Genomic DNA, 72089 nt, shown 5'->3' with positions numbered 1-72089 from the left:
CCAGTATTCCAGAAGTCTTGTTGGTAGTACTCTTTGAGTCATCGAATATCTGTGTACCAGGAAAGTGAAATTTTTGGACTCAACAGGTAGAGGATCCTAGACTGTAATACATGGATCCTTATAAGTATTTGTTGTGACTGTTTTGAAAGTGCATCCTCTGTGTTATAATAAAACCAATATTATAAATATAGTATGCTCCTGAAGTCTGAGTCATTCGAATTAATTACCAAGCTAACAGTATAATAAGAATCCTGAAATTTGCATCCAGTTTGGTAGAGTTAAGGGTGACTCTATGAGATTTAAGCTTATGGCTAGCCTCTTAAGAGAGGATAATTATACATAGAACTGTGTCCTTAGCCAAAGAAGTTAGGCCTTTGTGTGGATAAGTGGTACTGGAAGGCATTTCCTGTGCTGTTAAATATATAGTGAAGCTTTGTAGAATGTACCATTCTTTGTAGAATGGATGTGGTCTTTTCTGGAATGTAGAAGAGATTCCAAATCCGCCCCCCCCCCCAATTATAGAAAGTCTGGAAAACTTCCCGAGGCTCTCATGTCCACCTGCCAGAGCTTGGCATGCCCTTATTCCAGGTGCCTTTGAATGTGGATGCATGTACTAGAAAGTACTAACCACTTTCTAAATTTCCTAATTGGATTTGGTGATGTGTATCACCTAGACTCTTCCTCAAGAATGAAAGATGTTAACATCCTCTAGCTTCTCAGAATAGGATTGGCTAAGTTTCCTCAGATGACAGTTCTTTTTGTGTATTCCCCCATGCTGGGAACATCTGCTCAGCTCCAGGTAATTTCTCCCTCCCACTGACAACTTGAATTCCATGACAATGAAAAAGAATATGAAGACCAGCCTCCTGCCTGATAGTCAGGACAGTGATGAAGCCCTCCACAGGTTCAGAGGCTCTTGTATATATGCACCTTCCTTCATTTGGGTTGAGAATAACATCTACTTCCCTTTCTGATATGCTTCATTTCAGCACTTCTAAAAGTTGAAAAGCACTCTACAGTAAAGTCCTTGCATATTATTTTTCTCAGATCTTGTTTCCCAGGGAAACCAACCTTCAATTGTTGTCACTATTAGCAGTTACAGAAAAGATAGGTAGAATTCAGAGTTTAACATTCTATCTTACACCTGAGACCTGTAACTGGCAACAGATGACCACAGAGGATCCTAAAATGAGTATTGATCTAGAGAGCAATACCATAAAACAGCCAAAGGTGGTAAAGTGGTTTGATACATCATTGGGATTAAATACAAGGGACAAATCTCCATGTTGAGACATACAGGTAATATTTGATACTAAAAATAGGGAAGCCAAGGAGCTGCTGCTGAAAACAGTTGATGCTTTGACAAAAGGTAATCAAAAGTCAGTACTGAATGGACGTTAAAATTTGTGTGCATTATAAGGCTTTCTTGGTAGTGTAGGAAGGCTTAACAGCATCTAGAAAGCATGCAATCTGAGAACAAGCCAAAGGTTTAATGGTCAAAGAACCAGAGTCCCAAGGATTAAATAGAATAAAAAAAGGTGTTCCATGAATCAAGACACAGCCTGAGAAATAAAAAATAAGTTAATCATGTGTTGGGGACATTTGAGCTGATTCATTAAACATTTTGAACTCACAGATTCCCATAACTATGCATTCCTGAAGAAATAGCTCAGTCTTTTCTATTAAAGGGCGATCTATTCCTTGCTTATAAGACAGCATAGTTCTCACATCATATATATATGTATACATGTTATATATATAACTTAGGATTTTCAGTTATTTCTTTTCTTGGTGACAAGAACAACTACTAAGACTAAACCTGAACATAAGTTGGCTGGAGGAATCATCTTATCAGATAAAGAGTTAAATAAATGAGTAGCCTCTTTTGTTTCTGAGGAGACAACTAAACCTTATCCTTTAGATAGTTATAACCTTCATAGAAGGTTATGAAAGAAGAGGAAATATTTGGCACAAAATGAGCCAAGGAATGATTCAGCCATGTCTTCTCTAAGAATGCTCTGTGCTCTATGAATTCAGAAATGCCTGTACCTGCCAATGACTTCTGGCTCCTATTTCTTTTAAAGAAATTACTGACAGACTTTGATTCTTCTCTGAACTTTGGACATGGCAGTCAACCAGTATGACTTTCAGCAGAAACACTGACTGGCATATTGGTTTACTCTTCCGGCTTTTTGTTTTTAAATCCTTGATTCAACTTTTACAAGATGATCCATATTTTTTAAGTAGATAGCCAAATTATAATCTATCTTTATTTTTAATAAATTCAGCTGAAATTTTAGAATGTCTTTTCTCAAAATACTTAGCCAGAAAAACACTCTGACACAGAAGACCCTTGGAAGTTCAATTCCAATTTGCATGATTATACAAAATGATAAAATGCAGTAGGCTCTTCTTCCATAGGCATAAATCAGCTAATATTTATGACAAGCGGTTATCCTTTGGTTCACCAAATCACATGAAATTTGAGAAAATTCATACTCTTAGTCACTTTTTTCCCAGCTAACTAAGATGGAACATTTTCAAATTCTAACCCTAAAGTACTGGGTCATCATTACTTACTCTGCTCAAAGTTGACAATTTAAAACTTAAGGTTAAAATAAAACAAAACAACACAAAACAAAAAACTTAAGGTAAGGTTTTAGAAATCTATACCTCTATGTGAGCCAACACAAAGTAGCTTAAAGCCATTTAAACATAGCTGCTTGGCGTCTAAATCAGGAAATGCAGCACTACAATCAAATTTTCCAGAAATGGTGGTGAACCTCTGCGCTACACAGTTCCAAGTGACAGATGCAAATACTTAGAAGTTGGACCAACAGGGACTTACAATAATAAGCTGGACGGGTGATGAAGAAAACACAGACCTATGGCAGGACATTTGTGAGAAATAAGGATTCGGCAAATGTTGTTTACAGATTAGAAAAAGAAATATTTTTGTGCTAAATCCAATCTGTGATGTCTCAGTGAGAGCATGTGCCACTTACTAATCTGCTATCAAGGCTGATCTCCCTGCTCACAAAAAGAGTGATAGGAAGAAAGAGGGATTAGTTTTCCCATTTTATTTCATTCTCTGAATGTTATCTTGGAGGATTAAGGGTGACTGAAGCTGATACACTCAAAGAACCCATTTATAGCAGGTAATCTTAAGAGAGAGCGACAGGTGCATTCGGCTGTGGGGGCGAACACTACAAAGTACTCATGAAAGTTCTGCTACAATTGTTTCTTATCAGAGACGATTTTATATCTATCAAATCTGTATCAACAATATATGTACATGTTAAGACACACATATATGTATATATACATGTATTAATAAACATACACATATTGATCATGAAGGATAGAGAAATACATAAATTCTTTAGCAAAGGTGACATTTGCTATGTCAAATCGACTTTTCTTTTTCTCCTCCTCCTCCTCCTCCTCCTCCTCCTCCTCCTCCTCCTCCTCCTCCTCCTCCTCTTCCTTCTCCTCTTCCTCCTTGAGTATTCACTATGCTTAGGACTAAAATTTCACCAGTTTGAACAGGATGCTATGAATATTTGGGTTTTCCAAGAGTTGATGTGTTGAAATTATAACCTTAAAAAAGATTGACCTTGTAATTGGTACACCAGGTTGGGTCATGAGGAATAAGATTTCTCTTACATAAGATATACCTAGCCCTTTCTTCTATGTAATAACACAATTAGAAGATGCTGTCTATGAAGAAACTGGTATTGATTCTGTCAGGGAGTTGACCTTATTATTCTTAGTATCTAGAACTGTGAGTGAAATAAACATTGTTCATTATCACCATAACGCTCCCCCCCCCTCCAAGTTTTGGCTTGATCAACTATTCCAACTGAACTTGAGCAAAGACACCCATCAAAACTTTATATAAGTTGACTGCCTATTTCTCACATTTTTGTTTTGCCTATCTAAGTTTGAACCACCCTGACTGAACAGAGACACTGTTGTCTAGAGAAGGTATCCATTAATTGCTGAAGAGCGGTCCATTAACACTTACACATAGACAACCCTACTGTGGTGGGAGTGTGCATACCACGGGGTACATTAGCAAGCTGTGCCACTGGAAATGCAGTGTCCAGTCATTCTCCACCCAAGCAAAGTGCACAGCAAGCACGGGTACTCCTCCTCATTTGCTGAATCTAATTTCATCAAAGTGTGAAAAGTTATGTGGGCTACAGATGATAAATAGTTCCAGAAAGGAAAAAAGTGGAAATGTGCTGGAATTATTGTAAATAATTTTGAATTCCAGAATATACTTTAAACATCAAATCTTATTTTTGTTATAAACACTGAATGTGTTCACTTCCACATAACCACTCACCAATGGATTTTCTCAAAATTTTATTTCACAACAAGGTAAGTCAATAGGCACAAGCCCACTTCAATGTGACCTCTGTTCCACCATGATAGATCTGCTCAGTAAGTCATCATGATATGACTCTAGAGTTCTATTTAATAATATATTGTCCATTAAATTGATGTATTGGTTGCATGACTTAGTACAAGGAAAAAATGATCTCACTTGAAAAATTGATATATGGCTCTTATCAGATCATGACAATTGGATAATCTGTCATGTTTCCACTTTTATCTTGCCAGCATGCCAAGAACTAAATTTAATGCTCAATCAATGTACCTAGTTAGGTGTATGTTGATATATTTTCTTTGTTTTTCTTAACATAGTTTTTAATTTTCTATTTCTAGTCTAATATCTGTAGATAGAACCTGAAGAAACCCATGAATATATAATATGTAATAGGTAGGTCGCCAAACTACAAACCAGTTATTTTTCATTACAAAAACATTAAATCAAGCAACCTTAAAAAATCTTATGAGATTAGATAAACAAGACTAGAGGCCCCATGTCAAGTGAGATGGAAATTATGACTTTCAAACAGGACAGACTCACTGTGCTTGTCACATGAAAACATCACATTTTAAAGCATGTTGTGTCCCCGTAGAATTGGTGTCCCTTTTTCTCCAATACTGAAAATAAAAATTAAATAAATACTTGTATCTAGCTTAAAATTTTTCCCAACCAGATGAAGTAAAGATCCTTAGTATTTGTTTATGTTTAAATAAAAATAATTGAAATGCCATATGAACTGAACTAACTGCCTTTCTTTAAAAACTGTAATTATATTTGATTGCTCAAGTTGAATTGTATTTTAATTTGTATTTAATAATAAATGTTATGATCATTATAAAATAAGATAATGTATTATGTATGCCTATATTCAAATAATATATAAAAAGAAGTGTGTTGAAAGTCACATTACTTTTAAAGAATCAAAAGAAAATTTAACTTGTTAAAGAATCTGTGATAATATTTTCTAAAATTTCTAACAACTTCTGGAATGGATTTTTTAGAATATTTTTTTCAACAGCAAATATCATGCTATACAAAATGGTAAACAAATGTCTTTTTTAAATGAGAAATTAGTGTCACGCATCCTTACTGTTCCACTGGAGATTGGGATGAAGGAAGGTTAGACACCAAATAAAATAAATGCCTAAGCATCCTCAGGACAACTGGCATTCTAGAAAGTGAGAGAAATATTCATGGATGGGATCTTGTGGGTTGTCCTCTGGTCCTGTTTGTGTACCTGGAGGGGAGTGTAAGATTACTGTACTTTCTTTGACCTTTGTTTAGTGGCTGAAGAGATGAAGATTTTTGTTCCACCACAAGTATTCATACTAAGGTGCTGCCTTGTAATAGGTCCAGAGATTAGGATTGTTAAATAAATGTGGACTAGAACCTCTGAAACAGTAAGCCTAAAATTAACCCCTTTACTTTTTACTTTCTCAAGCATTTCAATGTAGCCAAAAGGGCATACTTGAGACTTCTTTGTTATGTTTATGAAATTGTCAAAACTAGAAGCCTGAAGCTAGATTTGTTAGATGAACTCATACTGCTTGAGTTTTTAATGATGTAATGTTAATGGATTTTTTTTTTGTTAAGCAAAGTTAATATGCAGTTTCTCTGACATACTCTATGAAAAGTTTATAAATACACAGCTTACCCCCATATGTACGTGTATATGTGCATGTGTAAAGTCTACAACCATCAATCATTCTGATAAATCCAAACCAACAGATTTGTTATAATTGATGTTTTACAACAGTATGCCAACTGCTATCAGACAAGTACAAGGAGATGGCATATATTTACTAAAAGCTTTAATGGACTTTTATGGCTACAGTATGTTTATCTCAAATTATTGCGATGAAACCTTTTTGGTTGTAAATATTAAATTAAAAAAATGAATAATTTATATCTTTTGAGTTTTTATAGGTATTAACTTTAGAATTCATAGCCAGTCATATTGTCAGTTATTTTCCTGTTTATTCCTTTACATTCTCAAGATCATCTTGATGTGGAGAATGTCTTCATTTATTATTTATATACCCTAGAACCTCAGGGTGTTTATAATGTACACAAGAGTAGGTAGTGACCACTTGTGTTAGTTGGAATTCTCTATAGGTGTGCAGTCTCAGGATATAACCATCTGGGAACAGGATGAAGCAGCAATTGCTAGTTTTTTTTTTTTTTTTTTTTTTTTAATTACACTTTACTCACTTTGTATCCTCCCGTGGTCCTCTCCCTCCTCTCATCCCAATCCCTCCCTTCCTCCACCCTCTGCATGCATGCCCCTCCCCAAGTCCACTGATAGGGGAAGACCCCTTTTCCTTCCTTCTGATCCTAGTCAATTAGGTCTCATCAGGAGTGGCTGCCTTGTCCTCTTCTGTGGCCTGGTAATGCTGCTTCCCCCTCAGGGGGAGGTAATTAAAGAGCAGGCCAATCAGTTCATGTCAGAGACAGTCCCTGTTCCTATCACCCACTTGGGTGAACTGCCATGGGCTACATCTGTGCAGGGGTCTTAGGTTATCTCCATGCATATTCCTTGGTTGGAATATCAGTCTCAGGAAAGACCCCTGTGCTCAGATTTTTTGGTTCTGTTGCTCTCCTTAGGGAGTTCCTGTCCTCTCCAGATCTTACTGTTTCCCACTTCTTTCCTAAGATTCCCTGCACTCTGCCCAAAGGTTGCCCATAAGTTTCAGTATTTACATTGATAGTTCGCAGGGCAGAGCTTTTCAGAGGCCCACTCTGTCAGGCTCCTGACTTGTTCTCTCTTTTCTCCTTCTTCTGATGTCCAGCCTCTTTGCCTTTCTGGATAGGAATTGAGCATTTTAGGACGAGTCCTCCCTCTTGATTAGTTTCTTTAGGTGTACAGAATTTAGTAGGTTTATCCTATATTATATGTCTATATGAGTGAGTATATACCATGTGCATCTTTCTGCTTCTGGGATAGCTCACTCAGGATGATCTTTTCCAGATCCCACCATTTACCTGCAAATTTCATGATTTCCTTGTTTTTTATTGCTGAGTAATATTCCATTGTGTAGATATACCACAATTTGTGCATCCATTCCTCCACTGAGAGGCATCTGGGCTGTTTCCAGCTTCTGACTATTACAAATAAGGCTGTTACAAACATGGTTGAGCAAATGTCCTTATTGTGTACTTGAGAATCTTTTGGATATATGCCTAGGAGTGGTATAGCCGGGTCTTGAGGAAGCACTATTCCTAGTTGTCTGAGAAAGCACCAGATTCCTTTCCAGAGTGGTTGTAGAAGTTTACATTCCCACCAGCAGTGGAGGAGGGTTCCCCTTTCTCCACAACCTCTCCAGCATGTGTTGTCTCTTGAGTTTTTGATCTTAGCCATTGTGATGGGTGTAAGGTGAAATCTTAGGGTTGTTTTGATTTGCATTTCCCTGATGGCTAATGAGGTTGAGCATTTCATTAAGTGTTTCTCTGCCATTCGATATTTTTCTGCAGAAAATTCTCTGTTTTGCTCTGTACCCCATTTTTTAATTGGATTATACTTGATTTTTTGCTGTTTAACTTCTTTAGTTCTTTATATATACTGGATATTAGCCCTCTGTCAGGTATAGGGTTGGTGAAGATCTTTTCCCAATCTGTAGACTGTCATTTTGTTCTGAGGACAGTATCCTTTGCTTTACAGAAGCTTTTCAGTTTCATGAGGTCCCATTTATTGATTGTTGCTCTTAGAATCTGTGCTATTGGTGTTCTGTCCAGGAAGTTGTCTCCTGTGCCAATGAGTTCAAGGCTCTTCCCCACTTTTCTTCTAAGCGGTTTAGTGTGTCTGGTTTTATGTGGAGGTCTTTGACCCACTTGGAGTTTAGTTTTGTGCAGGGTGATAAGTATGGATCTATTTGCATTTTTCTACATGTAGACTTCCAGTTAGACCAGCACCATTTGTTGAAGATGCTGTATTTTTTCCATTGAATGGATTTGGCATCTTTGTCAAAAATCAGGTGTCCATAAGTGTGTGGATTTATGTCGGGGTCTTCTATTTAATTCCATTGATCCACCAGTCTGTTTCTTTTTTCTTTTTTTTGGTTTTAACATTTTTTTTTATTTTTTAATTTTATTTTTCTTTTTAGTTACATTTTGTTAACTCTGTGTTCCAGCTGTATCCCGCTCCCTCATTCCCTCCCCAACCCCACACTCCCTCCCTGGTCTCCTCCCTGCCCCTTTCCAAGTCCACTTATAGGGGAGGACCTCCTTCCCTTTCATTTGACCCTGTTTTATCAGGTATCTTCAGGGCTGGCTGCAAAGTCCTCCTCTGTGGCCTAACAGACTGCTCCTCCCCTGGGGGGGGGTGTCAAACAGCCTTCCCTTGAGATCCTGTTAGAAATAGTCCATGATCCCCTTACTTTGGAAAACTACTTGGTTACTGAGCTACCACGGGTCACATCCGAGTAGAAGTTCTAGGTTATGTCCATAGATGGTCCTTGGTTGAGTGTCAGTCTCAGAAAAGACCCTGTGCCCGGTTATATTTGGTCCTTGTAGAGCTCCTATCCTTTCCATATCATACTAACTTCCCTTCTTTCATATGATTCCCTGCACTCTGCCGAGGGTTTGGTTATGAGTCTTAGTGTCTGCTTTGAAACACTGCTAGGTAGAGTCTTTCAGATGCCTTTTGTGGTAGACTCCTGTCATAAGTTCAATGCACATCCCATTTGTCTTTCTAAATGAGGATTAATCACCTTCACCTGTGTCCACTTTCTTGATTATCTTCTTTAGGTTTGTAGATTTCATTATGTTTATCATATCTTGTAGGTCTATATAAGCAAGTATATACCAAGTTTGTCTTTCTCCTTCTGGGATACTTCACTCAGAATGATCTTTTCTAGATCCCACCACTTGCCTGCAAATTTCATGATTTCCTCCTTTTTGATTGCTGAGTAGTATTCCATTGTGTAAAAATACCACAATTTCTGTATCCATTCCTCCGTTGATGGACATCTGGGTTGTTTCCAAGTTTTGGCTATTACAAATAAAGCTGCTACGAACATGGTTGAACAAATGTCCTTGTTGTGTACTTGAGCAAATTTTGGGTATATACCTAGGAGTGGTATAGCTGGGTCTTGAGGTAGCACTACTCCTAGTTGTCTGAGAAAGCGCCAGATTGACTTCCAAAGTGGTTGAACCAGTTTACATTCCCACCAGCAATGGAGGAGGGTTCCCTTTTCTCCACAACCTCTCCAGCATGTGCTATCACTTGAGTTTTTTATCTTGGCCATTCTGATGGGTGTAAGGTGAAATCTCAGGGTCGTTTTGATTTGCATTTCCCTAATGGCTAATGAGGTTGAGCATTTCTTTAAGTGTTTCTCTGCCATTCGATGTTCCTCTATTGAGAATTCTCTGTTTAGCTCTGTTCCACATTTTTTAATTGGATTACTTGGTTTGTTGCTTTTCTGCTTCTTTAGTTCTTTATATATACTGGATATTAGCCCTCTGTCAGATAAAGGGTTGGTGAAGATTCTTTCCCAATCTGTAGGCTGTCTAATTGTTTTGATGACAGTGTCTTTTGCTTTACAGAAGCTTTTCAGTTTCATGAGGTCCCATTTATTGATTGTTGCTCTTAGAGCCTGTGCTGTTGGTGTTCTGTTCAGGAAGTTGTCTCCTGTGCCAATGAGTTCTAGGCTGTTCCCCACTTTTTTTTCCAACTGATTTAGAGTATCTGGTTTTATTTTGAGGTCCTTGATCCACTTGGACTTTAGTTTTGTGCAGGGTGATAAATATGGATCGATTTTCATTTTTCTGCATGTAGACATCCAGTTGGTCCAGCACCATTTGTTGAAGATGCTGTCTTTTTTCCATTGAATGGATTTGGCTTCTTTGTCAAATATTGAGTATTCATAGGTGTGTGGGTTTATTTCTGGGTATTCTATGCAGTTCCATTGATCCTCCTTTCTGTTTCTATGCCAATACCATGCAGTTTTTATTACTGTTGCCCTGTAGTACAGCTTGAGATCGGGAATGGAGATACCTCCAGATGATCTGTTGTTGTACAGGATCGTTTTGATGATATGATAGTATACATGAGCGACCCCAAAGATTCAACCAGAGAACTTCTTCAGCTGATAAACACCTTCAGCAAAGTGGCAGGATACAAAATCAACTTAAAAAAATCAGAAGCCCTCTTGTATACCAAAGACAAAAAGGCTGAGAAAGAAATTAGGGAAACAACACCCTTCACAATAGCCACTAATAACATAAAGTACCTTGGTATGACTCTAACCAAGCAAGTGAAAGACCTGTTTGAGAAAAACTTCAAGTCTTTGAAGAAAGAAATTGAAGAAGATCTCAGAAGATGGAAAGATCTCCCGTGCTCATGGATTGGTAGGATTAACATTGTGAAAATGGCCATCCTGCCAAAAGCAATCTACAGATTCAATGCAATTCCCATCAAAATACCAACTCAATTCTTTACAGACCTTGAAAAAAAGATTCTCAGCCTCATATGGAGAAACAAAACACCCAGAATCACCAGTCTGTTTCTATGCCAGTACCATGCAGTTATCAGTATTGTTGCTCTATAGTACAGCTTGAGATCAGGGATGGAGATATCTCCTGAAGATCTTTTACTGTAGAGAATTGTTTTAGCAATTCTGGGTTTCTTGTTGTTCCATTTGAAGGTGAGAATTTTTCTTTCAAGGTCTGTAAAGAATTGTGTTGGTAATTTGATGGGAATTGCATTGAGTCTGTAGATTGCTTTTGGTAAGATCTGAAGATAGAATTGGAAGAATTAAAGAAAACACAAACTGAGGAAATCACGGAGAGGGAGAACCTAGGAAAGAAAACAGGAACTACAGAGGTAAGCATAGCCAACAGACTACAAGAGATGGAAGAAATAATCTCAGGTGTGGAAGACACAATGAAAAAATCGATGTATCCGTCAAAGAAAATAATAAATCTAAATAATTCCTGACATAAACCATCCAAGAAATCCAAGGCAACATAAAAAGACAAAACCTAAGAATAATAGGAATAGAGGAAAAAGAAGATTCCCTCTTCCAAGGCCCAGAAAATATTTTCAACAAAATCATTGAAGAAAATTTCCCCAACTTAAAGGGGAAGCCTATAAGAATACAAGAGGCCTACAGAACACTTAATAAATTAGACCAGAAAAGAAAATCCTTCCATCACATAATAATCAAAACAGTAAGTATACAGAACAAAGAAAAAATACTAAAAGCTTCAAGGAAAAAAGGCCAAGTAATATATAATGGCAAACCCATCAGAATCACACCTGACTTCTCAACAGAAACTATGAAAGCCAGAAGGGCCTGGACGGATATCATGCAGACCCTAAGAGAACACAGATGTCAGTCTAGGCTACTGTACCCAGCAAAACTCTCAGTCCTCATAGAAGGAGAAAACAAGATATTCAAAGTCAAAAAAGAAATTTCAACAATACCTACACACAAATCCAGCGTTACAGAAGATACTAGAAGGAAAAATACAACCCAAGAAAACTAACTACTTTCAAGAAATCATAGGAAATAAATAACCTCACTACAGCAAAATAAAAGTAGCCAAACACACAAACACACTACCATGGCCAACATCAATATCAAAGCATCTAACAGCCACTGGTCATTAATCTCCCTCAACATCAAAGGACTCAATTCTCCAATAAAAAGACACAGACTAACAAAATGGATGTGTAAACAAGACCCAACAATCTGTTGCATACAAAACACACCTAAATCACAAAGATAGACATTACCAGAGAGTAAGGGCTGGAAGACAGTTTTCCAAGCAAATGGACCCAAGAAGCAAGCAGGAGTAGCCATCCTAATATCTAATAAAGTAGATTTTCAACCAAAATCAATCAAAAGAGATAGAGAAGGACACTTCATACTCATCAAGGGAAAAATCCACCAGGAAGATATCACAATCCTGAACATCTATGCCCCAAATGCAAGGGCACCCACATTTGTAAAAGAAACTTAGAAACTTTAATAAAACTTAAACCACACATAGACCCCCACACATTAATAGTGGGAGACTTCAACACCCCATTCTCAACAAAGGACAGATCAACAAAACAGAAATTAAACAAAGAAACAATAACTCTGACAGCGGTCATGAATCAAATGGACCTTTGATTCTGTAGACAGACATCTACAGAACCTTTCACCCAAACTCAAAAGAATTTACCTTCTTCTCAGCACCTCATGAAACCTTCCCCAAAATAGACCATATAGTTTGTCACAAAGCAAGCCTAAACAGATACAAGAAGATTGCAATAATCCCCTGTATCCTACCTGATCACCACGGACTAAAACTGGACCTCAATGACAAAAATAGCAAAAGGCCTACACACACATGGAAACTGAACAACTTGCTTCTAAATGACAGCTGGGTCAGAGAAGAAATAAAGAATTTTTTTTAAATCACTTTACAGCCTGATTCCAGCCCCCTCCCTCTTCTCCTCCCAATCCTTCCTTTATGCCCCTCGTTCTTTTCTCTCCTTCTTCTCAGAGAAGGGGAGACCCATAGTGGGTAGTGGATCTGTGGGTCTATGGATCTGTTTCCATTAGTTGCTGGATAAAGCCTTTCACATCACAGTAATGCTGAGCTCCTTTCCGCAAGCATAGCAGAGTGTAATTAATAGTGTTGGGGGTTGGATCTATCCCATGAGGTGGGTCTCAAGTTGACCCAGGCATTGGTTTGCTGTTCCCCCAGTCTCTGCTCCATTTTCATACCTTCATTTCTTGCAGGCAAGACAAATGTTGTGTTGAAGGTTTTATGCGTGGGCTGTTGTCTCACTCCCTCCACTGGAAGATATGCTGGGCCTCATGGAGTAGCTACCTCAGGCTCTTTAACCACCTCGGCTAGGAGTCTCAGCTAGACATAGATAACCATGAGCCTCCCCTGTCCCAGAGATGCCCTCCCCCACACACCAATTTCAATTCTCTCTCCTGGCCCTCCCCTCCTCCCTGCTCTCCACACACTGATCCTCACCCATGTGTCCTTCCCCATCTGCTCTCCTACTCAGTTTCCTCCCTCCTTCTCCTTCAGATGTCTACTTTATTTCCTCAGTTGCTAGTTTTGAATGCATTGATCAGTCATTCATAGAGGCTCAGTTTGGGCCAACAAAAATAAGCAACTTTGGGTCTGACTCATTGGTAGATAGCTTTGCCAGTTTCCTATGGTCCAAAGCCTTTGTCTTTGTTATAGCTGTGACTATGTCAACAATACACATTCACTCAAGATTTCACTCACTCATGGGTTCCTACACATATTAATAAGGTAAGGTGATGTACGTTTAGTTTAATGTTTAAATCTAAACATTAAAAAAAGATTCATCTCCACAAACATTTGTAATTTCTCTGTGGTTAAAGCATGCCACACATACAGCACATAATTGTTATCAGTAGATATCTCACTCATTATTAACACTGGAGCATTTTAATTGTCACTTGGCGCCCATTGCAATGCCTTTTTTATTAATCCCCACTGCTTTACCCTCAACTTCTGTATCTCTGTTGTAGAGTATGCATGCAAGGAGTATAATTTTATATTTGTCTTCATGAGCCTGTACTATTACGATTGCCATAGCCTCTGTCTCTGTCTGCGCTGTCATAATGACAAGATTTTGTTATTTTTATCTCTGAGTAGTATTCAATATTATATATATATTATATATAATCACATTTTGTTAGCCTCTTATTAGTTAATAGAAATATGGGTTGTTTCTTTTTATGTTGTGAATGAAGATGTGACTGATGTGAATGAAGATGGCCCATTGATATACTGACTTCATTCACACTAGATACATTCTTAGTAGTGGAAATGCTGCATTATATTTTCCGTTTTTAACTTTTGAGGAAGTTCAGTAATGCTTACCATGATAGTTTTTCAATTTGTATTCTACTAACATATTTCCTTACCTCCTTGACAGTACATTCTGTTTTAGGAATCTTTGGAGAATCTTTTTTTTTTTTTTCAGGTATGTGCAGTTTTTTTTCTTTTTTTCTTTTTTTTTAATATTAGTTACAGTTTATTAACTTTGTATCCCAGCTGTATCCCACTCCCTCATTCCCTCCCAATCTCACCCTCCCTCCCTCATATCCTACCTGCCTCTTTCCAAGTCCATTGATAGGGGAGCACCTCCTCCGCTTTCATGTGACCCTGGTTTATCAGGTATCTTCAGTACTGGCTGCAAAGTCCTCTTCTGTTACCTGGCAGGGCTGCTTCTCCCTTGGGGGATGGGGGGGTGTCAAAGAGCCAGACATTGAGTTTATGTCAGAAATAGTCCCTATTCCTCTTACTAGGGTACCCACTTGGATACTGAACTTCCATGGGCTACATCCAAGCAGGGGTTCTAGGTTATATCCATATATGGTCCTTGGTTGGAGAAACAGTCTCGTAAAAGACTCCTGTGCCCAGATATATTTGGTCCTTGTGAAGCTCCTGTCCTCTCCAGGTCTTATTAATTCACCCTTCTTTCATATAATTCCCTGCACCCTCTCGAAAGTTTGGTTATGAGTCTCAGCATCTGCTTTGATACACTGCTAGGTAGAGTCTTTCAGAAGCCTTCTGTGGTAGGCTCCTGTCCTGTTACTTGTTTTCTCCTACATCCAATGTCCATCCCATTTTTCTTTCTAAGTGAGGATTGATCATCATACCCCAGGTCCTGTTTCTTGTTTATCTTCTTTAGGTGGATAGATTTCAGTATGTTTATGATATCTTATAGATCTTTATAAGTGAGTATATACTATGTGTGTCTTTCTCCTTCTGAGATACCTCACTTAGAATGATCTTTTCTAGCTCCCACCATTTGCCTGAAAATTTCATGATTTCCTTGTTTTTAATTGCTGAGTAGTATTCCGTTGTGTAAAAGTAACACAATTTCTGTATCCATTCCTCTGTTGAGGGACATCTGGGTTTCTGGCTATTACAACAGCTTCTGGCTATTACAAATAAGGCTGCTACAAACACGGTTGAGCAAATGTCCGTACTGTGTACTTGAACATCTTTTGGATATATGCCTAGAAGTGGTATAGCTGGATCTTGAAGAAGCACTATTCCTAATTGTCTGAGAAAGCGCCAGATTGATTTCCAAAACTCAAGTGACAACATATGCTTGAGAGGTTGTGAAGAACCCTCCTCCATTGCTGGTGAGAATCTTCTTTTAATGGAGATAAAATAATGTCTTGTTGTAGCCTAGATTCTCATTTTTTTTTTGTGGCAAGTTGCTCAACATAGTATGTTCATGTTTGACCCTTGCTTGTCGTCTTCTGAAAAAATGTGTTTACTGACACCCTAATCATTTTGATTAATTAATTTATTCACTTTACATCATGATTGCAGCTTCTGCTCCCTCTCCTCCAAGTCCCTCTCTCACCTTTCCTCTTCTTTCATTCTCCCCACATTTTCTCCTCAGAGAAGAAGAGACCTCATGTGTATATAAACCAGCCTTAGCATATCAAAATGCAATTGGACTAGGCTCATTTTCTCTTATTGAAGCTAAACATGGAATCCTAGTCAGGACAAATGGATCAAAAGGTCACAATGTTCAGATACAGTCCCATGCTTTTGTTATTGGGGGATCCAAATTAAGACCAAGCTGAACATCTCTTACATATGTGTAGGAGGCCTTGATCTGTCCTATGTATGCTCTTTGGTGGTTCAATCTCTGTGGACTGCTATGGGTCCCGGTTAGTTGATTCTGTAGGTTTTCTTGAAGCTGTGTCCTTCAATCCTTCATTCCCCCTTTCCACAAGATTCCCCAAACTCTGCCAAATGTTTGACTGTAGGTCTGTGCATCAGTTTCCATCAATTGTTCGGTGAAGCCTCTCAGAGGACAGTTTTGCAAAGCTCCTGTCTGCAAATGTAGTAGAATATGATGTGTGGCGGGTTGGCTCTCTCTCTCATAGTATGGTTCTCAAGTTGGGCCAATCATTGTTTGGCCATCCCCTCAATTTCTGTCCTATCTTTATCCCTTCACATCTTGTAGAGGGTGTGAATTTTGACTTGAAGGTTTTGTGGGTGGGTTGATGTCCCATCCTTCTTTTGGAAGTCTTGCCTGGTTATTGGAGGTGGCCATTTCAGCTTCCATATCCTTTGTTGATAGGAATCTTAGCTAGAATAACCCTATAGATTTCTGAGAATTTCCCTTGTACTAGGTATGTGTGTGTGTATTTCCCTTCTTTTGGTTTTGATAGTGTGAGGTTTATTTCCTGTGGGATTTGGGGAGGGGGTTGTAGTTAGCCACCTTTGGTTGAAGTTTTCCTTCTAGTGTCTTCTCTAGAGGTATATTTGTGGATAGATATTGTTTAAATTTGTTTTTTTCATAGAATATCTTTTAAAAAAATTTTATTAAATACAGTTTATTTTGTATCCCAGTTGTAGCCCCCTTTCTCATCCCCTTCAAACCTCACTTTCCTTCCTTCTTCTCCACCTATGCCCCATCCCCAGTCCACTGATCTTGGAGGTCTTCTTTACCTTCCATCATGCTGGTTGCATTGTCTTCCTCTGTGGCCTGGTAAGGCTGCACTCCCCATCAGGGGGAGATGATCAAAGAGCCAGCCACTGAGTTCATGTCAGAGAGAGTCCCTGTTCCCATTACCCACTTGTATAATGAGCTGTTATGGAATATCTTGTTTTTTCTTGATTGAAAGTCTTGCTGGATATATTAGTCTGGATTAATATCTCTGGTCTCTTAGAGTCTTCAGGGTATGTTCTCAGTCCCTTCTGGCTTTTGGAGTCTCTTTTGAGAAGTTGGGTGTAATTCTGATAGGCCTGTGTTTATATGTTACTTGATCTTTTTATTTTGAATCTTTTAATATTCTTTCTTTTCTCTGTACATTTAGTGTTTTGATTATTATGTGGTGGAAGTATTTCTTTTTGTGGTCCAACTAATTTGTGGTCTGTAATCTTCTTGTATGTTTATAGGTATATCTTTAGGTTGTACAACTTTTCTTCTGTGATTTTTATTGAAAATATTTTCTGGGTCTTGGAGTTGGGAATATTCTCCTTCATTTATTCCTGATGTTCTTATGTTTTGTCTTTTTATAGTGTTCCAGATTTTTTGGTTGTCTCATGTCAGGAACGTTTTAGATTTAACATTTTTTTTGTTCTATGGATAGGTTTTATCAATTGTATCGTCTATATCTGAGATTATCTTTTCTGTCTCCTGTATTCTGTTGGTGATGCTTCTGTCTGTAGTTACCATTTTCTCCCCTAAGTTTTTTTATTTCCCAGGGTTCTCTCAGTTCGTGTTTTCTTTATTTCTTCTTTATTTCTTCTATTTTCATGTTTAAGTCTTGAAAAATTTTGCTCATTTCTTTCACCTATTTTATTTTATTTTCCTATATTTCTTTAAGGGATTTATTCATTTCTTCTTTAAAGCCCTTATCATGTTTATGAGGTTGGGTTTAAGATTATTGTCTTGTGTTTGCATATCTGGAGTTTACTGTAGGATAGTTGAGCTCTGGTTGTGCCATATTGCCCCAGCTCTTGTTGATTGTATTCTTTCGCTGTCGTTGAGTCCTCTGGTTGCTCTAAGTGTTGGCTAGCCACCTTGATGCTCCTGGGGCTGACAAGCTTTTTTGGGAAGGCAGATAGATCCATGGCCTGAACAGTGGAGCTCAGGAGACAGAGCACAGCTCTCTGATGCTAGTTGAGCCCCAGGGGTACTCTTTAGGCAGGGGATTGAAGTGTAGGGTCCAACCTGGATGTCCCTGGGATCAGCAGGCCTGCTAGGAAAGGCAGGCCGGGCTGCGCCCTGAACGCTGGAGCTCAGGGACAAAGTGTAGCTCGCCACGCTGGCTGTACCCCCACAAACATCACCCCAGTTTTTTTAAATGGTATTTATTTATTTATTTATTTATTTATTTATTTTTCTATCTATCTATTTATTTATTTATTTCCTAAAGTTTTTTTTTAATGTGTTTTGGGTAATGACACTGTGTCAGTTGCATAATCTGTGAATTTTTTCTCCTGTTCTGTGCCTGTCGTTGTTTCTCTTTCTCTGTTTTTTAGCATGTTAGAATCCCATTTATTTATTTTTGGTTTGGGTCCCTCTGTTTTGGCTCTGAGTTCAAGAATCCTTGTTGAACATAATGTCCAAAATTTTTCTTCTGATTTTCTTTGTGTAATTTTTAAATGAATAAACAGTGAGACAGCAAGTGTAGAAGTCCTCCAGCTCATGTAAATGCCAAGTTAGTTTCAGGGACACTAAGTCTAATAGTACTGAATTAAATATATAAACATATTAAAACTGCAAAAACGATTTTTGTGAATTTCAACAAATTCAATGAACAAAACTTACTCTAAGCATCTTAAGATTTTAAGAACATATTCTAAAGTCATGTTTATAAAAATTTATGTAGGAGGATAACTGTGACCACAGGACCAGGAAAACCGTATTCAGACAAGACAAAAAAAAAAAAAAATCAGCCCTCAATATGATGGTAATTGGTAAATTACATAAGAATAAATTGATAATTTTTGCTCATGAAAAATACCATTAAGAAAATGGAGCACTGTCTTACAGTTTATGATTGTTAGAATATATCTTAAATTGGTTTTGGTGTATAAACCATATTTGTGCACACACAACACTATGAATCAATATGTCATGATAACTATAAGTTATGGTAACCTGTACGCAGGAACAAACTGAAAGCTTATCCATAGGAGAACAAAAGGCTGGAGACATGTCTGGAGGTAATACACTTGTCCAGCATGGCAGGGTTCGGCTTTGATACCCAGCACAGTAAAAAAAAAAAAAAAAGAAATAAACCCTACTGATAAACACATTATGGTAAATCTAAATACTGAATACCACCGATCCAGCCCAATCCTAGGACAGAGCATGTCAGTAAGTCTCACAGACAGCGTTAGCAATAATCAAAAAGGAGGATTTTCATCCAGCACGGTTAGAAGGTCACTGTCTTTGGAAATCAAAACCAAGAAAGACACCAAGAAAATTTCTGTTGTAAAACCAAAGTGATGTATCTTATATTGTTTGCTTATTTTAAAAGTCGTAAGTACCTGTAAGTGTCAAATACAATGAACTGAACACTTAAAATTGAAGCTTCTGGTTAAAATAATTTAAAAAAAATATTAAAGGGAAAAAAGAAAAATTCACAAGCTTACAAACCGTTTACTCACATTTAGAAAAATCTCATTTTACAGCCTTTGGGTATTGTTATATTCAAGTTTCTGGAGAGACAGGCATGAGCAGATCTTTTGTTACGCAAACAATATTCAATAGGCTAGTGAGTAAGAGAAGGTTGGATTGAAAAGGAAATGGGGAATGAGTTTGTGAAAAGAATTTTTTTTTAACTTATTTTGAGAACAAGAAAAAGCATGGAGCCCGGTATATGTAACATATAGGCACATATGAACACTAGCTTAATGCATTTTGCCTTAGAATGATTTTAGAGTTTATCTAAACATATGTCACTTTGGTTTGTTAGTGTCAGGCAAATATGCATGCTTTCTGTATGTTATTCCTAGGAAGATGTGAATGGGTATCAGTTCTACTCAAGAAATGATCCCACCAATTTTACTCTGGAGAACCCAAAACAGGGACAAGGCAAAGCATATGTATACCTCAAAAGCCCACCTCTATGTGGCCTTGCTCCTGAACAACTTGATAGCAGCTCAATGAAGAAGAAAGTCTCCTTCCCAGCAATCACTCATACTCTTATGGTCTTGTAATTTTGTGAACTTCCTGAGTCCTGTAAGTGTCTGCTTACTGAGTCTTATCTTTTTCTCTCCTCCCAACAGCTGAGAATTCAATCCAGAAGAAGTAGTTCTGTCTCGGAAATTAGTAAATAAAACACACTAACACCCTGTAGTGTGTGCACAAAATAGTATTATGTACAGAGTATTCTTTGGTCACTTGGGCCTTCCAAGTAATTTATATTTTAATAAATATTCTTGGTGGAAAAGAAGTAACAGACTTTATTACGTGTTCTTCTTGACCTGTATAAAAGTTATTAGGCAGCTGTCTAAAATGGAATCTCTATCTGGAACCTAGATTTCTTTCCCAGAAAGAATATTCTTGGTAGAGAAAGTAGAACATTTAGCCCATAGTCTGGGTGATATAAAGTTTCTCAGCTGTTTCAGTTACATGATTAAATATTTGAAATATTTGCTCATGATGTTATAAAGAGATAATATATCCTTTTCTACAGGCTTCAGAGAAATATAAACTGTTCAATCAAGTATTTAAGTGGGTTTAAATGTCATGTTTTATTTCCATTTAATATAGGCTTATTCACAATTGAGTGAATGGAAACTGCTCCTGGGAAACTTAGCTTAGAATAAATGAATATATGAATATCTTAAATATATTAATATATAGAAGAATGTGTTATAGTTTACATATCAGATTATTTATTTTCTGGGCTACTAAATAAACTGAAAAGTGTCCATGACTAAATTAAAGTAAAAATTTACAATAGAAACAAGAAATGTTATATATGTAGCATTTTATGAGGATGATTTCTGTACAGCTTCAGATGTAAACCATGCTGAGTATTTTGTCTGTATTCATGCATGTATGCTGAGGTGACCACATGAGTTTTGGAACCCCTAGAACTGGAATTACAGCAGCTGGAAACCACCAAGTGGGTGATGGGAACATAATACATGAATAAGGAAAGCAATTCTTTAGCTTTTGAGACATTTTTTCCAGCCCCTACCTTAGAGTTTACTGAACAGGACAGTGTGGATTAATACAAATATTTCCACATTTTAAGTTTGACAGGGCTAAGGGATGAAATAGTTAATTTGTTTGTTGAGGTCATATGCATAAAAGAGATATATCTCAAATATACCCAGGTTCTTGAGTGTCAAATTCTGTCTTCTGTACTATATAGATACAATGTTAAATGTGCTGGAATGACACACAGACATATGTACCTCCCTATATAGACAATTAATAGTTATTTGCAAAGGGAAAAACATGACAGCATCTGTATATTGAAACAAGTTTCAGATAACTGAGAAGGAAATTGTGATTTTGACATTGTGTAATAAAACAATCATCCTCAGAGAGCTTTGCTTATTTTTCTATGCTACTCAGAAAACTATCTGCTTCAATATTGTGCATTTCTAAACTGAGAAATCACATAGCCACATCACTCCCAAGTGCATAAAATAAATGACATACATTTAAGTCTTTTGCTTTGATTTAGTCTTGTATGATTTATTTATAAAACAATATTGCTAACTTTAAAATTAGGGCAAGATTGTATTTCTCAAGATGCTGACACCAAGTACCACAATGCTTTTAATCTGAGATCTGGGAGACCTTGAAGTCATAGGAGAAGTAGAATAGTTGTTATAATAAGACATAGAAAGGAGTCTTAGGAAAGGCAACTGGGGAAGGGTCAGGTATAGCCCAGAATACTTGGATATACATTATTTATTTTTATAGTTGATATATGGCTAGAGTCATCAGCTTTTCCTTAAGAAAGTTACAGGTGAGATTAGAAAAGAAACAAATCACTCTGATTTGTTAACTAAAAAGAAGTAGGAATTTTTATTCCTCCATAGAGAATGCACAATATTTCCAAACCTTAGTAGAGTGCTGAAGAAGACCTTTTGATTTGAAGAAATGCCACATATTTGCCTGGAGACTTGCTCTCAGGAAACTTCCTGAGCAAGGTATTTGGATTGATTTGAGAAACAACAGATTACTCAAATTTTTGAAAGGGCACAACTCATTAATAATTTGACAGGCAAGATGAAACTCCAGTATTGGTGGAAGGGGTTGAATTAGAAAGGTATTGTTGGGAATGGTGAATTAGCTGAAGAATATTTGATGACAGGTTAGTTTGCAATACTTGAAATTAAATAAAGTAAGTCTTATACCAGCCATTGTAGCAGGAGACTAAATAGATCATCTACTGTCATATATAATAACAAAATTCCACTAGAGTCCAGATATCTAATTATTGTCTGTTGATTAGTCAGGGTGCACCTTTTGGGCTTGGATTGAGTTATTCACATTTTTAATAATCTGACAAGTGATGATGAGTGGAATGGCTTTTCCAGAAATGCCAAGGGCAACTCGATTTTGTCCCACAAACTCTTACCCTTTCGTAGCCCAGCCTGGACACCTCTTCTGTCAACAACACAGAGATTGTGGAAAATAACAAGTGCTTTTTAAAAAAACTTAGAAGGACCTCCCCTATCAGTGGAATAGGAAAAGGGCATAGAGGAAGAAGAGGGAGATAGGGCGGGATTAGGAGGAGATAAGGGAGGGGGCCACAGCTGGGTTACAAATTTAATAAATTGTAAAAATGATAATAATAATAATAATTAAATAACCTAAAACACAGTAGAGCAACCACAAAAAAAAGCTTTTATTTATGTTGCAGTCTGGGCAATGAATGAGAACATAGGTGCTCCCTTAGCAATGCTTTGTACCTGTGCTGTGGGAAAAGACTTTTCTTGGGGAGATGCTAATCACACACATCTAATCATCCTAGAGAGGCAACCACAGCAGACAAAAGTATGAATTCCCATGAAGTTCAATAAGCTTTAATGCAGTTATTTACAGGGAAATGTGCAAGCAGTTATGTGTAGGAGCAGGAAAGACTCTCTCCAAAGTCCACCCCTGTATGGGTCCAGATGGCATAAGCTGGGGACGTGGAGCACACTTGAAGCTTGAAGGCAGCTTAACAAATTGTAGAGCGTCCTTTCCAAGTGACTGTGTGGACCTGAAACTCTTCCTGGAATACATGATGGTTTCACCTTCTTCCAGGCATCTGGTTCTGGTCTCAAAAAAGGTTTTTTTTGCAGCTTGGCCTGTCTGAGAGTTACTCTCATTAGTGAATCTTGTGAATTTCAGGGACTTCCTGGAGCTATTTTGAGCTGTTTACCTTCTGTCTAATAATTATTCCCAGCATGATAGAATATTTTAGTCTCCAAGAAAACTGCTACACAACAACCTGTAATAAGGATACCTTCTAATTTCATCAGTTTATGTTGTTGCATAAACAACATTGTTGTGTCTTTATCTTTGAATTCAGAGAATGCATTCCTTACAACCAGTTCAATTAATTATTTTTAAGAATCAGATAATATAAATAATTTGTAAGCCATCTCTTTAAAACATTTTATCAGAGATCTGATAGACTAAGGCCAGATAGAAGGGGAGGAGGACCTACCCTATCAATGGACTGGAGGAGGGGCATAGGAGAAGAGGGAGGGAGGGTGGAATTGGGAGGGGAGAGAGGTGGGGGCTAGAGCTGGGATATAAAGTGAATAAACTGTAATTAATAAAAATAAAAAACATTTTATCAGGCCTTTAGTCATTCAGTTTCTAAAATATGGCAATGATACCTCTTACAGGTATAGTGTTGAGGATCAAAGGGAATTATGGGTTAATAGATGTGTAGATAGTGTTTAGTAAACATACCAAAACATTTTCTCATTTTCTCATACATCTCACACAACCCTTGTGAAAAAGATGTCTCTCTCTCTTTCCTTCCTATCTATCTATCTATCTATCTATCTATCTATCTATCTATCTATCTATCTATCTATCCATCCGAGATCCTTAGTTCAGACAAATATAAAAATGCTCAAAATGCTCACTCTGTCATTTTAGGATTTCCAAATATGCTATTCAAAATACTTCTCTTTAGCATGTTATTTTAAGCGGATTGTATTGAAGAAATGTAGCAATAGGAGATGGTCTGCTAGCAGTAGAAGATACCCTCTTCTAAAGGAGTTGATGTCTACAAGGCAAACGTTTTTTTTTTTTTTTTTTTCTTTTTAGTTACATTTTGTTAACTCTGTGTCCCAGCTGTATCCCGCTCCCTCATTCGCTCCCCAACCCCACACTCCCTCCCTGGTCTCCTCCCTGCCCCTTTCCAAGTCCCCTGATAGGGGAGGACCTCCTCCCCTTTCATCTGACCCTGTTTTATCAGGTATCTTCAGGGCTGGCTGCAAAGTCTCCTCTGTGGCCTAACAGACTGCTCCTCCCCGGGGGTGGGGGGGGGGGTCAAACAGCCTGCCCTTGAGATCCTGTTAGAAATAGTCCGTGTTCCCCTTACTTTGGAAAACTACTTGGTTACTGAGCTACCACAGGCCACATCCGAGCAGAAGTTCTAGGTTATATCCATAGATGGTCCTTGGTTGAGTGTCAGTCTCAGAAAAGACCCTGTGCCCAGATATATTTGGTCCTTGTAGAGCTCCTATCCTTTCCATATCATACTAACTTCCCTTCTTTCATATGATTCCCTGCACTCTGCCGAGGGTTTGGTTATGAGTCTTAGTGTCTGCTTTGAAACACTGCTAGGTAGAGTCTTTCAGATGCCTTTTGTGGTAGACTCCTGTCATAAGTTCAATGCACATCCCATTTGTCTTTCTAAATGAGGATTAATCACCTTCGCCTGTGTCCACTTTCTTGATTATCTTCTTTAGGTGTGTAGATTTCATTATGTTTATCATGTCTTGTAGGTCTATATAAGCGAGTATATACCAAGTTTGTCTTTCTCCTTTTGGGATACTTCACTCAGAATGATCTTTTCTAGATCCCACCACTTGCCTGCAAATTTCATGATTTCCTCCTTTTTGATTGCTGAGTAGTATTCCATTGTGTAAAAATACCACAATTTCTGTATCCATTCCTCCATTGATGGACATCTGGGTTGTTTCCAAGTTCTGGCTATTACAAATAAAGCTGCTACGAACATGGTTGAACAAATGTCCTTGTTGTGTACTTGAGCAAATTTTGGGTATATACCTAGGAGTGGTATAGCTGGGTCTTGAGGTAGCACTACTCCTAGTTGTCTGAAACGTTTTTAACACAATGGAGTGTCTCCTCTCCATATTATTAACAGAAGTGTGGCTAAATTCATAGAGTCATGTTGGAAACAACACTAGATGCAAATCAATATAGTACAACTTGGTTTTCTTGTCATTCTCTTCTTAGTATTTCCATACAGCCACCTATTACTGCATAATTCATTTTATTGTTGTTTTAACCAGCATCTTAGTAACAGAATCTGTCTTATTTACTTTTTTATTACTGTGAGAAAACACTAAAACACTATAGATTGAATTGAATTGAAACTACTTATAGAAGGAAGAGTTTTATGGGCTATCACCTCCACCTGAGGGGGGAGCAACCTTACCTGTCCAGAGAGGAAGACAAAGATGAGACCTGATAGACTAGGGTCAGATGGAGGGGGAGGAAGACCTCTCTATCATTGTACTGGAGGAGGGGTATAGGAGAAGAAGAGGGATTGAGGGTGAAATTGGGAAAGAATGGGGGAGGGGGTGCATCTGGGATACAAAGTGAATAAGCTGTAATTAATAAAAATAAAATAAAACATTAAAAAAAGGAGGTAGAGTTTTTTGTTTGTTTTTGCTTTGTTTTGTTTCTTTTGTTTTTGTTTTCCTGGTCTTCTGGTTCCAGAGAGATAAGCCTCCATCACAGCTGGGAGGCATGGTAGCGTAAAACTGCAAGCTGAGCGCTCACATCTTCAACCACAGACTGAAGCCAAGAGACTGAATGTGGAATAGCTCGGGCCTTTAAATTCTCAAAGCCTGCCTCTGGTGCCTTACTTCCTCCCACAAGGCTACACCTCTGAAACCTTCCTAAATGGTGCCATCACTTAAGGACTAAGTGGTCAACCATTGTAGGCTACGGAGGTAACATTACTCAAACCCTCAAAGGATCTAAGTCTAAATTTAAAGCTACGTCTTTGAGATTTACTAATTTCTGTTTCTCTTTCCATGTGCTATGAAGCATAAAAGTTCATATGTTTTTATTTTTATTGTTAATCTATTGTTATTATTTTAAGAGCTAAGAAAGAATAGAAAGAAATTATTTTCTTCTACTGGCCTATAAAAATATGAGAAAAAAAGCAACATTCTGAGCAGTTAGTCTTTTCATCCACAGAAAGATCAGTGACAAGATATTGGGATTCTTGTGCACATTTTACTGATGCATTTCAAAATGCTATGTAAATGTTAGAATCCCTGTCACAGAGCTCATGTGTATTTGCTTATTGATGACTTCTGTGGATTTCTAATCTCTTATTTTTCATAATTTGTCATGAATTTTAAAATCCTGTGTACTTTGACATAGAAGCAGCCAAACAAAGGGGAATTAAATATGACCAAGCAATGTTTAATTGCCCTAGGATTAATAACACAAGGCAGTAGCAATAACTACTAAAAACAGAGGCAATTATCATGTGACTTTATTCCTGTTAAGTTAAACGTGGGCAAAGACAACCATGCTGTCTTTATAAGGTACTCCATTTTAAAAATATATATGGAAGGAAAAGTACATTGGGTTTTCCTGAGCCGCATTAATTTGTCAGTATATTTGGCACTTCTGAGTATATTCTGTAATCTTTTAACAGGTCTTCAAGTTCCTTCTAGTTTTACAGAAGAACACTTAAACCCAAGAGTACATATAATGTTTTGTATAAGTTCAAATGCTAGTAATCAACCATTACTTAAATAGAGATCACTGACTGTTGTCTTTTTTAATTTTAATTTTTTTTCACAATTTATTCATATTATATCCTAATTGAAGCCCTCTCCCCCATCTCTTCCCAGTCACACCCTCCCTCTCTCTCTCCCCCATCCTCTTCCCATAGTCCATTGAAAAGGGAAGTTCTACTTTGCTCCCTGCCCATAGCTTATCAAGTCTTACCAGAATTATTGGGATCTTCTTCTTCTGTTGCCTGGTAAGGCTGCATCATCAGGGACAAGCGATCAAAGAGCAGGCAACTGAATTCATGACTGAGGTAGCCCATGCTCCCCTTACTTGGAATACACATGGAAACTGAGATGTCAGTCCGCTACATCTGAGCATGGGGTCTATGTCCTCTACATGTATCTTGGTTGGTGCATCAGTCTGTGAAGTACCTCCTTGGATCAAATATTTTTTAGCTTTTTTTGGTCTCCTTTTGGGGCTCCTGTCTCCTCCATGTCCTTCTATCAACCCCTTCCTCCTCTTTTTCCCTAAGACTCCATGCATTCTGCCCAAAGTTTGGAGGTGAGTCTCAGTTTCTGCATTGATCCCCCATTGGAGGGATCCTTTCAGAGGATCCTCTGTAGTAGGCTCCCATCCTGTTTCCTCTCTTCTACCACTTCTAGTGTCTATCCTGGTTGCCATTTTGAATGAAATTTAAACATCCTCTCTAGGGACCTCCTTAGTGTTTAGTTTGTTTAGTCTGAAGATTTTACTATGGCTATTATATATTATATGGCTAATATATGCTTATAAGTTAGTGTACACCATGCCTGTCTTTTTGTTTCTGGGTAAGCTCACTCGGTATGATCTTTTCTAGTTCCATCCATTTGTCTGCAGATTTCATGATTTCCTTGTTTTTTTTTTACTTTTTTATATTAATTAACAGTTTATTCACTTTGTATCCCAGCTGCAGTTCCTTCCCTTATTACCTCCCAATCCCATCCTCCCTTCCTTTATTTCCTCCCATGACCCTCTCCAAGTCCACTGATAGAGGTGGTCCTCCTTGCCCTTCCATCTGACCCTAGCCTATCATGTCTCATCAGGATTGGGTGCAGTGTTCCTCTGTGGCCTGGCAAGGCTGCTCCTCCCTCAGGGAGTGGTGATCAAAGAGCCAACCACTGAGTTCATGTCAGAGACAGTCCCTGTTCCCCTTACTAGGGAACCCACTTGGATACTGAGCTGGAAAGATGGCTCAGCTGTTAACAGCTAGGCTCACAACCATAAACACAAGATTTTTAATTGCTGAGTAGTATTCCATCATGTAAATGTGCCATAATTTCCATATCCATTCCTCTGTTCAGGAACATTTAGGTTGTTTCCAGATTCTGGCTATTACAAATAAAGCTGCTATAAACATAGATGAACAAATGCCCTTGTTGAGTGGTGGAGAATCTTTTGGGTATATGCCCAGGACTGGTATAACTGGATCTTGAAGTGGTGCTTTTGCCAATTTTTTGAGAAAGCACAACATTGATTTCCAAAGTGGTTGTACAAGGCTACATTCCCACCAGCAATTGAGGAGGGTTCCCCTTTCTCCACATCCTCTCCAGCATATGTTGTCAACTTGAGTTTTTGGTCTTAGCCCTTCTGATCAGTGTAAGATGGAATCTCTGTGTTGTTATTAATTGATGCTTAAAAATAAGTATACATTTTTAGGAATGTCATATTATAAAAAATAAACAGTATTTTTTTTTATCAGTTATACCAGGCTAATATTTTAGTAGAACAGACCAATAACTATGATTACTAATTAAGAAAAAAACTAGAATGATTTTATGTCTCAAAAATTTTTACATAGCAATAAAAAAACGTGTTTATAAAATTGTTTTAGAGATAAATAATCTACATCATTATTGTTGTGAACTACATTATTGTCGTGAACTAACTGGGTTACTTGATTCTTCAGTTACTTACAAACTCTCACATAGACTAGATGGGCATATGTATTGTCATAAACTGATGATTTTATTTAAAGGTTACTAAGACAAAACATAGATACTTCTGTGGAAATAGTTTTTTATAAAATATAAATCAGAGAACAAGAAATTTCTCAGCACCGAATTGACAATTACTACCTAGAAATTGCACTGTCATAGCAGATTTGCTCAGCTGCTAGTGTCCCGACACTAGGACCAGAACTGACATATGGACAGTGAAGATAACTACCCACCTTAATCCTTGAGACACTGGGAGATGATTCTGACAATCAGTATCTTGCTTGAGAATTCCCAGAAATTCACAGCAGTTATCACTTGAGAAAGTTAAACTGACTGTCAACAAGAGCATATTACTCCAGAAATAGGTTTATTAAAATTTCTTTAAGTGGAAGGAAAGGTTCTTTACTTAAAACCTAGATTTGGTGTTTACCTACTCCTCTGGATCTATGCTTTTTATTGAAGACAGGATTGGATTTAGTAATATATAAGCTCAAATAAAATTAATACGCCTTGATTAATCACTGGGTGAATGACACCTTAGTGAAGAATTATCTTTTTTTTTTGTAAGTAATCTAGACCTATAGATGTTTTTGTTTTGTTGATAAGAAGAAAAAATCTGAGTTGATATGCTTTGTGAGTAGAATGATCAAGGCATATCAGGAGCAAAAATACTGTAGTCCTTATTTGACCAAGCCTGGGAAATGATGATGGAGTTGGCTATCCTGATGATAGTGTCTGGACAGGTGGCTTCCAATAGTGTAGCCTAGCCAGCCTCAGAATGACAAAATTGAAATGAGTAATCAAGAGTAAATGAATACAATCAACTAGCAAAATCCGGAGGCCAGAGTAAAGAGAATGCAAATCCAAATGAGCAAACCTAAGCACTGGGTAAATTCCAACACAATAAACAAAAGTCTCTCCCACCAAGAGTTTTATAGTTGTGGGATGGGTGCAGGCTTGAAAGAAGAATCTCAAAGATAAGAACAGATAGTAAGAAATGAAGGTGAAGAAGAGCTAGAGTGAAATTCTGAGAATAGGTAGGTTATTTGGGTCTGTCTATGCACTGTGTTTGGAAGACATCCTACTTGAAATTAAAAAAGGCTGTTAATGCTTGTGTCCTATAATTTCAAGCTAATAGTATGCAAAAAGGAATGTTAAAATGCTTAACTGTGATGACTGTGATGAAAACAGCTCAGAAAATACACACTGGATTTCTTTTTTTTTGTACCTTTTATTTATTTATTTTATTAATTACACTTTATTCATTTTGTATCCCCCCATAAGCCCCTCCCTACTCCCCTGCCGATCCCACCCTCCCTCCCCTTTCTGCATGCATGCCACTCCCCAAGTTCACTGATAGGGGAGGTTCTCCTCTCCTTTCTGATCTTAGTCTATCAGTTCTCATCAAAAGTGGCTACATTGTCCTCTACTGTAGCCTGGTAAGGCTGCTCTCCCCTCAGGGGGAGGTGATCAACGAGCAGGCCTATCAGATTATGTCAGAGGCAGTCCCTCTTCCCATTACTATGTAACCCACTTGGACACTGAACTGCCATGGGCTACATCTGTGCAGGGGTTCCAGGTCATCTCCACGAATAGTCCTTGGTTGGAGTGTGAGTCTCTGGGAAGTTCCCTGTGTTCAAATTATCTTGTTCTGTTGCTCTCCTTGTGGAGTTCCCGTCCCCTCCAGCTCTTGCTATTTCCCACTTCTTACATAAAATTCCATTCACTCTGGATTTCTTATGTCCTTTCTAATGTGCTCTCAATGTGAAGTTACAGAGAACAAGTGAAAAGGATAATTTGCACAGGTGCTCCTGCCTTCTGAGAATGCTGTCCAAACTCCAGAACTCTTGATTGCTTATCAAGCTGCATAATGGTTCCTGGAGAAATAAATTCTTTTCAAATTGAAAGTTAACATCATGTTTTTTTTCTGCTTTCCTTATTTCCAGAACTGACTGATATCAACACTGTTGGCTTTCTGGTTTTATGGAGCCTTAGATTAATGCTGTCCATTATAGCCCCTTGAGCATCATGCTGTTTTTTCTCAATTCTAACATCAGCTCTGGTGCAAGCAACACAAAAGTTTCCTTCCTGAGGTATTGCTCCATTTTTTTCTCTTTCTCTCCAACTGATTAGGAGGAAACTTCTTTGGGCTCACGAAAATTAGCTCATATTTCTTATTTAGGGAATAGATATTTAAGCTTTGTCCTGAGTTATTATGAAGTCCAAGCAACAAAGGCAGGAAAGGATGAGGGTCATGGAAAGTCAGGAGGTAGAAGAGAATGCAAGGAGGCTCAACAAGAGATACTTTATTTACCATGGGAAAAAAGTTTCCATATAGAATTCTAGACGGGCCGCTGCCTATAGGTACCCAGGCACATGCTGGCACACGTGAGCTCCATACAGGGAAGTGCTAGACATAAATGTAGACATAAATGATCAACATGATATTGATATAGTTAACTGGCCTATTACCAGTGGACTAATGCTAGACATTTAGGATGCTGTGTGTCCATACAAATGACTGACACCAGATGTCTAAGGGAAAACAAAATTAATTACAGAATGCCATGTTCATGTAAGTACTATTTAAGTGTGCCATTGAGGTCAGAGGTCTGAGCTGTTGCCTTTGCCTTTGTCTTCGCCTGCAAGTTACATCATTGAAGGCTTACAGGCCAATAGACAAATAAACACAGGAAGAATGGCAAAGGTAATATATATATTACATATATATTTGACATAAATAATATATTTGTGAAGAAAGGTAGAAATATTATTTCATTGCAATTCAAAAGAGAAAGCAATATAGTAAAATAACATGGAAGACTAGGAAGCTGGGCAAAATGAAAAAAAGATATACATTGCAGAGGCCCCGAAAACTATCTGCACCAACCATGTTCATCAAAATAACAATATCTCAGAATTAGAACAAATGAAATGTACTGTTAAATATTTTACAAACACATATAAATTTATGTATACTAGATGTAAAATGTTTGAACTTGCATATACTAAATATATTTTTCTGAGGAAGTACACAACAAGGGCATTTTCCCAACCATGTTTGTAGCATTTTTATTTGTAATAGCCAGAACCTGGAAACAACCCAGATGTCTCAACGAAGGAATGGATACAGAAATTGTGGTATTTTTACACAATAAAGTACTATTCAGCAATCAAAAATGAGGAAATCATGAAATTTGCAGGAAATGGTGGGATCTAGAAAAGATCAGCCTGAATGAGGTATCCCAGAAGGAGAAAGACACACATGGTATATACTCACTTATATAGACCTATAAGATATGATAAATATAATGAAATCTATACACCTAAAAAAGATAATCAAGAGAGCGGACATGGGGTAAGATTATCAATCCTCACTTAGAAAGACAAATGGGAAGGGCATTGGACGTAGGAGAAAACAAGTATCAGGACAGGAGCCTACTGCAGAGGGCCCAAGAAAGACTCTACCTAGCAGTGTATCGAAGCAGATAATAAGACTTATAACCAAACCTTCGGCAGAGTGCATGGAATCATATGAATGAAGAGGGAGATTGTATGATGTGGAAAGGATAGGAGCTCCACAGGGACCAAATATACCTGGGCACAGGGGTCTTTTCTGAGACTGACTCTCCACCAAGGACCATGTATGGATATAACCTAGAACCTCTGCTCGGATGTAGCCCGTGGTAGCTCAGTAACCAATTTGTTTCCCATAGTAAGGGGAACAGAGACTATTTCTGACAAGAACTCAATGGCAGGCTCTTTGACCTCCCCAACTCCCAAGGAAGGAGCAGTCCTGCTAGGGCACAGAGGAGGACTTTGCAGCCAGTCCTGAAGATACCTGATAAATCAGGGTTAGATGAAAGGGGAGGAGGTCCTCCCCAATCAAGGGACTTGGAAAGGGGCAGGGAGGAGATGAGGGAGGGAGGGAGGGAGGGAGGGAGGGAGGGCTTGGGAGGGAATGAGGGATCAGGATACAGCTGGGATATAGAGTTAATAAAATGTAACTAATAAAAAATAAATAATAAATAAAAAAACAAACTCTAAAAATAAAACTACCAACACATCCAGTTATACTACTTTTGAACATATATCCTACTACAGAGATATATGCTTAGATGTGTTCATTGATGTTCTAGTCACAATATTCAGGAAACCTGAGGGAATACTAGTCAAGCGGAGCTAGATTAAATGTGCAGGTAAATGGATGGACCTGGGAACAATTGTTCTGAATGAAGTATCCCAGACCAAAAGTGAAAATGGCATATGCTTTAGCTCATTATCTAGATGCTAACTTTGAAGTTTTATATGTGCATCTTTCATTTAGAATACACATAGTGATCAGGAAACTAGTCAGATGTCATGGGAAGGAGAGGTTGTCAAGCAACATGAGAAGGAATGCTGTGGTATAAATCAATAAAGAGGAATAACGGGTCAGGAGTTAAGTAGGGTGGGGATGGGAGTGTAGGGTGGTGGCTGAGTTTAGGGAAGAATAACTAGCTCATAAGACAATTTGAAAAAACATGGGTATTTAGTGAAGAGTTCCTAAAATACAAATATACATATGTAAATGAATATAAATGATGTTTCCTTATAATGGACGGCGATGCCCCTACTTTATACCCAGGCTAACAATAAAGACGTCCACTGCCAGGATTCAAATAATTCTTTTGGAATTGTACACTAGGACTGAATCAAACGCCAAACATTACAGTCTACTTTTAGCTTGGTACCCCATTCTTAAATTGGATTATTTGGGTTTTTTTTTTTGTTTTTTGTTTTTTTTTTTTTGGTATTTAAGTTCTTGAGTTCTTTATATATTCTGGATATTAGCCCTCTCTCAGATGTAGGGTTGGTAAAGAACTTTTCCCAGTTGCTAAGGAAGAAAAGACTCTACAGGGCCAATTTTGTAAGTGTCTTAGGTGGGTCTGGTCAGTTGCAGATGAAAATTCAACTCTGATTAACAAATCAGAACCACTAAAACAAAACCTTTGATTTTAGGGACAATGCATGTTGGTCAGCTGATGGTGAAGAATCAGCTGTGCTGATGAAGAGACCCTAAACATGGAGATGAAATTTTTTGAAAAAAAATTTTTTTTTCAGATCCAGTACAACTCTCCAGTGAATCTAGCTCTGTAACCTTGACATAATACTAGCCATCACAATGGCCAACAACTACTTTTTTTGTTGTTTAATTTTTTACTAAAGATCTTTATTTTGCTTTTACATAAAAAAAATTGGACTTGGAGAGGGGCATGGGATGAGATAAGGGAGGGAGGGTGGGATTGGGAGGGAATGAGGGAGGGGGCTACACCTGGGACACAAAGTGAATAAACTGTAATTAATATAAAAATAAAAAAATAAAAAATCACAGATTTTATTTGAAAAGATTTGATCAGAATCAAGATCCAATTCAAAGCAAGGCTAACAAACCAACATTTTAATGGAATTCTCCAATAGATAAGTTGGAGAAAAAAAAAGTAGGTCAAATGGAGCTCAATATATTTTTGGACAGATTCAAACAGGATTGGGCAAGCAAGCTGCAGTCTAATACAGTTACTTCTAACTAAACTTTATTTTACATATTAAAATGGACTTGATTTATAGATTGTTTAAATTAGTGGAGATGGTTTTCTCCAGTAACAGTTCTCCAATGATACCTAGCATTTGCACAGATTTTGATTTATGAATAAAGAGACCATCAGCCAATTTCCTAGGATTTTTCTTCTCATGATGCTTCTATAATCAAGTACCCTTGGAAGGCAGAAATATTCCCCTCCTTGCGGTGCATTTAAATTTCAAGGTTATAAAAGCAATATCTCTCATTCTGGAGAGGTGTTTGGACCCTTTTGCCAGCAATGCCTGCATAAGATCATGGGATTCATATTCTCAACATTTTGTAGCCCATCCCATCATGCTTGTAAGAAGCACCTGAGTCTCATCCTGTAGCCCCTTGGGAATCTGGTTTCAGGAAACAAGGACAAGCTGTTACTCTGCTTCTGTGATAGCAATGAGTAATCAACTGACCCAGAAACCCTTTGTCTATTTGCCAGATTCCAGAAAAATGTGACAAGCTATCTTGGTGGCCTGCAAGTGTGATACAACATGAAATATTGTCTCTGTTATGCCAAGTTTATTTGACTTTAGGATATGTCTTGATTGCTTTCCTTCACTTGATTATATTTCCTACTAGTTTCCATGAAAAAATTCTAGGAAAGAAACCTTTCTTCTCACCTGAATAATGTTATAATTAGAGACTATCTAAAATACAAAAATGCCTTATAATATGTGAGTAATTTTTTTGTTTAAATAAAAGTACTTATAATATTTATGCACATTCTTAGAATGATCGCTTCTTCTGTAGCATGCATATACACAAATACAAGATCAAGTTCGTTTACCCACTAAAAAAAATGACTTCAAAATTTGTACCTTAGAACATGTTACTCTATTTTATATTAATTTGTAAGGCTACATCCCTGTATTATTTATAATTTCCAGTTTAATGTGCTGTTATTCCATTATTATTGGGTTGTAAAAGAACTTACTTTAGTCTTAATTATTTTTTTATATTATTGTCAATATTCTTATCCTTACTGCTGAATTCCTACAAACACTGACTAAGCTAAAACTCATTGATAGCATCCTGTTTCACAGCTCTACTGAGAGACTTATGTGTGCTGTATTATAATCTGAAAACTCCAACATGATACTGTTCAATCTTAAAATGTTTTTCAATTCACATATATCATACTTTGTAAAATCTCCTTATTCTAAGGTAGGTTTTTGTTTGTTTGTTTGTTTTTTACTTTACACATTTGCTTTAAGACCAAATTCATGATGTAATAATGAGGAAGTAGATCTACTAACAATATTTAATAAACCATTTGGTTTTTTTTTTTATAGCCAAATGCTTTTCTAAGTAGCATGGATTTATGGTGTCTACATAATAATTAAATTTTAGAGGCTGGAAATATGTCTCAACAGTTCAGAGCACTGGCTGCTTTTTGAGAGGACTAGGTTCAATTCCCAGCCCTCACATGGCCCCTCACACCTGTCTGGAGCTCCAATTCCAGGGCTTCTGCTACCCTCACACACATGTAGGAAAAACACCAATGAACATAAAAGAAAGGAAATTTTAAAATCATTAAATTTTATTTTTGTATTATTATTTATTCCACTTATAAATGGGCTAGTAAAAGTAGAAAAAAAGTTTGAATAATGTTCCAAAAGTCACCAAGATAATTCTAGCAAGTGCATAGACACCTTTGGACTCTGGTATCTTTTGTGAGAAACTGTTATTTTGCAACAGGGTGCTCTATTATCCCTTCTTAAAAATTCTACTACTGGTTCCATAACTGAATGTATTTTCATGATATGTTTCACTTCAGCGTAGTTTTATACCTGTGTGTGAAAGTTCTCCATGGTGCAGTTCTGACATCTTTATCTTGTATTTTATGTGAAGTTGGTTGGGAGCAGAAGTTTGTTTGACTCGACATATCTAACAGTCACATATATTTAATATAAGGACACCAGTTTATTTAGGAACTATCACTGATTACATGAAATGAATAGATACAGAAAGGGAAACATCATGCTATTAGAGTTATCCTCTGTCAGGTACTGGAATTATATACAGAGACATTTCATAACCCATCCCAGTGTCCCAATGTATGACAGTGTTCTTTATTTGAATCCAAGGGAGTAACTCAAATGGAAAAACAGTATGAAAGTAGTACCAGCCTACAAATTCTATCCAGAGCCAATCATAGTGTCTTCCAAAGTTGTAGTAGTCAAATAATTTCATACTGAGAATGATGTTTTTTCGAGGTAATATGTTTTCAGCATGCTATCTTTAACTAAATCCCATGAACAAGACACTCTTGTTCCTCCAACTTCATGGTATTCAAGCACGGAGCCTCCTCTTGCCAAAACAACCCTGGCATGTTTGCATGACTGAGGCCACAGTTTTCTTAACTCTCATCAGCCTTTGCTCCTCTGCCAGGCTCTCTAAATGTAGATGACAATTCTACTTTAGAATTTGGCAAGTACATTGTCCTTCTGCCATTGTCACAGATCCCAACTCCCCCTCTACACTCAGCAGCTCTTTCACTTGTTTATGCAGCACATTACAGAGCTGTTTATCTTTGCAGCAATACATACTGTGTGGCTGGATGGGGTGGGGAAAATGACAGCCTTTTAAAGCCATATGTATAGCTTTACATTTTAGAAATTAAATTCATAAAAGCTTGAGTTATAAATATACTTCCCAAAGATGATTCATTAAATTTTCATACTAATCCGTATAAGAATTATCATTTTTGGAATTGTTGTGTTGGCTTATTTTAGTATCAAAGATAAACAATAATTTTTTTTTCAAATATCAATTAAATACGTAGGGTTTTTTGTATGAATTTCAAGAATATAACCTAAAATTGTGTTTAGACATTCTATATAGAAGGAGTTGGTACTAAATCATTGTATTTTTCTAGGAACATTCCCAGCATTCTTGTGTTCTGTGATGTACATTTTGTTGGAAATGGCATATAAAACTTGTTAGCAATAGAACTTTTGCCATCATTCTCAGGCTGGACTACTGTAAAGGGCTTATTGAAAATGATTCATTCTTGTACTGTGCCACTGAGCACCATCACCACGCATTTGTCTGTCATTGCACTCAGCAGAAACAAGCGCTCTGAGAATTGTGATTATTTGATGCTATCTTTGGCAAGCTGAAGGTTGAAGGCAAGCTGAGTACTTTAACTGTGAGCATAGCAAAGGTTGGGTTTTCTCACCACTTAATGTAGCCAGTAGCCTGAGTTAAGTTTTGAAGAATAAATAAAAAAGAAATGTTTCTCTTTGAATAGTTTATAAACTATACTTTTGAATTCTTTACACTTTCCCTAAATTTGGAGCTGGGGGTTGCTTATGATAAAACTGAGATTTAGCCATTTAGTTAAGTACACAGTTGATGCTATTTCTTTTTCTTTCAAATATATGATTTTAAAAAGTTACTTCTTGCAAGGGAATTGTGATGGGATGCACTATGAATCTTTTTTCCTCTCTAAGATTTATTTTGAATGACTATGTACATCATTGTGTATTTTTTCACATGAGGGTTGTTCAATGGAAAATAAAGACAAATCTTTTATTATGAACTACTGAATATGACTGTGACTTCTTGAATTTTTATTTAAGACAATTAACACATGAAGATTATGAAGAAGAAATTATCCATATGTGGGGCCATGGAAAACCTCTGTATTACCTGCTCAGATTTTCTGGGCACATAATTACTCTACAAAGTAGTATATCATTATTCAAGAAGCTAAAAGTAGAACTAACATTTGAGCTAGCCATCAACTGAGTGTTACAAAGATATCCAGGTTGTTATTTAGCTTGCAACATTATTGAAAACATCCCAGTGATGAAAACAACTAAATTGTCCTTCAGTGGATTAATGAATGAAGAAAATGTGGTCTATGCATAAGCAAATAGTACAGAGTTGTTAAAAACAAAGAAAATTTTTGTTAGTAAAACATAGCTAAACCTGAACAGCACTATATTAAAAGAAAAAGATAAGCATGATCTCACTCATGTGGGAATCTGATGCAAAGTTGAAGTTAAATTCCTAAAAGTAGACAGTAGAATGTATGATGGTCACCAGTGCATAGAATAATGGAATGTATTCGGACAGATATTTGTCAAATCATTCAAAATTTTAGGTACAGTAAGGGAATAAATTTAAGATATTTTGGCCAGAGCGATGACATATTGGGTAAATCTTCTTGTTTCTAAGCCTGCAAAACTTAGTTGAAGTTCCAGGACCATCTCCTGCAAGTTGTTGCCTGGCTTCCACAATCATGCTGTGCCATGCAAATCCTTTCCCTTTTTCCAGTATGGGCAACACACACACACACACACACACACACACACACACACATACACACACATACATATATGTAATAATATTTATTATATAATTATAGCAAACAAGAATGCATTATGCTAGTGAAAGTTACTAAGAATGTAAGAATGTATGGTACATCCTTGTGATGAAAGATATGTGATGTAATTTATATGTTAATTTGTTTGATTTAGCCATAATGTAAATAATACTTATTTCAGAACATTAGAGTTATGCCCAAATAATCCTCCCCTCCATCAAATCTTAACATCTATGTGGTGATTCTTGTGACAAACTTGTTTAGGCAGTTTTTATTTAATACATTCTTTTATAAACTCTATATAGATAAACATACTAATCTAGATATTGGGATTGGTAAAAATATACAAACTTTATTTGAAATTGGCTCTTTATAACTCTCAAGCTAGTGAATTTTTAAATCAGTATTGTTTCACACACAGTTTGACTTTTTTTTTTTTTTTATAAATGTTGAATATATTGAGCATGCTAGACAGACAAAAGGAACAAAACAAGCCACAAAATACTAGAGAGTAACGATACTGCAGAGATCCATCTCATTAACATATTAAGTGAGACCAATAAGGGACATAATCACTCAAAATCAGTTGAGAAGAACATAGCTGATCAAGAAGTCTGCAACTACCCTTTCCTTCATTCTAATGGTACCTGCAAATCATTGTGAAAAACTTCTTTCCCACACCTTGCATCTGATGCCCCCACACATTTAAAAATGTGCAAGTGAGTTCAGAAAGGGAGAAAAAGTCCTAATCTGAAAAAATGCCTATTCTAAAGTATTCTGCCTGATCTTTGACTTGACTACTGAATAATTCTCTGAATTCTATTTGTCCCATAATGGACTTTCCTCTGTTTAAACTAAGTCATCTTTCCTTTGAAAATGCTACACTAATCTTTGTGTATTATAATTGGTTACTTTTCCCGCTGCTGTGGCCAAATTTCTGACATGAAGCAATTTAACGAAAGAAAAGTTTGCTCATACATAAAGGTGTATACCCTTTCATGTCAAAGAAGACATTGCTGCAGAAATGGGAAGCTGAATGTTTATACTCTATCTGCAGACAAAGAAAAAAATCAGTTAGGGAAGAATGGTCTTGTTTGGTTAACTATTACTATTTATATATAGTTCAGGATTTTAGCCTAGGAAATGATGTGAAGTATGGGTCTTATCCCCTCATTAAACTTAATCTAGAAAATCCTTCAGAGACATGTGCTAAGATTTGTTTTCATAATAATTTTATAACCTGTCATGTTGATAATACACTACTCAGCATAAAACCAAACAGTACCCTCCTTTTCTTAAGTCCCATTTCTTCTGCCATTTTAAAGACTATATTGCAACTCTTTCTTAATAACACCAACTTTTCTTCATACTAATTTGTAATGTTTTTTATTTTGGTAGCACAAGGCAATATCTTATGTCATTTGTTCAGATATCTAAAAGGAGCAGCTCATTCTGCAGAACAGGCGACCATGAATTGTGATTCCCATAGCAAGTGATAGTATGCCTGGATTTTAATGCAGATTTTGGAATCAAGGAAAACAGCAAACTGCCTTTCATGTAACTTTTCCTACCTGTCTTAATGATTTTCTTTTCTGCTCAATATCTTTGAAAGCACCCAAAACACATCTTTTAAAATTTCAGGAGTAAGCTGTTATGGCTAGGACATAATACAATGATAAGTTTCTTGTCCTGAATGTCATTAGATTCCCTCAAACTAATTAACTTGTATGAATAATACCATGCAAATCTTCCTTTTATAACTTGATTAAAGCAAGGCCTGGTTTGTGATCTTATTATTATACTTAGTTGAAATGGAAGACATGAGGTGATATCTACAAATTAAAACTCTATAATTGTACGCCATATTACATCCTATTCCTGACCTGTCAAATCTGGGTACTTACAGCACACACCTTTTAAAGCCACTGAGGAACATTTCTTCTATGTGTTGAAAACGCTGATATAATAAAATCCAACTACTCAATTGTTTTTCCTTTCCTTTTTGTGGTCTTTATCATGGATTGAGTAGTTCAGTTGGCAAAAGTAAAAGGAATGGCAATATTAGTGGCTCCATGGCTAGCACACTTTTCACTGTCATTACAGTAACAACAGGAATATCAACAGTGGCAGTAGTGGTAACAGGAACAAACCAATTAAAATATTTCTAGAATAACTCAGACTATGACGAGCCAAAGGAGCCAGGAGGACTTTTATAAAAAAGAGAGTAAGAAGAAAGTAAAGACCATAAAAGCCCAAAGGCAGTGAAGAAATTAAGACAAAACCCCACAGGCTTTGACTGCTGCAAACATTTCAGGAAGATGCCAAGCTTTATATTATTTTATACATTAAAAATAAATTATTTCCAGTCTTAAAAGTCCATTTTCTTCATTTCATCATTATATCAACATAATTTAATAATTTAGCCTCAATGCACCATGTGTTCACTTCTCTTCCTCTGTTACCGTCACCGTAGTGATGAAGATGCTGTCTGTTCTTCTCTGATCTACCCACTATTCTTGTTCTCATTCATTTGTAATCTATCCAAATGCTTTCTTTGGCATCTAAGATGCCAAAAGAGATGATCATGTGGTTTTTCTCCTTCAGTTTGTTTATGTGGTGGATTACATTCATGGATATCTGTATGTTGAACCACCCTTGCATGCTTGGGATGAAGCCTTCTTGGTCATGGTGGATGACATCTTTTATGTGGTCTTGGATTCGGTTTGCAAGTATTTTATTGAGTATTTTTGCATCAATGTTCTCTAAGAAATATAGAGCTGAAGTTCTCTTTTATGTTGGGTCTTTGTGTGGTTTCGGTATCAAGGTGACTGTGGCTTCGTAGAATGAGTTTGGTAATGTTCCTTCTGTTTCTATTTTGTGGAATAGTTTGAGGAGTATTGGTGTTAGCACTTTTTTGAAGTCCTGGTAGAATTCTGCGCTGAAACCATCTGGCATAGGGCTTTTTTTGGAGGGGAGACTGTTGATGACAGCTTCTATTTCCTTGGGGGATATAGGACTATTTAGTCTATTTACCTGATCTTGATTTAATCTTGGTAAATGGACTCTATCAAGAAAATTGTTTATTTTATTTAGATTTTCAAATTTTGTGGAATATAGGCATTTGTAGTTAAGACCTAATGATTGTTTTTTATCAGAAAAGCATTTGATAAAATCCAACACCCATTCATATTTACAGTCTTGGAGAGATGAGGGATACAAGGCATATTCCTAAACATAGTAAAGGCAATATACAGCAAGCCTATAGCCCACATCAAACTAAATGGAGAGAAGTTAAATGAGTCCCTCTGAAATCAGGGAAAAGGCAAGGCTGCCTACTCTCTCCTTATTTCTTCAACATAGTTCTTGAAGTCCTAAGTAGAACAATAGGACAACTAAAGGAGATCAAGGGGATACAAATCAGAAAGGGAAAAAAATCAAAAATATAACTATTTGCAAATGGTATGATAGTATAAACGAGTGACCCCAAAAATTTAACCAAATAACCCTTTCAGCTGACAAACACCTTCAGCAATGTGGCTGGATGCAAAATTAACTCAAAAATCAGGTTCCAAATTTATAGAGCCCTTCCTAGTGTATTATAGAGATACATTTTTCTTCCTCTAGTTTTTGCTAAGTTGGAAGTCTCCCCAACAAAATCCAAGAAAGCAATCTTCAGTTGTAAATATGAATCACTCTACCTGTGATCTCCAGATGCCTTAGTATTTTTTGTTTATTATTTGATCCCCCTTTCAACTAATTTTAAAGGCACTTTAATAAATATAAATTTACTTGTAAAACAACAGAAATCCATTGTTAATGGAGGCTTTATGATAACGTATTGCTATTTTTTCCTTTTTAATTTTATTCTTTTAATTACAGTTTATTCACTTTGTATTCCAACTGTAGCTCCTTCCCCCTCTCCTCCCAATCCCACCCTCCCTCCCTCTTTTTTTTATGCCCCTCCCATAGTCCACTGATAGGGGAGGTTCTCCTCCCCTTCCATCTGATCCTAGTCTATCAGGTTTCATCAGGACTGGCTTCATTGTCTTCCTCTGTGAACTAGTAAGGCTGCTCTCCCATCAGGTGGAGGTGATCAAAGAGCCAGCCCCTGAGTTCATGACAGAGACAGTCTCTGTTCACCTTACTAGCTTACTCTCTTGTATATTGAGCTGCCATGGCCTATATCTGTGCAGGGGTTCTAGGTTATCTCCATGCATAGTCCTTGTTTGGAGTATCAATCTCACAGAAGATCTCTATGCCCAGATTTTTTGGTTCTCTTTTTCTCCTTATGGAGTTCCTGTCCCCTCCATGTGTTTCTATCTCCCCCTTCTGTCATAAGATTCCCAGCACTCTGCCCCAAGTTTGGCTATGCGTCTCAGCATATGTTTTGATACACTGTTGTGTTTCAGCGGCCCTCTGTGGTGGGCTCCTGTCCTGTTCCCTGTTTTCTCCCTTTACCTGTGCCTGTCCAGTTTGCCTTTCTGAATGAAGATTGAGCATCTTACCCAGGGTCCTCTTTTTTTTTTTTTTTTTGTTAATAATTTTATTTTTTTCTTATCAGTTACATTTTATTAACTCTGTATCCCAGCCATGTCCCGATCCCTCATTCCCTCCCAATCCCACCCTCCCTCCCTCATCTCCACCATGCCCCTTTCCAAGTCCACTGATAGGGGGGACCTACTCCCCATTCATCTGATCTTGTTTTATCAGGTATCTTCAGGACTGGCTGCAAAGTCCTCCTCTGTGGCCTAACAGGACTGCTCCTCCCTTGGGGGTGGGGAGGTCAAAGAGCCAGTCATTGAGTTCCTGTTAGAAATAGTTCTTGTTCCCCTCACTATCAGAAACCAATTGGTTACTGAGCTACCATGGGCTACACCGGAGCAGAGGTTCTAGGTTATATCCATACATGGTCCTTGGTTGAATACTAGTCTCAGAAAAGACCCTGTGCCCAGATATATTTGGTCCTTGTGGAGCTCCTATACTTTCCCCATCATACTAACTCCCCTTCTTTCATATGATTCCTTATACTCTGCCAAAGGTGTGGTTATAAGTCTTTGTATCTGCTTTGAAAACACTGCTAGTTAGAGTCTTTCAGATGCCTTCAGTAGACTCCTGTCATACATTCAATGCACATCCTATCTGTCTTTCTACATGAGGATTGATCATCTTACCCCATGTCCACTCTCTTGATTATCTTTTTTAGGTGTATAGATTTCATTATGTTTATCATATCGTATAGGTCTATATAAGCGAGTATATACCGTGTTTGTCTTTCTCCTTCTGTGATATTTCACTCAGAATGATCATTTCTAGATCCCACCATTTACCTGCAAATTTCATGATTTCCTCTTTTTTGATTGCTGAATAGTATTCCATTGTGTAAAAATACCACAATTTCTGTATCCATTCCTCTGTTGATGGACATCTGGGTTGTTTCCAAGTTGTGGCTATTACAAATAAAGCTGCTATAAACATGGTTGAGCAAATATCCCTTTTGTGTACTTGAGCTAAGTTTGGGTATATACCTAGCAGTGGTATAGCTGGGTCTTGAGGAAGCACTACTCCTAATTGTCTGAGAAAGCGCCAGATAGCTTTCCAAAGTGGTTGTACCAGTTTACATTCCCACCAGCAGTGGAGGAGGATTCCCCTTTCTCCACAACCTCTCCAGCATGAGTTGTCACTTGAGTTTTTCATCTTGGCCAATCTGATGGGTGTGAGGTGAGATCTCAGGGTCATTTTAATTTGCATTTCCCTGATGGCTAATGAGGTTGAGCACAGGCTCTAAGAGCAACAATCAATAAATGGGACCTCATGAAACTGAAAAGCTTCTGTAAAGCAAAGGACACCGTCATCAAAACAAAACGACTGACTACAGATTGGGAAAGAATCTTCACTAACCCTTTATCTGACAGAGGACTAATATCTAGTATATACAAAGAACTAAAGAAGCTGAAAAGCAGCAAACCAAGTAATCCAATTAAAAAATGGTGAACAGAGCTAAACAGAGAATTCTCGACAAAGGAATACCGAATGGCAGAGAAATACTTAAAGAAATGCTCAACCCAGGGTCCTCTTAAGACTTAAGCCCAGGACCATATTTACTAAAGTACAACTTTCATCTTATAAATATTCAGTTGAGTGATATTTTTAGAAAATGGTCTTTATTAACCTAAAAATACATGTAATCTTTGTCTAGTATAAAAGTCTACAGCATTTTCCCATCATTATTTAGTAATTTGATGTTTCTTGAGAAGCAAAAGTGTAAGCTTGTAACAAGCTGTGACAGATGAAACCAGCTTTAGGACATACTTTATAAACAAGTCATCTCAAATTAAAATATCATTTTATAATTGCCTTCCACAGTCTAGTTTATAACTTCTTTTTCAATACAGTGATTTTTCCCTTCGGTGAAATAATATGAATGACTCTAATTGTCTGCCCAGTCCCTTGGCCCTTATGTAAATGAGTTTTAGTTTATTCTAATGGGATTACTTTCTTTGAACATCTTAAACTAGCAACTCTAGAATTTGCTTCTCTTTCAGTTCATGCATACTAGAAATATAGTATAGAAATAAAATGATTTCACAGATTACAAAAAAAATAATTCAACATAAGGTAAATAATTGAATTTTATATCTGGAAGGCTGAGAGAATATTTTGTAAATCATCTGGTACCTTGGAAACAAGGGTTGAACATATATATTAACAAAGGAGGAAAATATTTTATCTCTCATTGAAAATAAAATTCTGAGTTTTACAAAACATATCTGTACTCAGCTATTAAAATGCACAAAACTAATAAAGCATGTGATATAACCATTTCTCCACCTCAGTCACCACACAAGAATGTAAAAAGTATAATCTCTTGTTTCAAAAGAGCAAAAACAAGAGGCTATCATTTAGCTGTAAATGTGTGGCAAAATGTATGTCTACAGAGGCTTTCTTAGCAAGGCAAGAAGTTGATGTGAGAAATATCAGGATATATCTTTGATATAACTGCCCCCAAATGTCCCCAGTACTTTTTGGAAAAACTTTCTAAGAAATACTCAACTAGAATTCTCAACTAGAAGTTTCACACCTACTGAATATATATATATATATATATATATATAATCACCCGGCCATAAACCTTATAAAGTATAACTGAGACCTGACTGCTAGATATACTAGTGCAATAATGTCACAAATGTTCTAAAAGGAACCAACCACTTTTTGATTGGATTTAAGGCCATGTGCGCAAAATAAAATCCATATATTAATACTTAAAAAGTGTTTAAACAAGAATAATTTCCTCAAAGACTCCACCTACCAGGGTATCAAAGGAGATATTAAGACTCATCAACAAACTTTGGTCATAGTGCTGGAATACTTATGGAAGAAGAGGGAGCTAGAAAGACCTAGAGGGGACAGGAACTCCACAAGGAAAACAACAGAATCAAAATACCTGGACCCAGGGGCCTTGCAGAGACTAATACTCCAAGTAAGGACCATTCATGGAGAGAACCTAGACCCCTTGTTTAGAAGAAGCCCACTGACTGCTCAGTCTCCAAGTGGGTTCCCTAATAAGTGGTTCATGGGCTGTCTCTGACATGAATTCAGTGGCCAGCTCTTTGATCACCTCCCCTGGGGGGGGGGGTGCATCCTTGCCAGACCACAGAGGAAGATGATACAACCAGCCTTGATGAGTCCTGATAAGCAAGGGTCAGATAGAAGGGGAGGAGGTTCTCCTCTATCAGGGAATTAGGGAAAAGGCATAGGAGAAGAAGGGGAGGGTGAGTAGAACTGAGAGGAGACAGGGACAGGCCTGCAGTGGGGATACAAAGTGAATAAATTGTAATGAATAAATATATAAATAAAATTAAATTAAAAATAAATTCCTGTACGAAAAAGGGTAAGGGACACAAAACCCCTACCAAGAAGTAGTTGATACCTGCTGACAAAGGGAACACCAGTTTTCTCCAGGGGAGTGTAACTGTTTGTATTGGCAACACTTCAGAAAAGGCTCCATAGATAGTAGTTGGCCACTATAAATGGATTGCTCTCCCCGCACCCCCACTGCCCTCTCTCTGTCTTTGTGTATGTCTCTCTCTGTGCGTGCCCCTTTTACAGTCTATTTTGTTTTGGTATCCTTTTTTGTTTTGTTTTATTAGTTTTTTTCATTTGTTTGTTTTAAATTTTGCCATCCCTCTCAGGCCACCCTCCTCCCAGGCTGTGTGTGTGTGGGGGGGGGGGGGGAGGAAGGGAGGAAAAAAGTTGAATTAATGGGAAGAGAAGCAGGAGAAAGGGAGATATTGGGAGAGGACCAGGGAGGAGGCTACCACTGGGATACAAAATAAATAAACTATAATAATAAAAAATGATTAATAAAAATTAAAACAAACGTCATTGTATGGACTATAGAAGACTGCATGTCCAGTAAGTGTTCATTATTATACAATTTACTTGAAAAATGTTAGCATTTGTCATATTGATCCAATGTATTTGCAAAATGAGATTATAAACATTTAATAAAACCTTAAATGTGTCTTATGTCTATCAATATAGGCCAAAACCATTTGTCCCATTTCAAATACATTAAATTATTTTATGTATACAGATGGTTTAGAAGTATAGAAAAAGAAAGAATACCTGTGGTAAAAGCCATATTCCAACATATTATATTTTATTTATGTTTTAAATATATTTATCTTAGATGTATCCTATCTTGATCTTAGATATATACTACCTTGTAGTCATTAGGGAGATTGTTTGTCCCTTAATAAATTCATAAACTATTTCAATGACTGATCTATTGACTTATGATTACCATTAGGTCAGAAAAACTAAAACTAAGCCCAAGTGAATTTTATAGAACTCTGATATTATCAAAGACCTGCTGAAGACAGATACATGTGATCTGTTAAGAAATGTGACACTTGTTCCACAGACAGAGAGAAACAGAGCCAGGAGAAGGAGCAGACACATATTTTGGTACTGTGGAAGCAGAGCTTGGACACTTCCATGCTAATATTAGGAAAAATGAAAAAAAATTTCATGTGTTCACTTTTAAATTTTATTTAATGTATTAATGTGTTTACTTGTCTCATTAATTGGCTATCAATTTTGCCAATATAATATCATTAAAATAATTGTGTGTGTTTTCCTTTCAGTTTTTAATTGTAGGAATGGCAGTAAATGCATATACTTTTCTTTTGGAGCTACCATGAATGGAATATACTTGTTTATTACCTTATGATATTAAACATGTTAAAGAAAAATAAAGCAACAGACAATTTTAAAAAATCATATTTTAATCTTTTATAGTGTTAGCTGTGATGCTATTTTTCTGCAGTGATATCTGATTTCCAATACTATTTGCTGGGGAATGAAATGACAACTGAGTGTCATTTGAGTTCTAACTTTCCTATAACTTGATGAAGAAATGCATGTCTCTAATCATTCTGGTATTTATACAAATTAGTTCTAACTATGTTAATGAGTACACAGAAAAGAAAATGTTTGAAAATATATTATAATCAAGTTGGTTTCCACATTATACATATAATTAAGTCTCCACAATCTGAGAATACAAAGAAATGGGTAATTTTCTTTTCAAAAAATAGATAAGGAGGCACAGTGTAAAAAACAAAATGTACTTCATTGCTTAACCTACTCTGACTTCTCTGATTGGTGAGAAAATCACCAGGAGATGTCAGGTACATCTAGAGAAAATAAGTTTCCTAGACTATGTTGCCATCTGAGGAAGCAAAATGTAAAAATATTCCAAGGGTTTTTACCTGTAGATAAAAGTCCTATGCATAAAGGACAATCCTTTAAAATTTCACAAGAATTGTATTTTATTTATTTGTGTGTGTTCCACACACATATCTCTACATAAACCTGGAGGTCAGAGGGCATCTTGCAGGAGTCAGTTCTCTGCCTCCACCATGTAGATGCCATGGAGTGAACTGAGGTCCTCAGGCTTGGTAGCAGGAGCCTTCACCCCAAAAGCCATCGCTTCAGCCTGAACACAACTCTGCCACAGTCTTTAGATGAAAGAATCCATAGCAGCTTGTCTGTTAAAAAACTTTTTCATTGTTTATTAAGTACTACAGAAAAGATAATAAGAATTTTAAAAGCTCATGTATGTTTTAAATACATCTTAAAAACAGATATTAAGTAAAGCACGTTTTATACTATGCTTATCCCTTTCTAAGTGCAAGTCAATGTAGATATTTGTTTCATGATTCAAGCTTGGAAGGTTTTTGTTTATTTATTTTTCTATAGAAAGATGCAATTGGTTCTACTCCATTTTATGTTGTTATATAATTACTAACTGTAGACCCTTATTATCCTTGTATTTCTGTGATTTTAGTTGTATTGTTTCACTTACAGTTATAATTTTACATGAATTTTTCTCTTCTTCCCTCTCTCTCTCCCTATCTCCTTCCATCTTTTCTTTTCTTACTCTTTCGCCCCTGCTTCTTCCTTTTATCCCTTGCTCCCTTCCCTTTTCTTTTCTTTTCCTTTTCTCTTTTTTCTTTCCTTCCTTCCTTCCTTCCTTCCTTCCTTCCTTCCTTCCTTCCTTCCTTTCTTTTTCCACTTCTGCCTTCCAGTCACCTTCCTATCTGGCTTTTTCTCTTCTTTTGCCCTTGAATGCTTGGCTCCTTCACTCTCTGATTTTAGTTAATGCTTTACAAATTTATTGATTTAAATAATAATAATAATAATAAATCATCTTATTCACATTTTTATTTTTTGTCATCTACCTCATTTTTGTATAAATATGTATTATGTTTCACTTCTTCTCCCTATTTCTTTGATGTATAATTTTAGGCAAAGTTCCTAGTCCAGCTTAATGTAGTCTTTTTTTTTTACTTTTGTGACCCTCTCCATCAACAATTTAACGCATCATATATTTCATTTGTCTTGGTGATTTATAACCCCCTTTTAATTTTTTTTATTGTCATTGGTTTCCCAAAGGATATTATAAATGAATATATGAATGAAATTTCTATGTTTTTCTTTTCTCTTTTTGGGGGGAGTTGTTGACTTCCCATTGGCTCTGGATTCATCTATTTGCATTGGCCTAATCCCCTTTGCTTCTTAGCTTTTTTACCTAGTTGACTCACATTTATCCTTCAAATTTCACTTTGGGTTTTACAGCAGTTATGGTTCAGAAGGAACTGTATAAATACCCTATTACTTAGTGTAATGAATTGTTTTTATTATTGTAATGTTTATAAAATCATCATTAGAAACAAAATTCCTTAAAAATAAATGTCATGGAAGTTCACTGACTCTTTTTGTTGTTGTTTTTTAATTTGGTTTTTCATTGGCTTTTTTTGCTTGTTTGTTTGTTTGTTTGTTTTTGGCAGCACTGCTGGACTAACTTTGTTGTCCATTTTGGTCTAGAACTCACTGCAGAACACCTGCCTCTGCCTCCCAAATCCTGGGATTAAAAGCCTGTACCAACATGCCCAGCAAGACTGCTGATTCTTGATACAAAGCTTTAAATATTTTTTGCATGTCTAGGAAGTACTGAGGACAGAAGGATGTCATAGCCTGTTCCCCAAAACATTTATGAGTAGATGTTATAAGAGGTAGCATTTAATTTCAAGTTCTGATTCACGAGACTTTTTTTCTTTCTTCTCATATAAAGTGACCTTAAAGCTAATTGTGATTGTAGATGCATGTAACCACAGAATTTAGACAACTGAAGCAAGAAGATGGGGACCTGGAGAGCTGGAGGCCAGCCAAGTCTACTAATGAGACCCAGCCAGAAGAAAGTAAAGGTTAAAACAAAATGATGGTTAGCTGTATGAGAAGAGTGAAAAACATTATGGGCAAATTTATATGCATTTATATATACTATCACATCATATCATCTGTTTAGTGATACTTTGACTTTGTCCTTTCCAATTTGTATCCCCTTGATCTCTTTTATTTGTCTTATTGCTCTAGCTAGGACTTTAAGTATTATAGTGAAGAGATACAGAGAGAGTGGGCAACCTTATTCCTGGTTTCACTGGGATTGATTTAAGTTTCTCTCCATTTAATTTAATTTTGCTATGGGCTTGCTGTATATTGCGTTTATTTGTTTAGGTATGTGCCTTGTATCCCTGATCTTTTCAAGGCTTTTATCATGAAGGAGTATTGGATTTTGTTAAAAGTTTTTTCAGCATCTAATGTGATAATCGTGTGTTTTTCATCCTTTTAGTTTTAAGGATTAAGTTGATACATGTTCGTGTATATTGAACCACCTCTACATGCAATGTCCTTAGTTATCAGGGAAATGCAAACCAAAATGACTCTAAGAGTTCATCTTACGCCCATCAGAATGACTAAGATCAAAAGCACTAGTGAGAACACATGATGGCGAGGATGTGAAGGAAGGGGAATACTCTTTTATTGCTAGTGGGTGTATTGGGATCAAGGGAAAGTCTAACCAATGACTGATCCAGAGAATAGGCTGAGGGGGTGGCTCCTCTGACAAGTAGAGGAGGGGGAATAGGGAGAACAGGGAGGGAAGGTGGGGCCCGGAGGAGGAAAAGAGGGAGGGGGCTAAGGCCAGGAGGTAAAGTGAGTAAATAAATAAAAATAAAAACAATATAATCTTGGTTAGAAAAGAGTTTGATGAATTTTAAAAATAGAAACAAGTTGGTGCATCAGTCTCTGCAGGCCACCGTGGGCCCAGATTTCTTGACTCTGTTGTTCTTTTTATGGAGCTCCTGTCTACTCTGGGTCCTTCTTTTCTCCTACTCTTTCCTGACTCCCTGCATTCTGCCCAAAGTTTGGCTATGAATCTTAGCATCTGATTTGATCTCCTGCTGGGTGGAGTCTTTTGGAGGACATTTATGGCAGGCTCCTCTCCTGTTCCCTCTCTTCAGCCACTACAGGTGTCTGGTCTATTTGCCCTTTTGAATGAGAACTAAGCATCTTCCCTAGGGGCCTCCTTGTTTTTTAGCTACTTTAGGTCTGTGGATTGTAGTATGGTTATCCTGCATTCCCTCTAATATCCTCTTGGAGGAAAGAGGCTACAATTGGGATGCAAAGTAATAAATTATTAAAAAATAAGTTTAAATAAAAAAGAAATAGAAACAAGTAAAAGCAAATTTTGGGAGCAAGATAAATGCTATAATAAAATGAGACTGGTTGTGTTGAAGATGTAAAATCAAACACCCATACCTACATTGTCCGATAGAAGTGAAACCAACAAGTATATGATTAGAGTAGGGAGAGTCACAAAGTTGTGTTAGGAATGAGCACAAAGTATTAAATTCTCAGAGAAACAAAAGATGAAGTTTGTGTGACTCACTGGAATTAACAGAATGACGGACAGTGGAATTCCATTTAAACACATTCTAGTATGCAGGGAAGGATGGTGCAGGGAGAGATATAGAATTTAAGTTTGAATGATTTGAGGAATCATTGGTAAGTTGGGAAGAGGAGACGACTCACACAACCCTGATTCTTATAGAAATAGGATGCCAGCTGAGAAGTGCTTACCAAGTATGTGATTGAAGTAAGAAGCTAATTAAATGTTGATGTTAGTTTCAAAACTCTCTCATTTGCATTTCTTTTATCTTTTTTTCCCTACTCCACCTCAACCCCTTCCAACTTCTCAACACCAGGAAAGAGAAAGGGTTAGTGGGAGAGTGGGCACAGTTCTCTTAGCTGCTTCCTGCTGGTTAGGGTCATCTTGTTCCTTGGAACTAGTCCAATGCTCATTTTAGGATATCTCCAACTTCTTGTCTCACAGCAGCAACCAGGAGCAGCAAGGGGAAAGCAGAAACAGCCTTGTTCTCTTTTTTTCTTATTTTTTTTTTAGCTTTTTTAATTTTAATTTTAAGTTTTATATTAATTACAGTTTATTCACTTTGTATCCCAGCTATAGCCTTTCTCAGAGCTCCTCACTCTCTGGATTCTGACATTTATTCTCTCTTTCAAGTCCTCAGTTTTAAATTATCTGCAGTTGGAAAAGAGCTCCTCTCAGAGCCTTCAAGAGGCAAATAGTTTGCTGCTGTGGAGCATCTGAATCAGTCCTACATCCCACACATGGTACCCAAACAAAAACATGTTTATATCCACAAAATTAAATATTTTAATATGATTTCAGTTTGCTTACTGTGTCAATGTTTCCTTGATTTCCTCAAACTGAGTACTTTCTATGTGGCCCATCATTTATTTTTAATTCAGAGGCAAATGATGTTTTATCCTGCTTCAAATCTTAGCAGAGTCTTTTTCCATTTTCATTACTAATACCTTATTAACAACTACCTTGTTAGGTACTGCAGAAAAATATGAATGTTATTAATACAGTTTTCCATATGAAATCTTGAGTCAGAATTCTTTTAAACATTACAGATGTCCATATTTCCATAGGTGTAGAAATCTCCTGTTTCAGCTCCAGCTTTTTCAAAAATTTGATTATTAAACATAAATATTGTACACTTGAGTATTTTTCGAAAAAGATAATGAAATCAATGAGACTTTATAATTCCCTGAATTATAAATCCATATCACCTTAAATTTAATTCATATAGAAAAAGTATCATTCAAAAATGAAAGAAAATCTGCATGTTTTCTTTTTTGTTTGTTTGTTTTCTGAGACACAGTTTCTCTGTGTAGCCTTGGCTGTCCTGGATTCACTTTGTAGGCCAGGCTGGCCTTGAACTCACAGCGACCTATCTGCCTCTGCCTCCCTTAGTGCTAGAGTTAAAGGTGTGCACCACCAAAGTCATCTTTTTGCTAATTAGAAGTACCTAGCAACAGTTTTCGGCTTTGTAGACATGATCCATCTGATGAAATTATGAAATTCACAAGACAAAACTCTCAAATGTTAGGTTGGTGTAACTTGGGCAGGAAAACAAAAAATTGCCTTGGCTCTTATTTCATGATTTTTCAGTACAAGAAATTCTGATTTTTTTTTAATGTTATGCAACTGCATAGAAGGAGCTGAGTGTCAATGTGTTTCTTTTAAGTTTGCAATACAGGGTTGTTAGACTACTGACTGCAATAGAAATGGAAGAGAGAAAATGTCAGAATTTTGTTGTTGAAGCAGGAAATTTACCAGTATTATATTTGCCAGAAACAATGCAATCAATTCTGCTTGTCTCATGAACTTGTTTATCTCATCTGACAGACCTTGTGATTTTCCTTTTGAAGCAGGCAAGTCTGGTCCTACTTCCAATAGAATTTGACAGCGAGTTAATCAGTCGTATGGGCTACTGAATAATATCTAATGGACCAAGATGACTGGTGCTATTTTTCTCTTCTTTCTGCTCAAAATACTGTTGCAAGTGCAAAGTGAGTGCCCTGAAGCTCTTTGAGGTCATACTTCATAAAACATCAAATGCATATTTCCGAACATTGCTTTCTGTAAGTAAAGCAAGTAAGTCTCAGCAATTCCACTTTTGCTCCTTCATGTGAGTAGGAAATATCCCATTGGGATTTAAGACTGATTCCTCAGCCCCAGAAAAAGGACTTTGTCAGAACACAAAGTAACTTTGTAGGCAGCCCAAAGTGTATTGTTGTTGTTGCTGACATAATTAGAAAGCTGCTGACTTTTTGAATGCTTTTCAGAGATATTGCAGATGAATTGTTTATAATCGAATTTCTTTTAAATTAACTTTTCTTAACTGATAGGCTAACACCGTTTACATCCACTGGTGTTCTGAAATGAAAAAACAGTTACGCAGGCTGACTTTTATTTTAAAAAGTTACTAGTAGTCTAGATTCTTTCTGTTTTCTTGTTATTTGGTTTCTTGTCTGCCTTTAGCATTGTGAGACACATAGCTATGAATAAATACTTAAATTGTTCAAATTTAAAATTATATTTATCTCAGCGGGCCAATACAAGCAAATCTTATTATTCTAACCTGGGAACAAATTTCCTGCTAAAAATCTGTATTTATTTTTATGATTATTTGTATTGACTGGAGAGACAGAGAAGACAAGATGAGTTTAGTGTTCAGATAAGATTACACATATAGATTTCCAACATTCGAGGCCAAGTTCAGGAGAGATAAAGGTGCTGAGTACAAGCTATGGCAAGTGTGAATAGGAATTCTAGGGCCAACATATTCTTTTTAAAGGTGAGCCATCTTTTTTTTTTCTCCCTTTGAGCTAGAATTTTGTAATAACTTTGTACAAAACTTTGCTTAAATTCCTTATTCTTTAGTCTGTCTTGACTTGTATTTCTGTTCCTGTCCTTCTTTCTTAGATGAATAGCATGGTCATTTGCTTGACATCACAGAAATCATAGAGCACACACAGTCCTTCTGGTACTTGTTCTACATCATTTGTAACTTAGTATCATTTGTAAGCAAGACACTCGTGACTCTGGAGGCTAGATAAAACCATTGCTCCTACTACGTTTAGTCTGCCAGCTTTCCATTTCGGGCATCATACATACTTCACGACATTTGCTGGAACATCATTTCTGGCTATGGGCTTTTTCTCCATCTGTCACTGCTGTGAGGATTTTATTTCAATACTGTAATGTGTACAATCAAACTACTGAAGTGACAAACTAGGGGTTACTTGAATTCTGTAGCCTAACAATTGAATATACATTCTCTTATTGATTAAAGATTGCACAATTCTCTGAGATTGAAGATTTCCAATTTACATTTCTACAAGGCTCTTACTATGTAGATTTTATCTTTAAGGGCCACTCTTTGTGAATTATTTAACCATTCTAGTTGATCCTTGCTAGGTGTATTCTTCATTCCCAAATGACATTTATTGCAACTTGCCTTTTTTTTTTCTAGAAAATTAAGAAAAAAAGTGAATCATTCCGCATGGATTCTTTGTCTAATCTAGGATTTTAGCCCCTGTCCATAATGTCCACACCATTCGACAGATCATTTTTAACTTCACTGTTATTGGTAAGGTTACATCTTTATTAATATAAACTTTATTATGTATTACTTTCACACTTTAAGCCAAAAACTCTCTAATCTTGCTTAAAGATTTAACATAAATCTGAATATAAGTTTTCTTTCATAGTACTCAAATATGTACATATATATATATATATATATATATATATATATATACAAACATATATATGTATATATACAATGTTTAAACACTAAAGATCTGTCACTCTTCTTTTTACACTTGTGAACATTTCATTAGTTTAAAATTTTTTATTATAGAGAAATATTACCTGGCAAAAAAGTAATGCCTCTGGTTAAAAAAGTCAATTTCTTAAATATTGTAAGGGCTAATAGTTATAGATTCTCATAGGCACTTTCAATTCTTTTCATTACTGTTATTGTTCAGCTTTATTGACCTATTTTCAACCTGCCTTTTAAGTATAAGACCTCTTAGTTGTTACAAAGACTGTCACTTTTGTGAGCTGTATTTCTTTCAGACCTTAAATTCTACTGAATTATTTGCTAACTCTAGCAGTTCTTCCTTGACTCAGAATCTAAGGTATTAAGTTCATCACTTGATGGACATATAATTGCTAATGCCTCCTTCTTGACATCCATAATTCCTGCTTTCTAGCTATAGCACATCCTTTTGCTCATTGACACAGCACCAGTGATTTTATACTCAATTTATGTCACTCAAGTAGTCAAAATATTCTTTGACATAAGAGAATATTTTATCATTTCTTTGTCTACATCAAACTTGACGAACTGTTTAAAATAAAGATCAAATTTACTTTCTTTTGAAACAACTTCAAAGTCTCCAGTGGCACCTTCTTTTTCACACAAAGAGAAATTAAACAGCTTAGGTTGTAGTCTTCTTCCTGAAGAGTACATAAGACCCCTTGAAACAGGAGTTACAGATTTTTCTGTGAGTTACCAGGTAGATATTGGGAACCAAACACTGATCTTCTGCAAGAACAGATACTCCTAAACTCTGAGGTATCTGTCCAGTTCCAACCCTGTTTAGTTTTACCCTTCATTTTGTGGTCCACAGAAAAGAAAAAATTATTTTCCTGTTTAATCAATCCAAGCTATGGAGTTTTATTTAAGTATTCTAAAAACAAATACACTGATATATACATTTGCTATAAAAAGTATGTGAGATAATAGTTCAAAATAACTATGCCAAATAATTGAATTCAAATGCATTAGGAGAAAACAAAATACATGATATTAGATTGTTAAACCTGAACTTTTTTTTGTTTTTGTTTTTACTTAGAGCCACCAAGATTCTACTGATACTTGTATGGTAACTATGTAATTCAAATAAATTCTGAATTCATTACTTTTAAAACCCTAGTCAATTGAAGGATTAATGGAAAATATAAACTATTGATTTCTGTAGAAGGATTGAAATCATTATTAGATTAGTTATGTTTATTGAAAAAGAAGGATAGATTAAAGAAAAAGATTGTTGGAAAGGGGAATTAATTCCTTCTCTGTGGATCATTTTCATCCCCCATGAAGGAACATGAAAGTTAGCCTAATAAGCTATTATGTTTGGCTTTGAATCTCAACTCTGTAATATTCTGTGAGACCTTCCTTGGAAAAGAACAGACTTTGGCATGTATTATAATAAACAAAAATACTTTTGTACAAGAAGCGAAATCTTCATTTTAACTTTTTTTGGATTGCATGCATAGATTATCAGGTAATAAGGTCCTTTGTATGCTAGACATGAATGTGGTTAGTGATAGAGATACCAACATCACATTGAGAACGCTGAGTAAATGGAATGAGAATGCCCTAAGAAAATATATATGGCTACATAAAGATTAGAAGGAAGTCTACAGACACATAGTAACCATGAATTAGCTAAGACATAGTAACAATTTATACGTGGGTTCAAGTCTGTGTACATTATAATGTGTTCAACTAAAGACTAGGGCTGTATAAATACCACTCTTTATTCCCCTGGTTCTGGTGCTTTCACCTTAAGATGATGGTGTGTGTGTGTGTGTGTCACAGGCATATGAAGAACAGACACTACAAGTGACCTAACAGGTTACCCTTTGTAGAAAGGACTTAATACTGATTCATGTTATTCATTCAGAAGCAACAATATGAGTAGTAAACAAAACAAAGCTCATTCTGAGGACCTGGGGTACAAAACAAGCTCTATATTTCTCAGTGAGTTGTACTCTGGTCCTTAATGGATCATTAGTGTTTCATTGTACTTTGGTTTCCTCCATCTTCTGGAATCACAGTCTAGGAGGAATGCATGAATATGAGCATGATAGAACAAGTTTATTCTAAGGATTGGTGTAAAGAGGCTTGAAGTAGTCACAAAAGTTAACAATTCATAGCCTTCTGAAAGTCCATCTTCCTGCTGTCCAGTAGACTTTAGCACATCTACAGTCCCAGAGAAAAGTCACAAATGGAAGAGCCCTTTAATGAGTAACTTCACGTATCCACAGGGACTAACTTCATGAAAGATGTCAGAGAATTTTAGCTTTAAACAATGGCAATGACTACATGCATTTCTCAGATGAGGGTGGTCACCTTATATGTTAGCACTCCGTGCATTTGGCAGCACATATGGACCGTTCTGTTATCAGAAATGATGTCACAGTGGTATTTAATAATTTTCTAAAATACACCCAGGATTCTAAGCTACAAAAGATACTTTTTTGAGTTAATCAGCTAATTAATAAGAAATTTTAAGTTTTAAAATAAATGTTTAACATAAAATAAAACTTGAAACCTCTTGATGATGTGGACTAGAACAGAAAGTAGGTCAGGACTCCTCATGGAAAACACAGGTTATAGGATTCCCCTTAAAACCTACAACCAGTCAAGCTGTTGGCAGCCTTCTTAGAGAAACGATGGCAGGTTGTCTGGTTAATTTCAATTTCAACTACCCCACCCAGCACTGACCACTCCCATCATCCCATCAATAATCGCTCTTTTGTTTGACAAAGGTACTTGTTAAAACCCAACGGGATTCTCAGAGGTGATGACTGAGGTCCCTGCATGCACAAATGGCAAATGTTTTAGAAGATCTGGGAGTTTGGGAAGGCAATTTTTATAGAGTAAAATTTATTTTGATAAATTTTTAGAAGACTCTATTATTTCAGAAAGGCCCCTAAGGGGAATAGAGGTGCAAAAAAAGTGGATTTTAAATCATCAAAATTTAAATGAATGTTTTCAAGTCGCCTTGAAAAAAAATCACCTGCACATTATATTTTATACACAAGTGGTTGCTATTTCTACTTTGTAATCAAGTACGCAAAAAAGATTGTGTAAATACATCCTTACAAAGCCATAATTGTATTTATTTTTAATATTTGTATTGTTTGACAGTTTAATTGATTAATATAATACATTTTGTTTGTTTTGTACATTATTTTGATCTCTCACCTTGTCCCTGTATTTGTGGTACCCTTCTCAACAAGTCATTTTCTGATTTACTTGTCTTCTTTTAGTGTGTGGCATAAATTACACACACTATGGGATACCACATATTCTCTTTTACATTTACACGTTGTGCCATATTCAAATAAGGGCAAATGTTATATGCTCAAATTTATTATTTATTTATGGTAGAAACATTTGAAATTACACTCAATGTCACACACAAAAGCCACCCCACACCAATTCTCTGGTCATTGGTGATCAGAGACTTAATGGTCTCCATTTGGATGGTGCATGAACAATACAAAATGATCAACATTTGGGTGTCCATATTTTGCTCCTACGTAGAAGCAAGAAAATATGCTATTTGTCTATAAATTCATGTACTTTTAAATACATTGGTGGCAGCTTTCTTTCATGCATATAATTGCTTTGTAATTGTTCAGGGATTCTTGACTAAAATAACTTCTGTTGCCTGTCTTCTCCTGTAAAGTTTCTAACATATCACAGAATTCCTTAGAAGAAAATTAAATCCCAGGCATTTAACATGAATTATATAAAGATATATTTCAAAAGAAAATACTACTAAGAAAATCTAGATATGTAAAGGATGGGTACTAGAACATAGAAATATTTAAATTAGTTTACATGTCTTGGTAATAACTTAATTTTAAACTATCTATCTATCTATCTATCTATCTATCTATTTATCTATGTAGCCATCATCTATCTAGATATATCTCTCTATATTTATATGGATATGGAGAGAGCCAGAGCCAGCGAGAAAGACACACACACACACACACACACACACACACACACACACGCGCGCACACACACACAAACACAGAGAGAAAGGAAGAGAGAGACAGAAACAGAGACAGAATCAGAGTCACAGAGAGAATATGAATTTTTGGCTGATGGTTTAATTATACAAAATTTGATCTATGCCATTGAACACTCCTCAGTTTTGATAACTGGGCTTCACATGCTGTGGAAAATGATTTCTAACCTTGAGACTTTGGAGCTTAATGTCTTATTTCTTTTCTGTCTTCCTATTCTTTTATTTGATACAGGTGCTTGTTGTTAAGACCCAATGGAATTCTCAGAGGTGATGACTGAGGTCCACGCATCCACAAATGGCAAGGCTGACAGCTAATCTGCTTATTTTACACCGTGGATTATGTTGACCCAGTGTTATTATAGTCCGCTGGCACCTGCTTCTGTCCTCTTTACTCTTCACTGTGTGGTTAGAATGGCTGTTCAGATAATTAATCATACCACAGTGTTTTTCACATAGCCCTGCCCAGTGAGGCCTTTGAACAATTAGTCCTTTGCAAGTGTTCAGTGACGGTGTGCATTTGTGCCAAGATTGTAAACTCCCCAGATTCCTTGCGTCCCATCAAGGTTCTGAATTTACTCCGTCTGTCAAGTCTTTATTTTCAAGTTCTGTGAGCACACTGACAGAAGATGGCACTGTTTACACACTTTGAAAAGCCAGCAAACAATCACTCTCCTTAAAAAAAAAAAAAAAAAAAAAAAAAAAAAGCAATATTTTCCTGCTAGGAAACCATGGTATTATTAGAATCTGGAAGTGAGAGTATGTACATATGTAATGGCATACAAAGTTTTGAACTTTATAATACAAAGCATAAATTTTAAATAAGAGAAAGTAAACTATTACTGAAAAATAGTCTAGTACTAAATACTCAGCTTTGCGAAGAGCTTACACCGAACAGTTCAGGTCTGGTTACATGTAGTAGACACAGTACTTGATGCCTAGATTCCAAAAACAAGACTCTTGGGGAGCTTACTCAAGCCATCTCTGTCTAAATGTTCTTACTATGAAATGTGGGCAATAATGCTAATGCTGCACGACAGGAATGCTAATGATACAGGGCAAGAAGAAGCATGAACTAAAGGCTCATGCATCTTAGTGCACTGCTAGTCTGCAGCTGTCATGTTAAGCACTCTGTCATCAATGAGTAGCATGAGCTTAACTTAAAGAGCTGCTAGACATTGATTAGATGGCTGCAAGAAAATGACTTAATTGAACTTAGTGTTTGTTTATGCAGGGAATTTAAGCAAGAAACACGAGAATGCATGAGAAATAATTCATTACTAATTTTGAACTTCACAAAACTTTGGTTTTTCAATCCTTCTTTAGCAAAGGAATTCATTTAATTATTTCCAATTAAACTAAGGAAGACAATCCATAATTAATGAGGACAAACTTTATTTGTGTTTCCAGAAGCACTATAAGAATAAACTGTTTCACTTGGGCAGTAATAGAAAAGTATTCTTTCATGGCTTATGGTTGTGATTGTAATTGAAAATAAAAATCTCATACTCTGTTTTTGCTTAAAAGAGCTCAATGGGAAAATAGCACATGGCAAAACATTCTCCACCACCTTCTGGTGGTTTACCAAACTGTAATATAAAGATAAATAAGTTTTATTTATAGTGCCTAAGTCTGACTACATTATGTTTATGTACAGAGACAAACAATTATATTCAATATTGTAATGGTGAACTCTACAGTAACATTGCCCGTAAAAATTTAAAGAAATGTGGTTCTCAGCACACTATTTAACACTCAAGCTTTTATTCCATTGACACCCATAACATACAGCTAGTCACCATTTGGTAGAGCTAGACACCCCATGTTTCTCTCTGACACCAAGCCATTATACATATTTTTATTCTCTTTTGAAATCGCATGTAACTGCCTGACTAAATGCTAGTGAATGCAATTTGTATGGAAACGATGTAGGCCATGTCCAGTGTCTGCTGAGAATGTTCACATAACCTCAGAAATCTATTTTTTTCATCTAGTTCCAAATGCAGATGTTGGACAGGCTCTAATGTTTGGCAGTGTCACACAATAGAATCAATTGAGGGTTCTGAATCTTTACATGAAAGGATTCATTTGTGCTCAGTTAGCATCAGTGAAAGGAGAATAAATTTCTCATAGTTCTAGCAATTAGCATTGTTCCACATAATCAGCTAACAATAGCATTTTTGCATATTATGTATCAGAAGATCATTTTTCAGAACCTTCCAGGCGAAGCCATAGATACCAAACAATAAATGATTTCTGTTTAGAAGGTTGGGGTGTTTGTTTATGTATTTATGTATTTATGTATTTATTTATTTATTTATCTATTTATCTATTTATTTATTTATTATGTCAGCATTAGCAATTCTATCAATGAACGTTTGCTTTTCATTACTCTTTGTTTTCTTAAATTAAAATGCCAGATAATAGCTGAGTATTAATTCAAATTAATGTTTTAATGCATCTGAACTGCTCATTGTTTCTCATTGTTATGTTTATGCTTCATTTTCAATACAAATAATTCAAATTAAAAGTTACTCCTGCATACACGTTCCATACAGTGGTGAATGGTATGGCACTTAGTTTCTTGTCCCCTCCCCTAATCTTTCTCCTTCTCTTGGAATCTAAAATGAAGCAATAAATGAGCATCAGAAAGTCCTAAGATATAGCTGTACCTCTGACTTAGGAAAAGAGACCTAGAAAAAGGCAGAGTACTGAACAGATAGATCTTAATACTCAGTTTTTAATGGAGCAGAAAAACAAACAAACAAACAAACAAACAAAAAACAAAACAGAAGACCTATACCTAAGTGGAGAGTGAAGCTAAATTTGTCTGAATACTAAAACAAGTGAGTAAGTTAGATCAGTGTTGAGAGATAAACAGTCCTTCAAAGAAGTGTGGCTATAGAATTCTTTTTAGAACTCAGTGTTCCCAAATAATATTCTGATTTAAGCAACATGCCAATCTTTATCGTACCCTCCAAAGCGCATATATTTGGCTGCTTCCACCTCGGCTTCATCAGCCCTAGTGGGAAATCATTTTCTGAGCATATCTGCGTCCAATTTTTATTTGCAAATTTCTGAGAAATCTTTTCAGTTTAAATCTTCTAAGGAGACACATGTCCTTTGAAAACACTGAATCTCAGAGATTTGGGTGGCTGTTAGTGTATCTAAGAAAAGGATCATACTTATCCAGCATTCATAGAAAATTAAACGCCTTTACTAGTGAAGTTGAAATTACGCTCACTGACTGATACAAAACTAGAATTATATTCTGTGTCTGGTTGACACTGTATACTTTCAGCACTACCTTTTATATTGTGGATATGATGAACATTTAATGTTAAGGTATCTGCTGCATATGTTTTCCCATGAAGTAACAATATATGTGATTTTAGATAAATCTCTTTACATTTACATTTCATTCACCAGTAACTACTCCACTTTGGGCATCTGACTTTCAAGGTTTAGTAAGATATGTGAAGAAAATGACAAAAACTATATAGGAGAGAAGAGAGAACATTTGCCGAACGAGAGAAATCAAAATAATATCAATGGTTAATCAAAAGATTCCTATAGCTATAAATGCCAGTGTGTGCTTAAGCTGCTTAAGGAGTCTGAAAAATTTTAGTATTGTATTAGATTTTTACATAAATATGGGTTCGGTTAATATAGCCAAGTTTAAAGATGTATTTTAGGTAACAAAATTGATAACTGATATTTTCGTAAAGTTTCATAAATATTACTAAAATTAATCACTAACATATGTTTTAAGCAAATATAGTGAAAAAAATTAAGATCATTATAATAATCATAGGGACCACTGCAATGAGATTCATACAGTAATGGAGAGACACTGTTCACAACGTCACATAGAGCTTGAGATACTGGGAAAACTGTGACTGTAAATCAGGGAAATGAGATGTTACCATGAAGTAACACCTGGATAAGAACAAATGTGGCTGCACCGTTCAAGAAGGATGCTCGGTAAGGTCAAAATATGGTTATCACATTCACTTATCATACCACGGGCCAGGAGAGACACAACTGCAGTGATTGTCAGGAAATGAGTATTATGAAGGAGTCTTGATTTTAAAAGTAATTGCTCAAGCTGGGTGTGGTGCCACATGCCTGTAATCCCAGTACTCAGAGCAGCAAAAGCCGATGGGTCTCTGTGAGTTCAAGGCTATCCTGGTATACAAAGCAAGTCCAAGACAACCAAGGCTACACAGAGTAACCCTGTCTTGGAAATCAAAATCCAAAAACAAACAAACAAACAAACAAAAGCCCCAAAAAAGTTAATTGCTCAAATAAACCCAAAGAATGATCATTAAGAAGTCTGATTAAAGCTCCAAAAAGTGAAATAAAAAACCTTTCTGTGGTAACATAGCTCTGCATTCAAAGTTTATGATATGGAAATGTCTCTTTGCAACAGGTGGAAGTCTTTACAGAAAACTAAAATCAATCCAAATGTAAAACTGTTACTACAAATGTAAAAAGTCACTACGTCACAACTTGTGTATGGCCAATTGGGCAGAATGCATAAAATCTTATGAAAGAAGTGGGAAATAGTAAGATCTGGAGAGGACAGGAGCTCCACAAGGAGAGCAAAAGAACCAAAATATCTGAGCACAGGAGTCTTTCCTGAGACTGATACTCCAACCAAGGACCATGCATGGAGAGAACCTAAGACCCCTGCACAGATGTAGCCCATGGCAGTTCAGTGTCCAAGTGGGTTCCATAGTAATGGAAACAGGGACTGTCTCTGACATGAACTGATTGGCCTGCTCTTGGATCACCTCCCCTTGAGCGGGAAGCAGGCTTACCAGACCACAGAGGAAGACAATGCAGCCACTCCTGATGAGACCTAATAGACTAGGATCAGAAGGAAGGAAAAGAAGACTCCCCTATCGGTGGACTTGGGAAGGGGCATGCTTAGAAAAGGAGGAGGAAGGGAGGGTTTGGGAGGGGAGGAGGGAGGGAGCTATGGGGGGCGGATACAAAGTGAATAAAGTTTAATTAATAAAAAAAAAAGACTCAGGGATCATTGTTAAAGAGGTTACAGAATGATGGTAAAGTCCAGAGGATCAGGTGTTTGCTGTGAGATTATGTTTCTCTGTAATGTCAGGTGAGGTGCAGTAAAGTTTCACCAACAATCCTACCTGAATAATGAAAGACAACAATAGACATGCTAAAGTGAGTGGAGTATACATGAACACAGAGGGTGTTGTACAAAAAGTCTCTCAACCATCTACAAAGGACAGTAGTCAAGTAAGGAATGCTGAGAGTGGAAAAAATAGTTTTCTTCAGGGAAAAGCCCACTACACACACCGGTCAATACCAAATGGTCAGCTGTTGGAGGTTGGTCGGATGGGATGTATGTTACCAGTCCTCAAGATCTGGGTACGTTGATCTGTACCGTGTAAACATAACGGATTGGTTCATTAAGCAGTCTTTTATATCTGGGGAAGGCAAAATGGAATAGGCGTGGCTAGGGTTCCCTGGGCTTTTGGGTTCATGAGAGAAATAATAGGAAACAGACAGGAAGAGAGGAGGAAGGAGGATGCCACAATGGATTAGCGTGGAGAAACAAACAAACAAACAAACAAAAAAACATGTGAACAGAGAGGAACGACTCCAATAATGGGGTGAAAGAGCCCAGATGAAGAACACAAGCAAGTACTGTGGGATTATGGCTGGAAGGTGGTCCATAAAGGAAAGATTAAGGTGGATGGCATTGGATGGGGGCTGGGACATGGACAGTGAGGTGACTTAGAAAATGTAAGTAAAATACCTGTTGGACCCATGATAAAAAGGCAATAAATCTAACAGGTGTCTGTGTCTTATTATTTGTGATAGTGGGTTAAATAATACTGCCCTGATAATCTTAGGGCTAATAATAATAACAATAAAAAGCCATTGCATACACACTCAGCTGTACTTATTTACTACAGCAGTCAGCTATAAAATTATGCTTACAGGTAACACTTTAAAGACTGAGAAATTTGAGTTTATGTATTTAGGAATATGTGTATGCATATAACCACAGTTAACAAAAAAAGAATCATGAATCATGAAGAAGGCAGAAAGGGCCGTACTGGAGATTTTGGAGGGAGGAAAGTAAAGGAGAAAATTATGAAATTATATTATACTCTCAAAAAATAAAAGAAAAAAAATAGCGTTGCTGTCCTACCCATAGCTTTACGGCTTCAGGTTTTTTTTTTTTCAATAAAATTTACATATTTACATTATCCTTTCAAACTTTTTATTTTAGACTAATAAAAACATATTGATGTATCATTAATGACTAATGTGTATGGTAGATTCAGATTTCAAAAAGTGAATTTAAACAATCAGTCTCTTCTCATAAAGATACTAATTTTATAATGTCAGCTCCATTGTCATGTCTAACTTGCTACGTCCTTGACACTCTATTTCCAGATTCCTTATCTTTGGGGATTTGAATCTCAATGCATGAATTTGGGAGAGACAGGCATTCAATCATACAGTGTGTGATCTCAATAACATAGAATTTGATTCGTCATCATCACGACGATGATGTACTGCAATCCAAAATTCTCCCCCATCAGGTCGGTTGCCCCACCAAGGAGAAACCATCAAGGTGCAAGCAACTGAGTTCATGTCAGAAACTGTCTCTTCTCCCCTTACTAGGGAACTCAGGTGGAAACTGAGCTATCTGTGGGTTACATCTGAGCAGGAGTTCTACGTCCTCTCTATGTAAGGTATTTGGTTGACATAGTCTCTGTAGTTTTCAGCTGGACCCTGCTTTTTTTTTTTTTTTTTTTTTTTTCTTTTTAGCTTTGTTGGTCTTCTTGTGTGGCTCCTGTTCCTTCTAGGTTCTTTCATATCCCCCTATTTTTCATAAGATCTCGTTTGTGCTCTGTCCAAAGTTTGGCTGTGAGTATCTGCATATGCTTCGATAGCCTGCTGTTTGGAGTCTTTTAGAGGACATCTGTGGGAGGCTCCAGTCCTATTTCCTTTTCTATTGCTTCCAGTGTCTAGCCTGTTTTACCTTCTGAATGAGAATTAAGCATATTCCCTAGGATCCTCCTTGTCATTTAGCTTCTTTAGGTCTGTAGATTTTTAGTATGTTTATCCTATATTATATGTCTAGTATTTCCTTATAATGAGTATATATCATATGTATCTTTCTGCTTCTGGGATACCTCACTCAGGATGATCTTTTCTAGTTCGATCCATTTGACAGAAAATTTCACTATTTCCTTGTTTTTAATAGCTGAGTAGTATTCCGTTGTGTAAATGTACCACTATTTTTGCATCCATTCTTCAGTTGAGGGTCATCTAGGTTGTTTCCAGATTCTCGCTATGATGAAAAAGCTTCTACAAACAGTTGAGCAAACGTCCTCCACTCCCCCCCTAATTTCACTTTAAACTGTTCACATCTTTTTTTTTGTATTAGTTACCTTTCTTTTTTTATTGTTTATTATTATTAGTTACATTTTATTAACTCTGTACACCTGCTGTATTCCCCTCCCTTATTCCCTCCCAAATCCCACCCTCCCTCCCTCAGCTCCTCCCTGCCTCTTTCCAAGTCCATGGATTGGGGAGGATTTCCTCCCCTTTCCTCTACCTCAGAAGGCATCTGAAAGACCCTACCAAGCAGTGTTTCCAAACAGATACAAAGACTCATAACCAAACCTTCGGCAGAAGGGGAGTTAGTATGACAGGAAAGAATAGGAACCCCACAAGGACCAAATATACCTGGGCACAGATCTTTTTTTTTTTTTTTTTTTCTGAAACTGTTTCTCCAACCAAGGACCATGTATGGATATAACCTAGAACCTTTACTCAGATGAAGCTCGTGGTAGCTCAATAACCAATTGGTTTCCCATAGTAAGGAGAACAGGGACTATCTCTGACAGGAACTCAATGACTGGCTCTTTGACCTCCCCATCCCACAAGGGAGGAGCAGTCCTGCTAGGCCACAAAAGAGGACTTTGCAGCCAGCCCTGAAGATACATGATTAAACTGTTCACATCTTGTTTGATTTATTTTTCTTTGAAAGTACAAGAACTGAGGAGAAAACTTGGGAAAAATAAAACAAACAAAAACAGAAGTTGAGAAGTGCAATGAGATTTCCTACTCGTGTTGTATTTTATATTCTCATGTGTAGGTTCCATTTTCTCAATATTTTGTTCAATACTTATTATTTGTAATTTGTTTAGTTTATCCATATTGATTGCTTAAAACATTCATATGAATTCTTAAATCTTGCTAATTTTTTTATGAATTCCTTTAAATTTTTTTACTTATTATTTATTACAGTTTATTCACTTTGTATCCCAGTTGTGCCCCCTCCCTCCTCTCTGCCCAATCCCACCCTCCCTCCCTCTTCTCCTATGCCCTTCCCCTTCCATCTGACCCTAGCCTATCAGGTCTCATCAGGACTGGCTGTATTGTCTTCCTCTGTAGCCTGGCAAGGCTGCACCCCTCAGGGGGAGGTGATCAGAGAGCCTGACATAGAGTTTATTCCAGAGATAATCACCTGCTTACTAGGGAACCCACTTGGAGAATGAGTCCATGTTCGTAGCAGCTCTATTTGTAATAGCCAGAAGCTGGAAACAACCCAGATGTCCCTCAACAGAGGAATGGATACAGAAAGTGTGGAACATTTATACAATGGAATATGACTCAGCTATTAAAAACAAGGAAATCATTAAATTTGCAAGCAAGTGGTGGGAACTAGAAAATATTATATGAATTTCTTATAGTGGCTAGTGATTTTTTTACAATTTTTTATAATTTTTAATTTTTTCTATTAATCATAGGTTATTTACTTTGTATCCCAACTGTAGCCTTCTTTCTCATTCCCTCCCAATTTCACCCCCCCCCTTCTTCATCTCCTCCTGTCCCTCTCTAAATTCACTGATAGGGGAGGTCCTCCTCCCCTTCCATCTGACCCTAGTTTATCAGGTCTCATCAGGACTGGCTGCAATGTCCTCCTCTGTGGCCTAGCAAGGCTGCTCCTCCCTTGGAGGGGAAGGAGGTCAAAGAGCCCACTACTGAGTTCATGTCAGAGACAGTCCCTATTTCGCTTACTCGGGAAACCCACTTAGATGCTGAGCTGTCATGGGCTACATCTGAGCAGGGATTCTAGGTTATATTCATGCATGGTTGTTGATTGGAGAATCAGTCTCAGAAAAGGCCCCTGTGCCCGGATATATTTGGTCCTTGTGGGGCTCTCGTCCTCTCCAGGTCTTACTAGCCATAACCTGGAAACCACTCAGACATCCCTCAGTGGAGGAATAGACATAGAAACTGTGGTACATTTACACAATGGAATACTACTCAGTAATTAAAAACAAGGAAATCATGAAATTTTCAGGCAAATGGTGGGATCTAGAAAATATCATCCTGAGTGAGGTATCCCAGAAACAGAAAGACACACACTGCATATACTCACTTATAGGACAACCATACTAAAATCTGTACACCTACAGAAGCTAAACAAGAAGTGGTTCCGAGGTAAGGTGATCAATCCTCACTTAGAAAGTCAGATGGGATGGACATTGGAAGTAGGAGAAAACAAGAAACAGGACAAGAGCCTACCACAGAGGGCCTCTGAAAGACTCTACCTAGCAGTGTATCAAAGCAGATACTGAGACTCATAACCAAACCTTCTTCAGAATGCAGAGAATCATATGAAAGAAGGGGAAGCTAGTGATTTTTTTAATTAAATTTTTATTTTTTATATTAATTACGGTTTATTCACTTTGTATCCCAGCTGTAGTCCCCTCTCTCATTCCCTTACAATCTCATCTACCTTCTTTCATCTCCTCCCATGCCTTTCTCCAAGTCCACTGATAGGGGAGGTCCTCCTCCCTTCCATCTGACCCTAGCTTATTAGGTCTCATCAGGACTGGCTGCATTGTTCTCCTCTGAGGCATGACAAGGCTGCTATGTACTGCCTATATAGACTTAACTTATAAAGAAATGTCTTTCTAAAAACTTTATTCTTTTTTAGCTTATTTATCATCAATTACCACAAACTTCTGTATATTCAGTTTTTTGTGGTTAACATTTTTCATGTTATCATCATTATGTTCAACTATCTAATGAAGTTTAATACCAATTGTTTCATTATTTTCAATTCTTTGTGAAACTTTTCTTATAACTTGCTTACATCTCCTTATGTGCTTTGCTTAGCAGACTATATGCGTCATTCACTCTCTGCCTATCCACATATTCATAGTTACTTATTTATAAAGTTAAATTTTGAATCAGAAGAATAAAAAATATTCACAAATGAAATACCTTAATGCTTTCCTTTCAAATGACCTCTGCTTGGTTATTTTCAGTATTCATTACATTACCTATGTACTCACTTTTCCTTTTCAGCTTGGAAGCTCCTATTGAACATTTGTTTTTAAGTAGCAGCTGTGGTAGTTACAAATTTTGATTTTGTTCATCTGCAATGTTATAAAACATATTTTAATTTCTTCATAATTTAGGACTACAGGTCATTAATTCACAAATTTTAAAAAGGGTTATAGTATATGTGCTTAGCAATGCCTGTTCAATCTCAGAATGATTTTACTCTTGCTATTAATTACCACAATCATTTTGTTTTAAAATATTCACTTCGGTCTTCCCTGGTCATTTTTGTCTTTTCTTTGTTTCATCTTAAGCCAAAAGTAGTGACACATGCACTAAATCTCATCATTGGAGACAAAAGCAGATAATCTATGGTGTTGAGGTCAATATTTTCTGCATAGCAAGTTCTATTCCAGCCCAGGGCTGCAGTTAGACTTTACTCTAAAACAAAACAAACAAACAAAAAATCAAACTAAACAACAAACAAACTTAACTTCAGCTTTCTTCAGACAGTTTGAATATATCCACAGTTTTACCAGGGTATCTTTACTGCAATTGTCCGCTATTCACAACTAAATATCATTAGTCATAAAAGGCGAGCAAGAAATGCCTCGTGCTGTGAAAGTAGTTAGGCAAGCTTCTAGGTGTTATGTCCAACTTCTCTAGAAAGCATGAGAACATGAAGGCACTTACCTAGTGAACGGATTAATCTCTTCATGATTTGTAATAATGAAATGAGAGCAGCTATAAAGGTAGGCCATGTGGCCGCTTTGGTAAAATTAGTTCAACTGGGTTTTGTATATTTGGTTACAGTAATGAAAGTGCAATGAATATACTACGATCCATTTTTAGATTGACGTGTGTGTAGATGTTTTTAAGTTTTACCATATTTTAAGATTATATATATTAAAACTAGTATTTATATACTAAAATACATTGCATCTTAAAATGTCCCATTTTATTTATGATCATGAATAGTTGAAGGGTTCAAATAAATTAACATACACTTCAACAAATCTGTTTATTACAACCTTTCATCTTACCTTGTAGCCACGTGTATGTAGGGCAGTGTTTCTGTAAGTGTTCATTTTTAACTGCTGTGCTTCTTTAACCCTCATGTATGTGTGTGTGTGTTCATGTTTGTACATAAGGAGGACAGAACAAAACTCAAGGTACTATTTAAATTTTGATTTATTTTGTTTGTTTGTTTGTTTGTTTGTTTTGATGGGCAAGAATCTGTCTGTCTTTGCCTCCTCTGTGCTGCTATTATAAACACAAACCACCATTTGCTTTCAAATTTCATGATTTCCTTGTTTATAATAGCTGAGGAGTATTCCATTGTGTAAACGCACCACAATTTTTGTATCCACTCCTTAGTTGAGGGACATCTGGGTTGTTTCCAGATTCTGGCTATTCTGAATAAAGCTGCTACAAACATGGGTGAGTAAATGTCCTTGTTGTATACTTAAGCATCTTTTGGATATATACCTAGGAGTGGTATAGCTGTATCTTGAGGTAGCACTATTTCTAACTGTCTGAGAAATCACCAGATTGATTTCCAAAGTGGTTGTGCAAATTTACATTCCCACCAGCAATGGAGTTTAGGAGGATTCCTCTATCCCCACATCCTCTCTACCATGTATTTTTACTTGAGATTTTGATCTTAGCCATTCTGATGTGTATAAGGTGAAATCTCAGGGTTGGTTTGATTTGCATTTCCCTGATGACTAAGGATGTTGAACACTTCTTTAAATGGTGGGAACTAGGCTGTGGAACTGGAGTGTCTAGGTGCCTGCTGGGAAGTCCTGGAGTCTGGGCACAGGGTCCTCTATGAGACTGTTTCTCTAACC

The sequence above is a fragment of the Psammomys obesus genome, unplaced genomic scaffold (assembly GCF_907164565.1).
Source record: "Psammomys obesus unplaced genomic scaffold, mPsaObe1.curated_primary_1811, whole genome shotgun sequence".
Taxonomy (NCBI): domain Eukaryota; kingdom Metazoa; phylum Chordata; class Mammalia; order Rodentia; family Muridae; genus Psammomys; species Psammomys obesus.
The sequence above is the reverse complement of the archived record's forward strand: the minus strand, read 5'-3'. Positions refer to the sequence as shown.